Below are 72,089 nucleotides of genomic sequence, written 5' to 3'. Positions count from 1 at the left end.
TCTACAGCGGAGCGTGCGCTGATATGAAACTTCCTGGCACATTAACACTGTGTGCCGGATCGAGACTCGAACTCGGGAACTTTGCCTTTCGCGGGCAAGTGCTCTACCAACTGAGCTACCCGTGCACGACCCACGCCCCGTCCTCACAGCTTTAATTCCGCCAATACCTCGTCTCCTACCTTCCAAACTTCACAGAAGCACTCCTGCGGACCTTGCAGAACTAGCACTCCTGGAAGAAACGATATTGCGGAGACATGGCTTAGCCACAGTCTTGGGGATGGACGTGTGTGATGTCCTTAGATTAGTTAGGCTTAAGTAATTCTAAGTTCTAGGGGACTGATGACCTCAGCTGTTAAGTCCCATAGTGCTCAGAGCCGGTTTTTTTTTTTAAATTCTTGTGTGATGGTCTGGATAGATGTCTGCCTATTACATATTACGACTCTCTTCAACTGTCGGGGGTCTCTGCCAGTCAACAGACGAGGTCGTCCTGTACGCTATTGAGCTGTACATGTCCCTTCATGTTTCCACTTCATTATTACATCGGAAACAGTGGACCTAGGGATGTTTGGGAGTGTGGAAATCTTGCTTACAGACGTAGGACACAAGTGACACCCAGTCACCTGACCACGTTCGAAGTCCGTGAGTAACGCGGAGCGCCCCATTCTGCTCTCTCACGATATCTAATGACTACTGAGGTCGCTGATATAGCACAATACACCTAACATGAACAACTAATGCTTCTAGGGGTGTTCGGATAGTTTTGATCACACAGTGTATCATTTGCTGAACCGTCTGGATCTTGCAAGGGTACAAGAGTAACCTAGAATTCTGAACTTTCCACACTTCTGAATCTTGGGACGAACAATTCTCGTGACGCTGAACGAGGTTTGGCACTGCCTGGGGCACTTGGTGCATTGAAAGGCACAGCAACAGTGACCCGGTCAGCAGCTTCCACTGGGTTATGACGCCTTCCACTTCCAGGTGCCTTACCCTGCTCACCTGTGTCTTCGAATTTTATTATCATCGTCTTTAAATCATTTAATAACATAAGACCTTTCGTCGGACCTTTCAGTCAGCGGTACTCTTTCAAAGGAACATTAATTTCTGCCGTTCACATAGAACTGTTTCACTAACAGTGCACGGTCTCTCTTCTCGAAAGCCATACCGTTCACTCAGGTCAAATGACAGCGTGGATGTAATGCCGTCACACAAATAAAGCTCTGTATAGAGAAAGTACGGCCCACTTGCCAGTGGCCGTCTTTATGGGCCCACTGCGCCTCTGGCGATACATTGATTTCTGCAGAATTTTTAGCGGTGTGTATTAAAGCAGTGCACTCAACCGTCTAACGCACTGCTAAAGCTTATCAGTGGCTTCAATCGGAACATGTCGGATATTTAGCAACAAAAAATCTCAATAAATTTAAGCTGAATGAGTCAAAAAGCATTTGTTGTGGCGAGCATGAAACAGTTTTTCCGTGCTATCCTTTATTAATAGAGAAAGCAGATTTCGCAGTTCTTGTTGCGGTATCGAGTTAGAACACCTGTTTTCGTAATTAGCGTTAAATTGGTCCTAACCAGTTGTCAGCAGGACAAAAGGGAACCAATATTAGTTCGCAAGTGCAAGGAAAAATTCATCGCTATTTTATAGCTCTATGTCGACTTACTTCTTGTTCCTGCTACTCGGTACTGCGAAAATTCGCCCAATGTCTCTTTTGTTATACAAATTAAAGCACTGGATTCAAATATATTTTGCGTGGTACCTTAGTAAACAGAATCGACAGACATGCCTATATGATTTCGCATACTTTATATTTGTGTCGCATCTATCCTACAAATTTTGTCTGAAAATTGTGTAATTAGCAGTCTTCGAAAGGGAGGTAAGAAGGAAATGACAAGCATTTTGGACAGGTCAGGAAAACTGCTGGTGAATCCTGTGGATGCCTTGGGCAGATGGAGGGAATATTTTGAAGAGTTGCTCAATATATGTGAAAATACGATCAGTAATGTTCCAGATTTCGAGGTAGAATGGGATAGGAATGATGATGGAAATAGGATCACATTTGAGGAAGTGGAAAAAATGGTCAATAGATTGTAGTGCAATAAAGCGGCTGGGGTGGATGAAATTAAGTCGGAACTCATCAAATACAGTGGAATGTCAGGTCTTAAATGGCTACACAGGATAATTGAAATGGCCTGGGAGTCGGGACAGGTTCCATCAGACTGGACAAAAGCAGTAATCACACCAATCTTTAAACATGGAAACAGAAAAGATTGTAACAACTACAGAGGTATCTCTTTAATCAGCGTTGTGGGTAAAATCTTCTCAGGTATTGTTGAAAGGAAAGTGCGAGTATTAGTTGAGGACCAATTGGATGAAAATCAGTGTGGGTTTAGGCCTCTTAGAGGTTGTCAGGACCAGATCTTTAGCTTACGGCAAATAATGGAGAAGTCTTATGAGCGGAACAGGGAATTGTATCTATACTTTATAGATCTAGAAAAGGCATATGACCGGGTTCCTAGGAGGAAGTTATTGTCTGTTCTACAAGATTATGGAATAGGAGGCAAACTTTTGCAAGCAATTAAAGGTCTTTACATGGATAGTCAGGCAGCAGTTAGAGTTGACGGTAAATTGAGTTCATGGTTCAGAGTAGTTTCAGGGGTAAGACAAGGCTGCAACCTGTCTCCACTGTTGTTCATATTATTTATGGATCATATGTTGAAAACAATAGACTGGCTGGGTGAGATTAAGATATGCGAACACAAAATAAGCAGTCTTGCATATGCGGATGACTTAGTTGTGATGGCAGATTCGATTGAAAGTTTGCAAAGTAATATTTCAGAGCTAGATCAGAAATGTAAGGACTATGGTATGAAGATTAGCATCTCCAAAACGAAAGTAATGTCAGCGGGAAAGAAATATAAACGGATTGAGTGCCAAATAGGAGGAACAAAGTTAGAACAGGTGGACGGTTTCAAGTACTTAGGATGCATATTCTCACAGGATGGCAACATAGTGAAAGAACTGGAAGCGAGGTGTAGGAAAGCTAATGCAGTGAGCGCTCAGCTACGATCTACTCTCTTCTGCAAGAAGGAAGTCAGTACCAAGACTAAGTTATCTGTGCACCGTTCGATCTTTCGACCAACTTTGTTGTATGGGAGTGAAAGCTGGGTGGATTCAGGTTACCTTATCAACAAGGTTGAGGTTACGGATATGAAAGTAGCTAGGATGATTGCAGGTACTAGTAGATGGGAACAATGGCAGGAGGGTGTCCACAATGAGGAAATCAAAGAAGAACTGGGAATGAACTCTATAGATGTAGCAGTCAGGGCGAACAGGCTCAGATTGTGGGGTCATGTTACACGCATGGGAGAAGCAAGGTTACCCAAGAGACTCATGGATTCAGCAGTAGAGGGTAGGAGGAGTCGGGGCAGACCGAGGAGAAGGTACCTGGATTCGGTTAAGAATGATTTTGAAGTAATAGGTTTAACATCAGAAGAGGCACCAATGTTAGCACTGAATAGGGGATCATGGAGGAACTGTATAAGGGGGGCTATGCTCCAGACTGAACGCTGAAAGGCATAATCAGTCTTAAATGATGATGATGATGATGATGATGAATTGTTCTATGACGTTAGGAGAATGATGACGAAAATATAAGAGAATGCAATATTTTTAAAATGTGTTAGAGAAAAACTAGGTCTACGATCTGATGTGAGCCTTAGGAAACAGCAACGGCTGTACTTATATTAATAAAATGTAGATTAACGGCCAGGTTGCAACAGTAATAACAGTCTGATGGCAAGCCTGCACGGTAGCTCAGCGTGTTCGGTCAGAGGATTAGCTGCCCACTGTAATAAAAGAACTGAGTGAAAAGATCAACAACGAGCTTCGACGGATGTCATGTGATATCCGCTACGACGAAATACAACGAACCATAACGAAAAAAAATACATGGCAACGTTAACGGTTATTTAATGAAGGGTCGTAAGTACTTGCATTATGCAAAACATTTTTTTTCTTTTTGTGCTTTATATTGTGTGGAACAAAGTACAATTTATTATTTGGAGCATACTAAATATAAGTTTAAACCATACTGTACAGTCAATCTACGTTATGATAACTTTGTACGGTACTGACAGCTGAGGCGTTATTCTACTTAAAACTTCGAAAACACACAACACTTCTTATGCTTCACACGTAACGCTTGGGCCCACAATGGCTACTAATGTAACGTGACAATGTTTCAGACAGTGCTGAACTGAAAACGGCGGCAAACGCAGGGCAATAAGATGGCCACACTTTCCTTTATACAGAGCTTTCCATACATACTATATCTTTGCTGTGTAAGTCGATTCCGCTTTAACATGTTAACATATCTGCAAAGTTTCGCAGGCATGCGATAATTACAGTCCACACCGGACCGCTGTGAGTAGTTGCATTTTAATTATAGCCACCCAGTATATGTCATTCATATTAGAAGCTATATTTGTAACTAGCTTAGCCCCCGCTGCTTCTCTCGCGTAGTCTGTAAGGTTTGCTTAGTTTTTTTCTTTCTTTCTTCTTTTTAATCGAATTTTTATGTTGTTCACAAACTGCAATAGATTCTAAACTCACACGCTAGTTAAGGCCACAGAAGCATAGTATATTCCGAATGTGCTTCTGACCAAAAAGCCATTCTTGTAGTTGTAGTCCAAGGTGTTTACGGATCATGTTTATGCGTTCCTAGTAGACGTAGTAGTTGTAGTAGTAGCTTTATTCATCCGTATATCTCTTTTTACAAGGATATAGGACATGTCAAATTATTTACAAGTTTAGACCAATTTAAAATAAGCTAATTTGTATACACATATATTTACAGGCTTCTAGTTAGACATAATCATTAGATTTACTCCCGGTATACAATACTCTTTTTACAAGTAACTTATTAAATAATGTAATGCCACACCGTTGATTCATATCTCACTATGTCACTGCACACACAATATGCACATTGTTTCATAACACTTCAGTCACTACACACACACACAATGGTGATATTTCCATAGACACTTTCATCCTGTAACATGTTACTTTATATCTAACTGAGATCTGAAATACCAATATTCATAGATCTATGTAATTTTTTTTAATATAACGAAAAACTTCCTTAAAAATCGTCGTCCTCTATTTCACCTCCTTAGGGGTTGAATTTCAAGAACAGTGAAAAACGCATTTTTTTAAAAATTCCTAACATAGAAGCCAACATAAATTTTCATTGAATTAGCGTTGAAAGTCCTTTCATAATGAAATAATTTCACGAAACTTTTCATCCCCTCTTTCATTCCCTTAGGTGATGAAATTACAAAAACAATTAAATAGTTTTTTTTTTTTTAATTTGTAACCGAGAAGACAAATGCCAAGTTTTATAGATGTAACTTTAAAAATAGAGGTTAAATTTCCAAAAATGATGAAACACAAATTTTTCTTTATTTCTGACCGAGAAACGAAACAACAATTTTTGTAGGTGTAGCTTCAAAATTGCCTTAATAAATGCGTATTTTCAAAGAATCTTTCATCCCTAATTACACCACGTTAGGAGTGGAATTTCGAAAAATTCGTTCTTAAACGACGTCTGCAGTACAAGATCAACAGTCTCTTCAAATTTCAAGTTTTTATCCTCAGTAGTTCGGGCAGGGCGATGATGAGTCAGTCAGTGAGGGCATTGCCTTTTTATGTATGTACAGATTTATGCCCCAAATTACTTGGAGGTGGTAGAAGAGATCTGATTTTCTGCATAAATATTGACTATTAATATCAAAAAAACTATAGCTGTGCTCGAATCAGTCCCCTACGGTAGCGGCTCATTAAAACTATGACTGCCAGCCATCCCTGCATTTATTTGATTCGCGTGCAGACACGAACTGGTGTGACCTTGCATCTCCTGGCGAGGGAAAACCTGAAATCCGTAACGAAGACGGCGTGCCGGCGGAATGCCCATCAATGTGTGCATTCCTTTCCTTTGGCGCCGAAGTGACGGCAGACAAAGGAGGCGTGCTCGCGGCAGATGGAGCTAAGAGTGGGCGCTGGGCTAATGAGGCGGCGACGCCGGGCGGAGGGGCGCTGAATGGCACGGCATGGCGTCTCGTCTCGCCTCGCCTCGCTTCGTCTCGTCTGGTAGCAGAGCCACAGCGACCAGGCACCAGGCAGCAGACAGCAGCCGGCGCCGCTCACAATGCAGCACGCCCAGCCTACTATGCAGCCGCGCCGCTGGTCGATACTACCCGGCTGTGCGAGCGCGTACCCGGATACCCGGCGCTGCTCCGAGACATCCTCTCCCCCCTCCCCTCCTCAACCCTCCCCCCCCCCCCGCTACTCTATCCTTTCCTACTCCCCTCCCCTTCCCCTGCTCCCCCCCCCCCCCCTCACGCAGCTGCACTCCGCCGCGCTGAACCACAACAATTCTCGCGCTGTTAAAGCGGATAACGTCTCGGGAATGTCGCCGTCTGCTAACGAATCACTTCGCTAGATGCCACCTCAAAGGTGGGGGGGGGGGGGGGAGGGGGGCAGAGGGGAAAGGGCACGAGGAAGTATTTGTCCCTCCTGAAATCCCGCACAGTCGTTTTCTTCATAACAAAACTCTTAACACAGATTATCAACGACTCTACCGAATGGCAAGTTTAACGCTGCTGAGCCGGACGGGCTTCCGTGACCTTGACATCCACTATACAGGGTGTTTCCGTAACAGCGTGCAAAAATTTAACAGGACATAGAAAATGCTCCACTGAACAATATGAGATAGGGAAACTAGTGTCGCAGTAGCCAGCTTAAGAGGGTATCGAAATAAATTACGCTACAGCTTTGTCTATCATTACTGCTTTCCAGCTTCTTTACAATTAACATGCATACAAGGTTACATCTACTGTGCTGTTTATTTATATGTACATTCTTTGTTTCCTGGAAGGAAACAAAAGGGGCGAGCCTGACAACCAAGACGTCAAAATGAAGCTTTTCTTTTTTTTATTTGTCCATAAGGTGTATCGTATTTACATTGTCCTATGACGGAACGTTTTATGAATCAACTACAGACCCATTCATTACTTAGTGCTATTCAGAGACGTACAGTACGATACGATGGAACAGTACCGTTACAGTATTTCTTGGTTGCTAGGTTGGAAGGGGATGTCCTATACCACGGCCTGCAAGGTCACCTGATCTAAATCCCCTTGATTATTTTCTATGGGGATATCCAAAGTCACTTGTGTAAGAGACCCCAGGGGATACGGAGATGGAATTTGTTGACAGAATTGTAGCTGCTTGTGATGCGATTCGAAACACACCAGGGATATATGTCAATATGCGTCAGAATCTTAATCGCCGATGTCATGTTTGCATTGATGCTGATGGCCGTCAGTCTCAGCACATTTTGTAATATACAGTACAAATGGTACGTTCATGGTATCAATGATGGTATTTGCAGTTAACTGTAACTTATGAAAATAAAATAGTTAACTATAATTAATGTAAACAAAAAAGAACACAGTAACGTGACTTTATTCCTATAGTATACTTAAGTTGCCTTCTCCGACCCCAGGTTACGTAAATCCAAATTGTTCAGTGGAGCATCTTCTATGACATGTTACATTTTTTGCAGCCACTTACGGAACACCCTGTATGTCTTCAGATAACTTACAGTAATGCAGATGGATGAAGTGGTCGATAACCGCCGATATTCAGACTAGTACATACCCTGTCATTTTCAAGGCAAAACTGCAGTAAGGGCTCTTCAAGGGAATTTAAGACATCGGTTTGCAGAGACATTCCGTGAACACACACACACACACACACACACAATGTAAACACTAGGCCGCCATACAAAGATGAGCGATGTCAGAAGTTATCGACAGTGAAATTAATAACCAACCGGTGATGTACCATTAACGGTGTCCCTCTGGTTTTTGACAAGGTAGAGAGCAGCATTCTATGCAAAGTTTAAGCAAAAACATCCCTCTCTATGTATGAAGTCACTTGTTAATTTAATTTCAACTGTTGCCTTAATGACACCATCCCAATAGCCGGAAGTGCATGCTTAAATTCTGCTTGTAACGCTGCTCTTTCTTGGCAAAAAACAGAGGGACAGGGTTACTGCTACATCAACCAATAGTTATCAGTTTTCGCTACAGATAATTACTGACGTCTGTCATCTCTGGTTGTGTGTAGAGATGCGAAAAGCCGACTGGTTAAAACCGATGCCGGTATTTTACTTCTGAATGACCAGTATTTTTCGCTCTTTGTTTGGTCCAGATTATACCAGTTTTTTATTTCTTACTACTAATCTGTTAAAAAACCGAAATACTAGTTAACCATAACAGCAGTGCTAAAATTTTTCCTGTTTAAGTAAACCTTTTTTATAAAAGGAAAAATTTTTATTCATAAAACTTACGTGGGATTCACATACTACGTTATTATATAAAATGAGAAAAGCTATTCTTACTACTAATCTGTTAAAAAACCGAAATGCTAGTTAACCATAACAGCAGTGCTAAAATTTTTCCTGTTTAAGTAAAACTTTTTTATAAAAGGAAAAATTTTTATTCATAAAACTTACGTGGGATTCACATACTACGTTATTATATAAAATGAGAAAAGCGATCAGTGCTACTTTAATATCAATGTCGACAGAAACGAGTAATAAACACATGTCATACCAGCTGATACACTGACAATAACGTACATGTTACCATGTCGCGTGGCCTATTGGATGATAAGCGTGTACATGCTGCGTGAGAGACTTTCATGGTATCTCGTTGTTGTCATCGGACATTAGACGTGTTGCAGTATGGTATCAGCCTCACTCTGAAAGTATTTTACGACGTGCGGTATCAATGAACTATAATGCTCCATTTCCTTTAAACGATTAAGAACGAGACGAGCCACTAAAAACTTGTGACATCATATAAGGAGAAAACATGAAACTTAACAATCCACTCGTAGTTTACAATAAAAATAGAAAGTGTCTGATGTGTTGCCCGTTCTACATAATGTGCCTTATTTGACTTATCCCTTGAAACAGTACAAATTAACATGAAAAATGCTTCTTCAACCTCAGTTTTCACCCTTTAGCACAAATTATTCGTTTGGTAGGATCCTCGAATATAATATGATTTGTAAACAGAGTTTAAAAGAATAGAATCAACAGGAGAATAATGCTGATTATTTATAGTATTCAGTCGCCACTTTTCAAGAAAAGCAGCGAATGGTGGACGGACTAAATTTTCTTTTGTTAACCTATTTAATTTAATATTTTGATTTTATGTATCCTGAAACTGAGGGAGTCAATACTTTTGTTTCTGTTCGAGTTCTACGTTTTTTTTTTTTTTTACAGGAAATAATAGGAATAAAAAAAGGGAATCGGTTATTTCAGAAACTGGTTGTTCTGAGCAGTTTTAAAACTCAGGTTCAACCACCGTTAAAGCAAACCGATGTAACCGAAAACCGGTTGTTTCAGCGATAGTTGCCGTTCCCTGTTGAGTGGTGACGCTAACGTTACAGTGTGTGTGTGTGTGTGTGTGTGTGTGTGTGTGTGTGTGTGTGTGTGTGTGTGTTATCTTTCCGAAATTGCTCTGCAAAACGAGATTTTAAATTCGCTTACACAGCTCTTACATGCTGCAGTTTTCCCTTGAACATGACAGGGTGTACACCTGTCCCGGCGGTTGTCGATGACGTCGCCAGTAAGTTATTGTATACGCCAGGAGAAATTCAGTTCTCACTATACATCTCGGATTTTTTTTTTCTTTCTCTGTACAGGAATTTGTACCGACTCTTCGATGCAGCAGCGATTTTGGTTCTGTCCTGCAGTTTGTAGCAGTATAAGTGCCCATCCTGTCATCCAATGCTCTTTGCTGCACAACAGAACCACAACAGCAGTTTACAGTTTCCTGTAGACGTCCTTCATGTCTTGCTAATTCTGCTTACGTTCAGTTTTACACGGCAGAGTACAGTTGTGCTCTCTGAAGAATTGGGCCATGATATAGTGTAGGCGTGTATAATCATATTTAATGTTTGGAGTAAATAGGTCAGTTGAAAACACATAATATCGCTTTATGAGACAGAAGAGTAAAATAAGCATGAAATTTCAAGGTCCAAAAGATGTCCTCTCCCGGAACTGACGGTTTCTCAAACGCTGTGTTGTGCAACACAGGGCCAAATGCAGCGTAGTACTATCATTTCTACAGTTCAATCATTGCGACTGCACAATAAATGTGACACACTGGTTCAGTCCCAGGCTTATAAAAGACTGCTCTGTCAGCCAATTTGATGGTGGTTTTGCGAGGTTTCACACATTCATTCAGCCGAATCAGCCCTGGGTTTCACATTTTCCAACCAACCCAAAATAGTATACAGTTTTCAAAATACATTTTATTCATCTTCGGTTATGCCAGTCAAGATTACAAAAAGAAAGCATAGAATTAATTCAATAATCCATTAATGTTAGTCGGCCGCGGTGGCCGAGCGGTTCTAGACGCTTCAATCCGGAACCACGCGACTCTTTTTGGAAAATGAAGCTTTCCTTGTTTTTCTCAACAATAGCTTCCGTTATTTGAGCATTCATCACATCTCTTCACAACATTTAGTTTCCCATTGTAATATTCAGCTGTCGGCAATCCGTTAAGCCGTCGGTACACGCATCGTGTTTTCCAACGTCAACGTTGAGTGTTCCGAGTTAAATGTGCTGCTGAACGCTCAGAAAGGATTCGGGCTGAGCATAAGATACGCTCGTCTCAATGTGGTACACGCGATCGTAACCCGTTCCAGCGGTAGCTGTCGGCTGCATCTGGCTCGAAACTCACAAGTTTGTTTACGACATGGGCGGGTATAAAATTCCTTCGTTCAAAAATGGTTCAAATGGCTCTGACCACTAAGGGGCTTAACATCTGAGGTCATCAGTTCCCTAGAACTTTGAACTATTTCAACCTAACTAACCTAAGGACAACACACACATCCATGCCCGAGGCAGGATTCGAACCTGCGACCGTAGCGGTCGCGCGGTTCCAGACTGAAGCGCCTAGAGCCGCTTGGCCACTCCGGCCGGCAAAATTCCTTCGTCATCTATACTAAAAATGCACATTTCCTCCGTTATGCGTATCATAGTCAAGTTGTTCTATCTGTAGTACACATAAATAAAAACTTCAGTGTCCATGAACACATTATAAGGCAAAAGAAAAGTTCCATATACAGCTAGTAAGGACAGTAGCTTAGGGAAAATTCCATTACAAATAGAATTACACAAATATACGATAGTATTACATATAAGATAAAAAATATTTCATCGTTCTCTCTTTTTAGTAAATTCCAGAGGTCATTCTTATTTGATTGTTGCTTGTAATCAGTAGCAGAATCTTTAGCAAAGTGAAATAAAAGAGTAAACGAGAAGGTGGAAAATATCTTACTGCAAACAGTGGAAGCTCTATTGTAGATAAAACCACTTGAACACACACTCTCTTGAGAGAGAGCGCGCTTGTATTAAGTTAATAAGAAGGTCTTAGAACCTGTTAGAAAACGCGACAATGAGTGAAACAGAAATTGGATGCAGCAAGAGGCGAACCTGCAACACTTCGCACTTCACTTCGTAACTCTACAGCTCAATTCATTACACTACACTGAGCTTCCGTAACATGTGGCGTTACCTTGTATTTTACTATTTTCTGAAGGCTTTAATCTCAGATGTGTTATTTACCGGTTCTGACATTTAATTATAACAAACTGTACGAAGAAAAATGTGTGTCTGGTAAATCTTTATTTGACATTGTCTCGGAAAGGCATACTTTTATAACGCGCAAGTTCCAATTAGAAAACTATTTAACCGCCATTTTATTGCAAAACTCGTACCATAAACGACGGTTTTTCGATCGATCGATTTTCTGGCGCTTTGAAACGACATACATTCATAGACCGTAAGTTATAATTTAAAGTCCGCCAAATATGAACTTCGACTGAAAGCGAATATGGCGTCTCCATACTCTGCACTGGAAAGAGATGGTGTGCATGTAACGTGGGTGGCTTCCTTCCATCTCACTGGTCTGCATTCATATAACATTCATACCATCTGTCATGCTTGATATTGCCTTTTCATGTTCGGAAACAATCCTCAACGTCCTTTTGCCGCGCTATGACGTCAGAAACTCGGAAAGCTCAACGTTGACGTTCGAATGCTAGGTCCGTGAGCCGGGGGCTTTACGCCGGCTGATCTCTGCATTCTTCACCTTCGCATTCCTTCTGAGATGTTTCCTGCTGAAGAACTCTTTGAGTTTTGTGAAAAGATGAAAATCGCTAAGAGCAAGGATGGGTCATCAGAAACTTTCCATGCAAATTCATCCAGCAAGCTTCTGATTGCTGGAGCACTGTGAAGGCAACCATTTCTTTGAAGAAGCACAATACCGTGAGAAAGCATTCGACGTTTACGAGTTTGGATTGCTCAGCTTTGTTTTCTGACAGTCTCACAGTATCGACATAGTATTGAACTCGCTGTACGTGACAGTGTGGTGTGGATTCACAAGTACTTTCACTCTCGTTTCTTTCTTTTTTTAAAAGAACACAACCAAAGGACCTGTCAGGAGTACCGTGATGCCTCCACGTTATCGACACCATCTTGTACAGCAAGTGACTCCTGCTCTGTAAGAGAGCAACTGTGTGGAAACTGCTGTTTTCATACAAAATGGAGCAACAGCTCAAGTTGCTCACCCAGTGAAAGATCTGCTTCATACAGCCTTCCACGAATGTTTGGTTTTCCAGATGCATGGCATGCGAGGTCATCTGATCTGGACACATGTGAGTTTTTGCTCGGGAGATATCTAAAAGAACTTGTGTACCAGGGACACGTTCGGTCCCTACCTGATCCGAAGGCCAGTATACAGGAACATATTGCGTACAGTCCATTGGAACTGCTACGAGCCACTTATACGTTTCTCACTTATTTGACTTTAAAAAGCCCACGTCCCCTTCCTAATCAATTACATATGGAGACATTTCTATACCATTTTCTTGCATTCACAGTGCCGGATTTGCACCTGGGGACCAACACTGGAACTATTTTGTTTCCATCGTAAATCCATCCGCATTAACGCATTAGCATATCTACGAAGTATTGCTGCTATACGACAAATGCAGCCCACACCTGATCTCTGTGAGCAGGTACACTTTGATTATAACCAACCGGTACCTAGGCAAAATGTTGGGGTACAATTTCACCACAAATGTACAGTTTGAAAAAAGGAAGCTACATCCGGAATCGACGTATTGTGGGAGGCTCTATCAGTAAAACAAGAGAATCTACGAATCATTGTTTGTATGATACTGTAGATCTTGACTGTCAGTATTTCCTTAAATCTCGCTCCCTTCGCTTCTCGTGGTTAAGTAGTGCCTTACCTCCTGGGAATTTCTCTTGCAATCACGGCTGTGGTATCATGGACACGTTGTCATATTACAGGTGTCCCTACCCAAACTTACTGTAAGACTATTCTGGAAAAGATGGGACGGTTATAGCAAGAAATGGTTGGCTGGCTGGCTGACCGATTTGGGGGAGGGGACTAAACAGCGAGGTCACCGGTGGCATTGGATTGGGAAGGAAATCGGCCGTGTCCTCTCAAAGGAATCATCCCGGCATTTCTCTGAAGCGATTCAGGGAAATCACAAGAAATAGTTGACAGACTTTAACTGGTTTCAGCTACAGTCCTTAAGCCGAACTGAGGCTGATGCCACCTTTCCATTTTGGAAATACGTGTGTCCTTATTGGGATAAGTAGTTACGCTGATCACGTATTCAATCGAAATTCAGAGTAAATAACCATGAATAATTATTTAGTTGGTGTATCTTCCACAATCTGACAGTTACGCAGTCAGACTGAGCATGTGCAGAGATGGGGGTGGAATTTCATTTCAATAATCCTCGGCCAGAGCGCTGGTCGTGCATTAGGGGCTGCACGGTTTATCTGCGTATTTGGCGAGGTAAATGAGGCGTGCCGTGCGGCACGTTCAGGGATTTGCCTTCCCAGCGCTTTGCTGTGCGCGTTATTGAGCACGATTAGGGACGCCGCGTGTAATTGGACCAGTGAGTAGGCGAGGCTCTGGCAGGGAGAAGTAACTATAATCAGTTCAAATCGACTTTAGGACTCACATTTTGACAGGAACACTTTGGAGACGCGGAGCAGTGCTGCCACCTCCTTACTGAAAACACGCTTTAGCTTACATTTAATTCAGCTTGCTCAAACTCAAACACTGTTCATCGTAGTCGTACACAAATGGAGCTGGCATCACGTTGTTACAGAATAGATACAGTGTCTTTCAATTTTTGTTTTATTTACAGCAGCAAACTTTTAAGATGGTGCACGGAAAAGCATTTCCTGATGACGTTATCGAATTTTCGACATGCGGGAAATCTTTTTGTTCTTGAATCACAGCGATAATATAGCGTCCACCAAACTTTAAGAATACGTCATGCTTTAATTGCTCCTAACAGCAACTCTGTCAACACGGGATAATTTGAAATAGATGTAAAGCAAACTGCTCGGCTCACGCTTCGAAACCTTAGCACTCGCCTTTTCATGACGTCAAACAAATCGCTATGTTTGTGACTAACTTGTTACGACTTCTGTGATGAAACTTTGAGCTGATTTGTAACATAGCATAAGTTATGAGTGTTAACCGTAGTAACCATTGTAGGTCTGGAAAAAAGATGGATAGTTATAAAAAATATAAGGGCAGTCAAGAAGTTTCCGTTCGAGGGTGTTGCTGCAACGTACATGCAGCATAGCACAAATCCGACGCGGGTATACAAGCACCGACATTAAGCAAGCGATCAGTGTGCCATTCGTGACTTTTCGACGTGCGTGCGCATATGTGGAAACGTGGACTATGCCGATGTCCAAAGACGACCATCGTGCTGTTACTTCTTTTCTTGGTTGCCGAAGAACAAACATAGGTAGACATCCATCGAAGAATGAAGAATGTGTATGGGGCAGCACATCAACCTAAAACGACCGCTGTGGAACGGTGCACCAAGTTTATGATAACGCACGTCCCCATATCGAAAATGTCACAACGCAGAAGTTACGCCAACTCATGCTGCAGACACTCGAGCACTCTCCCTACAGTCCTGATCTCTCCCCATGCGATTATCATGCCTTTTGGTCACTTAAAAATGTCTTTAATGGTCGATAACTCCTATCCGACGTAGGTGTACGGCAGGCAATTAGGGACTTCTTCGCGCATCAGGAGGCGGTCTTTTACCAAACGGGTATCTGAAACCTGGTGCCTCGGTGAGGTGATAGTCTCAGTGAAGACGGCGATTTTGTCTAACTGGTAAACCGGTTCTGGACAGTACTGCATTCGAACGAGAACTTTTTGATAGTACCTTACACAGTGTCTCATGATTGCATCAACTGTGTTGTCAATAGAAAGATAGACTATCTGATTTGTGTGTGGTAGCGACTGACTCCCACAGTTGAATTTCATTCGGACACAGACGCTGATAACAGCTTACTTACAAGAAATTAAAATTTACGAAAATATAATTTATCTGTGCAGTTACTGAAACGGTGATTTCCAAACATTCAGCTGAATAAGCCTATGTATCGTTTTGAAGTGACTGTGCCACCGTAGTTTTTCAATGACGTGATCATTTAGTCTACCGAATTTTCCAAAATAACATCATTCTACCATTTTCCTATAATGCGCTACGTATTAGTGGTGGCTTTCTTCCAGTCTTCAGAGGTGACGCCATTAACAGCTTAACTGGCGAGTGCTTCGACTACATGGAAACTGGTTTCTTTTGTTTCTTGGAAAGTAACCCTTAAACAGTTCTATTGGTGTCGCCACCTAGCTACGGTTCTCCCTCCATCAGCAGCTTACACCTGCAGAAACATCAATGACACGAAAACCCAATTTATACAGAACTGTAAATAGCGATATGTGACTGCTTTCAAGTAGGTCAAAATTTGCTGAGTGGGATGTTACTACATACGATAATAATCACAAACATACTACTGCAATGAATCCTTCGCGAATAAATGTATCTTAGTAATCCACTTATCCATACAACATTTCTTCCCCTTATGTCCCACATTCTTCTTCTTTCCTTCATGTCAGTGTTTTTGTTTACCTTTAGATATGCAGCAGTTATTTATATGAACTTATTAAAAAAGAGAAGCGGTTCTCAAATGTATTTTTCTGAAAGTGGGTACGTGAAGCGCAAACAATTTCTCTCGATAAGCTGACGTCGAACTTTCCGCTGAATAACATTTAACGAACTTGTTTGTGACATTGTTCAGTATCATACAACAAATAGTTATAACAGATAAGACACTATCCCTGCAACTAAAAAGTCAAAAACTAAATCACAGGGCGCAACGAACGATCCTACTAGCAAGGACTTCGTAACACCCAAAACTGTATTCAATGTTATTATATTTCTCGCTTCCAAGACGGATTTTCTTGCTACTAGCAGTCTACATTACTTTTATATCCTGTTCAATTCTTCCGTTGTCAGTTATTTTGCTGCCAACGTAGCAAAGCTCTACTACTTTAAGCGGCTCATTTGCTAACCTGATTATCTCAGCGTCACCTAATTTAAGTGGATTACTCTCTATTACGCTTGCTTCACTTTTATTTATCTTCATCTTAAAACCTTTTCTCAAGACACTATCCATTTCGTTAATCTTTCAAGTGCATTGCCTTTTCTGACAGAATTTCAGTATCATCGACAAGCCTTGAGATTTTTATTTCACCTCTCTGGAATCTAATTACTTTTCCAATTTTCTCCTTGGTTTCCTTCAGTGCTTAATATGTGTGAAGATTGCATACCGTTGAGGAAAGACTACAACGCTGCCTCACACCATTCTCGATGACTACCTCCCTTTCACGTTCTTCTGCCTTATAACTGCAGGGCGGTTTCTTTAAAAGTTGTAGAGAACCTTTGGTCACCTATATTTTACTCTATCTCTGATAATATCAGAACTGTAAATTGTGTCTCCAATTAACATCGTCAAAACTTTTTTTTGTAGATTTCCGAATTCCATCTGCTATGGCAAGTAGTTGGATCAGTATTGCTTCATGTGTTACTACATTTATCTTTATCCTAAACCGATCCCTTCCCCTCCCTCTCCCCTCCAGATCGGCTTCTTCGACTCTTTCCAGCCATCAATGATACGCATGCCATCGGTCTAATAAGCAACATACGCAACAGAACCGTTTACGATCATTGGACCACATCAGCTGCTGTGGCCTCGTCAAGACTTCGTTTGACGTTTTTTCAGTGTTGAGATTGCCTAATGCATACCTCAAAGCTCATGCAATGGAGAATGGTGATGGGCTTTCATGTAAGCAATGTCCCTATTACGTCGATAACCTATTACTAGTATGCTATTCTTCGAATCTGATTTTAGATTTATTCGGAACCTTTTTTTTTTTTTTTTTTTTTTGAATGATTCAATTTTTATAAGCGTACCTCTACCGTGTTGTCAGAATTAATCACTTTTTATTTTTCTCTATTTGACTCCCGTAAAAGAAACAAGTTGGACCCACACTGTTTCTGCTGTAGCAGGCAGTGACCACTCCGCTGACACCACTGTTGCAGGATGGCCACTCCAAAGTAAGGTGATCGGGGAGCCGTGGGATGGCATCTCCAGTACACTGGTGGGCGGTGAGTCAAGAATGATTATTGAACAACATTATTTATTATTCAAATCTTCCATACAGGAGATCGACGACTGCGGCGCAGGAGAAGTCAGCAACTAGCGGACAGGGAGTGAGTGGGCGAGGGGGCTGATGAATGCTGATGCAGTGTAACAGCGGCTGGCCTCGCCTCGACTGATACAGTCTGAAGTCTGCAACCATTCAGGCTGACTGATGGCTTGAGGACCAGTAGCTTCGTCTACATCAGTTTTCCCCAACCTTTCTTAGACCATTACCCCTGAGTGCAGTCATACATTAGGTAGCACCTCCACCCCACCCCACTCCCATTCCCTGTCGTTTGTTGCCCTTCCCCGAACTATCATCAACTTTAGCACCTAACTAAACTATAGAATACTTTCGTTTTTTAAATGATGGAAGATTAATGATATTAACTTTTGTGTGTGCATCGGAATGGATGATGAAAGAATTCGAGGTACATCACAAACGCTACCTGAATTAATTTACTATATATGAACTGCAATAACTGTTTATCCTAGAATCATAGTCATAGTACGAGTATAATGTGAAAAAAAGCACACTGGAATGGCTACTGTATATTGATCTTATCAGACACATTGTAAGTATGTTTCCATTTTGGGGATAAGTATGTTTTCTTTACATACGTTTTTCAGCTATCGTATTCATTACAAAAGTCTGGATATCTTCAAGATAAAGTTGCTTGGTCACTATAACACCCGAGAAATGACTGATGATTTTCAATTGCACAAACGAACACACGAATCGTATCTGAGTTAGGTGTTTGTTTGCGCCTGGTGCAGTAGGGCAACGTTGATTAGACCTCTTCTACAGACCATGGGACAGTGCATTGCGGCTCTGTTATCTTGATACTACTTGATGAAGCTCCACACATGTTAAGTCGCTGAAGGCATATTTATTGAGGGCAGAGCGGAGACACCTCTGCATGAAATCAGGATAGCTGTTAGGAACCTGTGAAGCCTCAACGACGCTAGTAAAACAGTTTACAAGTCGTCGTTCTTCCGCACCAGTCTCGGCTGTTGCTCATTCAGCTGCTTGTTGGTTTCTAGCTGACGTCCGTCGAGTCATCGCAGCGGTTGCGCGCCCAAGAGATGATGTCAGTGACCCCGACGCCGCTGCGGACTGCCGGCGAGCAGGGGCGGCCGTTCCCCAGGGCGAAGTGGTTCTCGCGCTGACTACTGGAGTGTCCTCAGTCCCACTCCGAATTCTACGATGACCCTTCACGACCATCCGCTACGTACCTGGTGTTAGTAGCCCTGCGTCGGTTGATCTCCTCCCCACCCCTTATAGTTTTCAGCACTCAAAGCTGCCTGAGTATTGAACAGCAACGTGGACCCCCAGAGGCCCTGTTGCTGATTTCCGCATTGAAGGTCGGTATTGGCAGCATTTTGTGATGTGACGTTGTCGGAAGACAGTCAGTTTCTCCATCAGGCAGAAGTATCGATTTGAAAAAAAAAATCGGCCTGAAATTCGGTAGTTATAAACGTTAAACTCACTTGTGTACGTGCCGGCCGTGGCCGTGCGGTTCTAGGCGCTACAGTCTGGAACCGCGGGACCGCTACGGTCGCAGGTTCGAATCCTGCCTCTGGCATGGGTGTGTGTGATGTCCTTAGGTAAGTTAGGTTTAAGTAGTTCTAAGTTCTAGGGGACTGATAACCTCAGAAGTTAAGTCCCATAGTGCACAGAGCCGTTTGAACCATTTGAACTTATGTACGTCGGAAAATTCGCTGCATTTTACTGTACAACATAGAGGAAACATGTATTTGGGATTGGCATGCATTAAGTGCCTCAGCTTCAACATACTTTTTTTTAGCTTAGTGGTAGTACACCATGACTGGACCACACCTGCATATCATCATTAGCAGTAATATTGCTATACTGCACAAAGGCCTGCTAAATGACGTGGAAACCGTAAAACGACTAATACAGTTTTCACAACATCATTCATATTATGAAATGATAATGAAATCAAGACCCTAAGCTGTCAACAGGCGTTGATATACATCGACGGGGACAGTTGAAAATGTGTGCCCCGACCGGGACTCGAACCCGGAACCTCCTACTTACATGGCAGGCGCTCTGGCCATCTGAGCCACCGAGGGCACAGAGGAAAGTGCGACTGCAGGGATTTATCCCTTGCACGCTCTTCGTGTGACCCACATTCCCAACTTAATGCCCACACACTTCATTCGTAGTGCCCCTGCACATTATACTTATTACTCGCGGAAGACTATCTTACCAGTCCCGTAAGAGTTCGGGCAATGCGTGTGTATCCAGCACAGAAGGAGGAGGTCAATGGCCGATTAGCCGTAACTATTTGAAGATGGTGTCTTTTCTTTCGAACATGTCAGAAAGAGCAGATACCATCTTCAAAAAAATCATTCATAGTAATATCATCATATTTTACAGCGTCACATATGATTTAAGGAAGTTTAGAAACAGATAAATGAAAGCGTAATGTAGGTAATTATTTTAGGTGTCTTAAATAGCAGTACATCAGCCATAATAATTCAGCCGATTAATCACTTTTGCTATTAGGGGCCCTGTAAAGACGCAATACATGGATTCGTAAATTGCTGTAACGCTATGTTGCTATCTTTTCCTATCAAGACTGCTTTTAGCGTGTAAACCGCGGGTGATGATAATACCTTAAATTGCCACTGCCGAGACGAAAGAGAAATTGAAAGTCTCTGCAGTTAATTTAGTTCGTCCGAGAAGAGAAGAATTTTAACTAATCGTTCTGACGTTGCACTATTACGTCACATTACAGACCCAGATCATCCGTCCAGACACTTGATGGCTACAATGGTATGTAAATGGGAGATGACAGGGAGAAGGTCGAAATACTAAATTTCTTTTTACTAAATTACTTTACCAATAAAGATCGCATTGCTATTCTTCTCACAACAATCACATGAATGTCAAAATGACAGATACTGAAATAAGCGGCCATGGGATAGAAAAGCAACTAAAATCATTCAACACAGGAAAAGACACTGATCTGCAGGGGCACCTAAACGATTCTACGTGGAGTACGCGAAACAACTTGTTCTCCTTCTAGCAGCAGTCTATAGTTAACCACTGAAGGAGCAAAACGTTCCCAGTGATAGGAAAAATATGTAGGACATCCCAATTTTTAAGGAGAGTCGTCGAGTAGACGCACAAAATTATAGTCTTACATCACTGACGTCAATTGTAGTAGAATTTTGCAACACATTATAGCTTTTCTGTGGACCGAAAATCTTCGGGGGAATCAACGTGGGTTTTGTAAATAAGGATAGGGTGAATCTCAGCTCACTATGTTTGTGCCTGGGTCCCAGAAAGAAGTAGATGCCACCATCCCGGTGGATGCCGTGTTCCTTGGCTTCTGGAAGGGGGTCGAAACAGTTCCGGACTTCGCCTAATGTACGAAATACGAGCTTATAGTGTATCAAACAAGCTTTGTGTGAACTGTAGATTCCCTAGCAAATAGACAACAGAATACCATTATTAAAAGATAGAAATCTTATGGTTCGAAAGTAATTTCGGACACACCCGGATGCAGTTACACGACCATTAGCGTTTACTAGATAACGTTGGAAGTTTGAGACTGTTCAACGTTGATACTGTTGTATACAGAAAATTAACAACGCTAGAAGTCCGTCCGAACGGGTCATGAAGGCCCAACTGAACCGACCGACCGCCTTGTCATCCTCAGCCCCTAGGCATCACTGGATGCAGATATGGAGGGGCATGTGGTCAGCACACCGTTCTCTCGGCCGTTGTCAGTTTTTTGTGGCTGGAGCCGCTATTTCTGAATCAAGTAGCTCCTCAGTTTGCCTCACAAGGGCTGAGTGCATCCCGCTTGCCAACAGCGCTGGACAGACCGGATGGTCACCCATCCAAGTGCTAGCCCAACCCGACAGCGCTTAACTTCGATGATCTGACGGGAACCGGTGTTTCCACTGCGACAAGGCCGTTGGCAACAACATTAGAAAGTTGTGGCGAAATTCAGAAAGACCTGCAGAGGAACAACGTTTGCTACAGGGATTAATAGTTGACCCTCGACATAAACAAATGCAACGCATTGTGCATAAATAAGGGGAAAGGTCTGTCTTTTTTGATTATACGAATACCAAAAAGTCATTGGAAGCCATGAAATGTATTCGCAATTGTGAATATGGACAACCATCAGCGGTATAACAGAATGACGAAAAAATTTTTGATGGACCGGGACTCGAACGCGATTTTCCCGCTTATCGCAAGCTTTCGTCTCATCATTACACTGCCTGAGCACGCTCCACGGCTAGACACAATCTTCAATAAGGCGTCAACTTGAGTCCACAACTTGTATTCGTACATCCGTTAAGTACGTTCGCACACAGGGGATACATTTCAATTCAAAGTTGCTTGCCCGGTGTTGGCGGATAAATACGATGCTGCAGTGCCTGTGTTGTTCAGAAGTACGATGCAGCTTTCCTTCGGACATTCACAAATCGTTAACGACATACGGAAGTCGGGCCTGGCCGTGGAGCGTGCTCGGATAGACTTGTGACACGGCGGCCGCTTGTGGTAACTGGGAAGTTGAGGTTCGAATCCTGATTTCGCACAAATTTTCATTCCCGTCGTTCCATTATACAGCTGATGGTTCCACATATCAAAGCGGTAGGTGGATCAAAACAAAATGTCCAGACACTGACCAAAATGGTACTGAAACAGATGATGACAGTCTAAAGGCCGAAATACTAAGTGTCTTTTTCCAGAGCTGTTTCACAGAGGAAGACAGCACTGTAGTTCCTTCTCTAGATTGTCGCACAGATGACAAAATGGTAGATATCGAAATAGACGACAGAGGGATAGAGAAACAATTAAAATCGCTCAAAAGAGGAAAGGCCGCTGGACCTGATGGGATACCAGTTCGATTTTACACAGAGTACGCGAAGGGCAGCGGAGTACCGTAGGTCTCTAGAAGAGCGTAGCGTTCCAAAAGACTGGGAAAGGGCACAGATATTCCCCGTTTTCAAGAAGGGACGTCGAACAGATGTGCAGAACTACAGACCCATATCTCTAACGATGATCAGTTGTACAATTTTGGAACACGTTTTATATTCGAGTATAATGACTTTTCTGGAGACTAGAAACCTAATATGTAGAATCAGCATGGGTTTCTAAAAAGACGATCTTGTGAAACCCAACTCACGCTATTCGTCCACGAGACTCAGAGGGCCATAGACACGGGTTCACAGGTACGTGTTTCTTGACTTCCGCAAGGCGTTTGATACAGTTCCCCACAGTCGTGAACAAAGTAAGAGCATATGGACTATCAGACCAATTGTGTGATTGGATCGAAGAGTTCCTAGATAACAGAACGCAGCATGTCATTCTCAATAGAGAAAAGTCTTCCGAAGTAAGAGTAATTTCAGGTGTGCCGCAGGGGAGTGTCGTAGGACCGTTGCTATTCGCAATGTATATAAATGACCTTGTGGATAACATCAGACGTCCACTGAGACTTTTTGCGGATGTTGCTGTTTGGAAGACTCTGCAAAAGAGACGCTCAGTAGCTCCATACGGGCTTTTGTTGAAGTTTCGAGAACATACCTTCACCGAGGAGTCAGGCAGTATATTGCTCCCTCCTACGTATATGTCGCGAAGAGACCATGAGGATAAAATCAGAGAGATTGGAGCCCACGCACAGGCATAACGACAGTCTTTCTTTCCACGAACAATACGAGACTGGAATAGAAGGGAGAACCGATAGAGGTACACAAGATACCCTCCGCCACACGCCGTCAGGAGCCTTGCGGAGTATAGATGTGTATTTAGATATTCGCAATTGGGAATACATTTCGTGTATTTCATAACGGATGTAGTTGTGACACTCCCCTTTCCTTACGACATACATGCATGTCTGAAACGACATTGCATCGTACTTCTGAACAACACAGGCTCTGCAATATGATATCATTGGAAGCAGTCAGATCCATTAAATATCTGGGAGCATTATTTCGGAGCGATTTAAAGTGGGAAGACCACACAAAACAAATAGCATGAAAGGCCGTTGCCAGACTGACAATGACTGGTTGGTTCAAATGGCTCTGAGCACTATGGGACTCAACTGCTGAGGTCATCAGTCCCCTAGAACTTAGAACTAGTTAAACCTAACTAACCTAAGGACATCACAAACATCCATGCCCGAGGCAGGATTCGAACCAGCGACCGTAGCGGTCTTGCGGTTCCAGACTGCAGCGCCTTTAACCGCACGGCCACTTCGGCCGGCGACAATGACTGGAAGAATCCTCAGAAACCGTAATCCAACGAAGAAGTGTCACATAAAAAACCCTTGTTTGACCGATACTTGGAAACTGCTCGTCCCTCTATGACTCACATCAGATAGTATTTAGAGAGGTAACAGAGAAGACCCAGACCAAAGCAGCATATTTAATCACAGGTTCATTTAGTAAGTGCGAAAGCGTCACAGACTTAAGCATCTAGGTTCTGTGGTAGACGCTCAAAAATTTACAATCGCACTTATACTCAATACTTATGGCGTTGCTTCCGACAGTGTATGTTCGAAAATGGGTCATTTAATATATGGATTCCGCCTACGAATATCTTGCGAAAGTGCCACGAACGTAAAAATTCTTTCATACGGAGGTTTATTAATCATTCACCGCTGGAACAAGAAATGGAGACGTGACACTAGTATAAAAAGTATCCTCTGCCAAGCACAATAAGATGTCTTGAGGATTGTAGGTGTAGATATTGCCCATTGTAATGAAAATCTTTAAATAAATCAGAGGTGACTTCGATTTTCACACTACCTAACATAAAACAAGTAAAGAATTCATAAGGGGAGAAGGAAACGGAATGAACAATCACGGGTCGGGACGGTATGTGATGTTATTGCACCGATTCGAAGTCGAAGACCGAATCAAATTCACAACGAGGTTGTCAGTATCAGTCCAAATATCAGTATGACGTTGCACGCATTCTGTCCTGGATGTGTGCACTGATTCAGTTGGGTAGGGTGTCATAAAGCCTTTGTATCTTCTCCTGAGGCAAGCTGGCCCGCTACTGTTGCAACTAGCCCTCGATATCCTGGATGCTGGCACTGGGACGGAGTTGCCGTCCCAGCAGGTGCCATATGTGTACTATCGGCTACAAGTCTGGGGATCTTGCTGACCACAGGAGTACGTCATCATCATACCAACAGTTGAATGAAAAATGACACCACAGCACTGTCACATGAAAAGTAATCCACCAGGATGTAGATTCTCCGTGACACACTGTTGTGCCGTTACAGTTCCTCAGTCATTACCTGAAAGCCATACCTGATGGTTCTCCACACCATAACTCTAGAAGCAGCGCCACCGCGCCTCTCCAAAAGATTGGACCTTCATGGGCAGTCCATGCTTCCCAGTGACGACAGCAATCCAAACGCAGCTGTTTGTATTGTGTGTTAATGACAGCCATGGGACGGTAATTCCCCAGCCCAACTGCTGATAGCCTCAGACAAATGGTATTGGATGACACAGTGCGTTACAAAGTGCACTGGGTGTTCACAGATGGCAGACTGCAGATGAGAAGCAGTTATGATATGTTTGGTGTACAATACGGTGCTTCCCCCTTGTGGTGGTCATATGTGGTCCACTGGAACCTCGAGGGCAAGAATTCCTGCCTTCACGTTACCATAGAGTCCAATATCCGACCACTGTCACATGTGAATGCCTCACAAATCTTGATATTGCACGATTCGATCACCTGGCCAAATGGACACCAACAGTGGGACCACTTTCAATCTCTGGCACTTCCTGATAACGCTGTCTCAGACAACTGTGTGGCACCTTGGTGTCCTTCACTGTGATCACTAAGTACCTGACGCTGTTCACACCCCTTATTTAGCCAACCAGAAGTGGTAACAAACAGTAGTCAGGCAGTGTATAGTAGTTTGTTCCAAGTATATTTTATCAGTATTTAATCTTTGAATGTGGAATAATTCATGTTGATATCATGTCAAATAAAATGAAATAAATTATTTAAACGCCTACTGAAGAAAATAGAAAACGAAGACAGGGAGAGAGAGAGAGATAGAGACCTTCGCCCGATTATCTGAAAAATTCTGAATTTTACAACACCACAACTGCTGCTATTCCATCACTGAAAATGGCATTTCTGTGCTTTTTTCCTGCCATGTACTCATTATTTTTGTTTTATTATTACCATATATCCCCTCTCCCTGTTTTCCATTTTATTCGTTACGCGTTTAAATAATTTATTTCATTTTATTTGAGCTGACATCAACAATTTTCACGTAATTAAATGTACTACGGCGTTTCAATTCCGACAGACCACCTTGGGACAATTATGGGTTTTCTTTAATTGGATATTGCGCACATCCTGGACCGCTCTTTCCTTTTCTACCGTTTCCTGGAGCATGATGTCAAGTATGAGTGGTTTTGAATGCGCTGGTAGACGAACGAGAGAGGTGTAGTTGGAATATCAATCTTGCACCAACTTCTGTCTGGGGGCAAAAACAGGAACAGGAACAGGGTGGTCAAGCCAAAGATGAGCAAACGCTAACGGTTTGGTGTGCGGAGGTTGGTCATGGTGGCTGGTTTGTTTCCTCCCATCGTTCGTGCTAGACTTAAGACCGGTCCTCGAGACCGCTAACGGTGAGAGAGCTAGAAGACGGCTAAGCGATCAGACGCTCCATCAGAGCCGCCTGCGTCGAACGATTGGACAAAGGTATCAGAATGTTTTATTTAGTAGCTTAGACTAATTATTATTTGCTTCACGGGTCTATTATCATCGAACAAACAGAACAGGGGGTCATGATTTTATTGATTTTCGTCGGATAGGGACTTGTCTAACTGAAATTGTATGGCTTCCGTTAGGTGCGACCAATGATTTTTCAAATGCGACATTTGGCCTTCATAAATCCCTGTGATTGTGCAGTTCTTGAATTACCTAGTAGGCAGTTGATTCAGGTATCGTGTGATTAATTATGACACCGTTTTGTCCAGATTTTATGCGTTTTTCCTCGTCCAACATGAGTTTCTTTGCGTGCCAAAGCGAATGTAGTTGTGCCTCACATACCTACACATAATTCGCCATAACCACCATCAAGCGCTGTTCGATTAACTTTTTAATCCCTATCTGTTATTAATTAATCCTCTCGATTAAAGACCTTTCATTTTCCTCCTTATCACTAGCAAGTTCGTCTGTTAAATCTTCAGTTTTTTTAGTAAGGCCCTTATCAACTTCCTCCACTCGTGTCTCAGTGACACCTACCTGTACCTCAATCGTGTCCAGTTTAACGGATATTTGATCCAAATTTTGATTCAACAGTTCATTAATATGGTCGATCTTTTGATTGTCCAGTTTTAACGACCTGCCTACATCCAGTGCATGTGAACGTACATTAGCGAATCCGAATTAAGACCGCAAACTTTCCCGAATTTACAACCCTTTCTTTGCTCAGGTTTGTGCCAGATCAAAGGCACATGTTTTATTATTATAAATTGAAACAGCATAAGAAATACGTAGAGAAGTTGTGAGCCACGAAAGAGTTCTTGTTTATTCATTGTCAATCGTCTGATTTCCCAAGTTAAAAAACAAATGTCATTATCGCCTAAAAAAATCAAATACCCTTCTCGTCTAATCATTTGAACCTGAATGACTGAAAGAGAACCCTATGAGCAATTGTCAATAAAAATGAAAAGTTGGCTAGCGAAGCACAAGAGTTTTTTGCAGTAACTGCGCACCATAGAAAGACAAATGGCAGACATTGTTTCAATTAAAACTAGTACGTCCCTTTCTCTGACGGCCTCTAGATCCCTATTGCGTTATCCTTTGCGTCTTCTGCAACGTCTGTAGATAACGTAATACTACCAGTAACTAAATTTTCAGTCGGTTGTATATGCTGCTAATCTTATCTGTTGGCCTATTTTCCACTAAAAACACATGGGCATTCAAGTCACAGAATGGTGCATCAGTGAAAATGAAAGGCGTCAACGATCTTTGCAAGGAAGGGCAAGCAAATGTTTAAATGAAGAAATCAAAGTAACACGACCCACTAGCGTGCCACAGTACATCAAGCCACTTTGAAATAAGTGCGGATGTGTTACAATTTGTTACCGGGCAAACTGACTCTTCCTGCTATAAGGATTCGCGTAGCTCCGCAATTTCGCACTGGTAGCAGCGGCCAGACCCTATGGCCTCCGCCAGAGTAAGCAAAGGCGACCGACCGCGCCTGTCGGCCGCGGTTTCGCGTCCGGTTAGTCCACAAGGCGAGCCCTGACCACTGCCCGCCTTGCCGCCGGCCACACAGCTAGCAAACTTAATATAGGTCCCGGAGCAGTCACGGAGCGCCAATAGAATACAGCTCCCCATCTCCAGTACCATATTACACGGGGGGGAGGGGAGTTGGGGCTGTGATTGCGTGTTGCGCTCTGCGCAGTGAGAGATGGAGCTTGATACAAGATGACATAGACCAAATTTCTAGTTGGTGTAATGAATGGCAGCTGGCTCTTAATGTAGAAAAATGTAGTTAATGTGGCCGGCCAGTGTGGCCGTGCGGTTCTAAGCGCTTCAGTTTGGAACCGCGTGACCGCTACGGTCGCAGGTTCGAATCCTGCCTCGGGCATGGATGTGTGTGATGTCCTTAGGTTAGTTAGGTTTAAGTAGTTCTAAGTTCTAGGGGACTGATGATCTCAGATGTTAAGTCCCATAGTGCTCAGAGCCATTTGAACCATTTTTTTGTAGTTAATGTGGATGAGTAGGGAAAATAAACCCGTAATGTTTGGATACAGTATTAGTAGTGTCCTGCTTGACACAGTCACGTCGTTTCAATATCTGCGTGTGAAGCCGTCGGCACACGGACCGTGCGGTCGAACGTCAACGTTGAGCGTGCCGACTTCAACGTGCTGCTGATCGCTCAGGAACGATGCGACTAGTAAACACGGTAAGTGAGTCCCAACGTGTTATACGTGATCGCGACGCACTCCAGTAGCAGTTGTGGGATGTTTCTATTCGTAAATCACACTGTTTACTCAACGGGCGCGCGTAAAAGCCCCACGTTAGCTCTATTAAAACACACGTTTCCCTTGTCCATATCCTAGTGACTTTGTTCTATATGTAATATACACAAAAACTTCAATATCGATGTACATGTTCTAAGACAAAAAGCAAAGTACCATGTCCAATCAATAAGGTCACAGGCTTATAAAAATTCCATTACAAACTGTGCGACACAAATTTGCAATAGTTCTTCACATAAGATAAACGTTATTTTATCTTTCCCACATTTTGGTAAAACCATAAGGTCATTCTTATTAGATCACTGTTCCTACCCAGTAGCAGAATCTTTAAAAGACGTGGATTACGAAACTCAAAGGAAAAAGGAACAAAATATCTTTATACAAGTAGCTCAAGCTGTCCTGTAGATTAAGCCAATCGAACAAACTCACTCCTCAAGAAAAGGTGAACTTATATTTACGTGACATCAAATATGTAGTATATACTTACATTAAACTAATAATAGAGCATCAGAACCTATTAAACACGCGAATGTTAGGGAAAACAAATATTTTAACTTCGCGAGACACCAACCATCGTGGATCATTGACGCTACTCACTACGCTGCACCTGTGGCCAATTCTAACATGTTACCACATGCTAAATGCTTTAATCGTAGCTATGTTACTAATTGAAATTTAATTATAGCAAATTGTACCAAGAACAATGTGTTTTCGGTGGATCCTCAGTATGTCGCTACCTTCAAATGACATACAATAATTCCTTTGCCACGAATATTAAGTTTCTCATTATTTTATTGCAACGAATCACGCAGTTAGCAACGGGTTTTCGAGTGATTATCAATTTGCTGGGGCTCAGAAACGGCATATGTACGTATAGACTTGAACTGAATGCCAATATGGCGCCTCATAGCTCTGTGCTGAAGAGAGATGGCGTGCGTGTGACGTAGGTGGCGTTCTACCATCTGATTGGTCAATGCTCAGACGCACGCTGAGAATATCTGACATGCTAGATATTGCTTTGCACGTCACGTTCGGAAAGACTCCCGAACGTGCTGTTCCACGCTATGACGTCAGAAATTGGGCACGCTCAACGCTCAACGTTTGGATGCACGGTCCGTGTGTCGGCGGCTTAACGTTGCGAAGCGATATGAAATGGAACGAGCATGTGAGGACTGTGGTAGGGAAGACGAATGGTCGACTTCGGTTTATTGGGAGAATTTTAGGGAATTTTCCTGTATCTGTAAAGGAGATCCTATATAGTTCTGTTCAAATGTTTGGCATCCGCCGCAGGTCGGATTGAAAGAAGACATCGAAGCAATCAGAGTCAAGCTGCTAGGTTTTTTACCGGTAGGTTCGATCAGCATTCAGGTGTTACAGACATGCTACGGGAGCCCAAGTGGGAATCCGTGCAGGGAAGAAGGTATTTATTTCGAAAAATGCTACTGAGAAAGTTTAGAGAACCGCCATTTGAAGCTGACTGCAGAACGATCCTACTGCCGCCAAAATACATTTCGTGTAGGGACCACGAAGGTGAGATCTGAGAAATTAGGGTTCATGCGGCACATACCTGGTCGTTTTCCCCTCGCTCTATCTGCGAGAGGGACAGGGGGGAAAAAAGTTGTCGTGGTAAAGGGTACACTCCATCACGCACGGTGGCTTGCGGAGTATGCATGTAGATGTAGAGAATACACTATCAGTTCGGTTAAACGGGATTGATAGTGTCCTCAAAAGAGGCTATAAGATGAAAATTAACAAAACTAAAATATGGATAATGGAATTTAGTCGAATTGAATCAGATGATGCAGAAGGAATAAATTAGAAAATGACGCTCTAAAAGTAGTACACGAAATCAGCTATTTTGTTCTCAGAATGACTGACGATGACAGAGGGGATATAAAACGCCGATCGGCTGTAGCAATAAAAGTCTTCGTAAGGATTTTCTGAAGGAAACTCTCTGGAATCTAGCCTTATAACATAGCGAAACTTGGGAGTATTAGCAAGAATAATACAAGCTTCGAATTGAGATGTTACTAAGAAATGCTTTACGTGGGATGCCTACGTCGATAAACTGATAAAGATGTGCTGAATCGAGGTGGAAAGAAAGAAGCTTTATGGACACAATTTGATTAACAGAAGGGATAGCTTCATAGATTGCCCCGCCCCCACCCTATAATTACTAATTATTTAAATTCTGTCTCTGTTGATTTTCATCGGACCATATGCTTCGTCCTTCGTAACAGCACACAGAGCAAACAGGGGTAAAGTTCAGAAATGTTGATTGATCGAAATAATTGCTTCTTCTTCGTTGTTTCTCGTGGTTCACGTCAAGGGTCTTCTTTCTCGTTTCATTGTAGAATATTGACAAAATATTCGGATTTGCACGAGTTAATGGGTTTGATCTTGTTGCATCAATTCTAAACAAAACAATGGTTCAAATGGCTCTGAGCACTATGGGACTTAACATCTGTGGTCACCAGTCCTATAGAACTTAGAACTACTTAAAAACCTAACTAACTTGAGGACATCACACACATCCATGCCCTAGGCAGGATTCGAACCTGCGACAGTAGCGGTCACGCGGTTCCAGACTCAAGCGCCTAGAACCGCACGGCCACACCGGCCGGCACAAAACAATGAACACATTTCAGTTTCCACTTGTATTCCTGAAATCATTTCACAAATTTTAAATAACACTTTTTCTTTGTAATTTACAATTATAAAAAAAACACTTTTACGCATTGTTGTTTAGACATAATGTGCGACACTCGTCCATCTTTGACCACAAGCGGCCATAGAAAGCTTCGCTAGGCAAACTTGTGCTAATTGTCGTATCTGCTTCCTGTAAAAAGTTATTTCATACTCTTTCTTCTCTTGGTAAATTTAAAAATTCGCTTTTGATTTTTGACACGTGCCCGCTCTGTTTCCGATCAAAATTTGTCTCAAAAATTTCGTTTCAAAAGCTTCAAATGATATGTCAGTTAAAAAAAAAAAAAAAAACAAAACGGTTTGCCCATGACTCGTGTATTACACCAAGTCATACCAGTGTTAAAATTAGGCTTCTATTGACAATGTCCGCAATGAGGTTATCTACATGTTCGCTAGGTTAGTACAATTACTTTCTAAGTTGTACGTCTTTAAGTTCAACTTCTTCGTCTACCGATTTTACTTTCTGTACTAGGCTACTAGTAATTGTAACTAGCTTCACATTCGTATTTTCTTCAACAGCGTTAATATTTTTCTGTAGGTTTTCACAGACAGTAGTGATTTCAAAATGTACTTCATCAAAGGCACTCTCCTTATCACTAGTAAGTTCGTCTGTTAATTGTTCAACTTTGATTTAGTAAGGCCTTTATCAACGCCCTCCACTCGTACCTCAACTGTGTCCAGTTTAATAGATAGTTGATTTAAGTTCTGATTCATCTGTTCATTAATATGGTCCATCTTTTGATTGTTCAGTTTTAACGACTAGCTTATGTCTAGCATTAATTTCTTTAATCGGCTATCTCGCTACTACCATATCCAAATTGTTAATTGCAGCAAGGAATTGTTAAGTTGATAATGGAGGAATGTGTAGGAGGTGAAAATTATAAAGGGAGAGCAAAGCTTGAATGCAGAAAGCAATGTTTTCAAATGGATGTAGAGTACAGGAGTTAGAAAAGGATATGCACGACACAGACTAGCGTGGGAGAATTGAGTCTCTCTGGACTGAAGGCTACAGCAATGACTATCTTTTGGAGCAGAGCGTTGTCGAAGATACCTGAGAACGAACAGAAAGGTCACGATGCTGTAGATGGAGGCTGCGGCTGCTTGGGTTTGGGAGGAACCAATCGCGGCACGAGTATGGCTCGTTAGCTGTTGGCCGCTCTGGGCGTTTATCCAATTTACGTGGTGTCTGGCGCACTGCCTCCGTTCCCTCCTTTCCCCTCCGTCCTTCCGTTCTAGACCCACCAGAGCTCTCTCGTGCCACCTGTTAGCCTGCTCTTATTTCCAAGGAGACACTTCTGTCCCAGGCCTACTCCAAAGCAAGTTAATTACTCCCGAGAAACTCTACCTCTTCCGGCGTAGATAATCGGTACGATGCCGCGAACCAGGAGACTCAGCGACACAGTATCCAGTTGTTTTACCTGACAAGCGCCACTAAACTTCAAGCTGGAGTGGCAGCAACATCGTAAGACAGCGATGGCAACAGAGTATGTTTCGATGTCCTTGCACGTCGAACGCTGCCGTGCACTAACAGTATCGCATAGATTAAATGTTTTTGTCCTTTACTTGAACAATACCACATACGATTTGCCACTTTTTGTTTGCATTAGATTTAAAGACTATTTTCAAGAACACTATCCTTTCCGTTCAACTGAACTTCCTTTGTTGTCTCTTACAGAATTATGGTATCATCAAAAAATCTTATCGTATTTATTTCTCGTCCATGACCTTGATTCTCTTTCCAAATTCCTCCTTTGTGTCCTTTACTGCTAGCTCATCGTACAGATCGAATAACGTAGACGTAAGCTACAACAGTGTCTCACTACTTTTTCAATTACTGCTTTCTTTTCCTGTCCTTCGGTTCTCGTAACTGCAACCTTCGTTTCCTGAATGCTACCCTTATAATTTCAGGAGACCATAGGGCATATTCCACTCAATTTCAGCAACTAACGTAGCTGAAAGCGTATCTGTTGTACGCTTCGGGAAAGGCCGTACCCGGAAGTGAATTAGCAAGCAGAAAGTAACATGTACTGACGTATAATTAATACGTTAAAATGAATAAAAATCGTTCAGTTCACTATATTTCGATTTCTCGTTAGTTGTAGGTATTCAAGGTCTGAAGTTTCATCTTCAGAGCTTACAACTTTCAATGGGGGTTTTTCATAATGTCCCGGAGAATATTTTCGTATTTTAGAATGTCGTGGCTGTGTTTATGAGTCAACCAATATAGCGGAATTTCAACATGGACTGAAAGTGAAGCATAATGCCACAAAAATCAGGTGTGACAGCTCCACTACTATCAGAAACCTCGACAGAAACTTGCAATTCATGAAACTGTAGAGTCACTCAGAATTATGTATAGATAAATAACAAACTGAAATACAAAACTTTTGGCGGATAACATGTACAAAATGTACATTAATGAAGCAAATCACTATGACCACCTGCTTGATAGTGTGTTGGTCGACATCTGGAATGCAGTACAGCAGTGGTTTTGGGTGGAATTGATTCGAAAAGTCGTTGGTAGGTTTCTGGAGGAGTTTAATGCAATGGTCGCGCAGTTCACGTAAATTACGGGCCGATGCTTTGGGGGTGCTGATCTGGCGTCCAGTAGTATCCCAGATGTTTCCATCGGGTCCAGATCGCGCGAATTTGGTGGTCGACATCTCGAGGTCAGTTCATTATCACTCTCTTCAAAGCAGTAGCATGGTTGTACCACTATGACATGGACAGTTGTCCTGCGGGAAAGTGCTAGTGTCGTCAGGGAAGACATTAAGCAAGAAAGGGTGCAGGTGGTTCGTAGTAATGTAGTGCACAACTACCAGGGTGCCTTTGGTTATTGCCACAGGTCCGATCGAAGCGTAAGTGAATGTTCCCCGTTGCGTAATACTTCCGCCGTCGACCTACGTCCTTGGTGCTGTCCACGTTTCGAGCAGCCGTTTGCCTGCATGATGAGATATCCAGCACGACCATCGAACTGCAGTCAGAATTTACGATGTCGTTGGGTCAACGCGAGAACACGTACGGTTCGGTTTGCCGCACAGCCCCATATTCAACAGAGTGCGCTGCACGGTGTGCTCTGAAGCAACTGTGTCTGCACCACCATTGTGACTAAAATAATATGAATGAGAACAGACTAACCTCAGAAATATTCCTGTATTTCAGTAAAAAGAAGTCAAGAATGGGATGGATTACACAATTAAGAATGGAGACAGAATAAAAAAAACAAGAATAGAAAACAACTGGAAGAACGTTTTTAAGAATTAAGTGCTAAGTTCTCAAGGCAATAAAGAAAATAAACGAGAAACAATTTGGACAAAGTAATGCGAAAGGCAGCAAAATTGTTCAAATGTGTGTGAATTGCTTAAGGACCAAACTGCTGAGGTCGTCGGTCCCTAGACTTACACACTACTTAAAATAACTTACGCTAAGAATATGACACACACCCATGCCCGAGGAAGGACTCCACCTCCAGCAGGAGGCGGCACGCAATCCGTGACATGGCGCTTCAAACAGCGCGGCCACTCCGCGCGGCAAAGTCAGCAAGGGGAGAAGATGAAAGAGTACTGAAAAAATAGGTAACAAGAAAGAAAGAAGAGGAACTGAAGCTGTTACATGATCCTAGTTGATCAGCACGAAGATAAAACACAAATGAAGTCATAGAACAAGTTTGTATTTAGCAATGTCGAAAACGACGACTTGCTGGACAACAAAAAAGGGTAAACAGAAGAATTAAAATGTCGGGGAGTGCTTTCGGTAAACGGCATAGCGTTTCCAAAACCAATCTCCCAATGTGTCTTAAAAGGAAAATTGACAAAGAGTACATATTATTAATTTTGGTAGATGGCATTCAAATATGGACCCGGAATGTGAAAATTATTCAAAGACTGACGACTGCCTAACGACAAAAGAGATGGATCAGTGGGAGAGACAAGAAAACAGACGAATGGAAAAGGGACCTGCTTTTAGTGAAAGGCGTTATTATGACTGTTATGAACATGAAGTGGAGATGGACAGGATAAGTGGCTACGTTAGTGGAAGGCTGATGGAGCGAGAAAGTTCTATGTTGGATTCCAAGATATAATACTGCGGTAACTACCTAAAATAAGGAAGTAGATGACGAAACAGAACATGCAACAGCAATATGGATGTGACACCTGAGAAATCTGGAGCAGGTCACCGTATTAAAAACGTGCCTAAATAGCTGCTATTTCTGATGATGAACAAATACAATGAAACTGCATTAGGTTGAGACCGTTGACACAGGACCTGGAGCCGCTTCGACATATGTTCTGGACCTTCGATTTGCCTTGGGGAGAACGACGGCTCATATACGTGTCGAACCACCATTTTCCGCGATTTCCCTAAATCACTCCAACTAAATGCCAGGAAGGTTTCTCATGAAAGGGCACAGACGATTTCCTTCTCTATCCTTCATTCACCCCGAGCCTGTGCTCCGTCTCTAACGACCTCGATGTTGACTGTACTTCAGACCCTAATGTTCCTTTTTTATTTTGTTATGGAATCTGTACAGTGGAAAAGTTGGCGTGGTTTCTTTTGTTTAGCATAAAGATCCAGTCCTCCGTATTTTCTAGTAGGCGTAAGTTGTCGATCTTAATCTATATCTATACTAATAATATAAGTGAAAACCCGTCATGTCTCTCTTTGAACACGCCAATCTCTAAATCTACAAGACAAATTTTCATGAGATGTTTATACGTAACTTGAACGTAGCTTGAGGCGACTTGCATGCTTTATTTCATGAAAGTCGGATCACGCCAAAACAGATATTTCGATTTAAAGTTTTAACAAGAACCGTCGTGTCCGCCTGTTTTAACACGGTAATCTCCAAACCTGCTAGGCCATTTTTGGGGTTTCCACATGCAGCTTGAGCGTAGCTTGGGACAACATACACGCCTCATTTCATTAAAATCGGAAAACAGAAAGAAAGATATACTAATTTAAAGTCTTATCTAAAATCGTCTGCGCAGCTTAGTAGTTCGCATGTTTACCCATCAGGGCGTCATACACCAAAGAACCCATAGACGGTGGTGTTAATTTTGTGGTAAACCGAAAAACCGATAGATGAAGCCATTATTTTTCTTTTTTTTTATAACTCGGTAACATATGTATTTTCGGAAGTTTAGGTCAGTGACGGAACTAAACGCCACAATCTTATCTTTATGAAAACAAACTAACAGCGAATTTACTTAGCTATGATGTATGGGTTTACCGATTTACTTTTGTGTATTAGAGACTTAAAAACATTGCTTTGCGTCTTTCGATAGGTTTTATTTATGTTCTTTGCTACAAAAAACGGATTTATTAAGTTTACTTCGTGATTTGGCTGCCTACTCATTACAATTCGATTTCTTTTCTTCTTTTTACAGACAAAAATGCCCAGCAAAAGACTGAGTCTTTCTACATGCACCAGAATGGCTAAAAGACTGAGACCTATATAGTCTCAAGGGTCCAGTGAAGATCACTGGACTTCCTGCGGATTGGGAACATCTGTCTTTAACTCGCTGTTTGGGAACTCCATTGGAAAGCCAGGCGTGACGTCACTCTGATCGAGTGCGTCATGCATTATTTCGTTCTCAAACCCCACACTCACATAGCCTTAAAGTTACTGCTCCACAACGTAACATCATGGAAGCGGAAATTTTGACGAGAAGTGGTGCAGGAGAGATAGTATTTATACCCCTAATCCCGCTTATTCCTAAATGTTTACCATTTCTCTTTAAATATGTACAATCGCCATGATCTTATGTTATGGTATAATCATCAACAAAGGCCAGACACTGCGTGTTGTAGGCGTGGACCTCATTGTCAGTTGCTTTTCTCTCTGCCAGCTCTATGTGGCTCTCTCCCGCGTTAGTGAACCACAAAAGCTGTTTGCTCATATACGCAGTCGTACTTTCTGAAACGTTGTCTACGAAGAAGCTTTATAAGTCAAACATATATTCCACATGCACAATGTCCCGGGCACAGCTGTAAATTAATATCTGGGCAACGCAAGGTTTCTCAACTAGTACTAACTGAAACATATGGCTTCAACTTTTCCCCCGCACAACTCGGATGACATCACTACTCGACAACTGAACCTTTAAAGATAAACATTTCGGCAGTTTCGGTTAGCTGAGCAAATTCAGTAAACATTGATTCATACACTCCTGGAAATTGAAATAAGAACACCGTGAATTCATTGACCCAGGAGGGGGAAACTTTATTGACACATTCCTGGGGTCAGATACATCACATGATTACACTGACAGAACCACAGGCACATAGACACGGGCAACAGGGCATGCACAATGTCGGCACTAGTACAGTGTATTTCCACCTCTCGCAGCAATGCAGGCTGCTATTCTCCCATGGAGACGATCGTAGAGATGCTGGATGTAGTCCTGTGGAACGGCTTGCCATGCCATTTCCACCTGGCGCCTCAGTTGGACCAGCGTTCGCGCTGGACGTGCAGACCGCGTGAGACGACGCTTCATCCAGTCCCAAACATGCTCAACGGGGGACAGATCCGGAGATCTTGCTGGCCAGGGTAGTTGACTTACACCTTCTAGAGCACGTTAGGTGGCACGGGATACATGCGGACGTGCATTGTCCTGTTGGAACAGCAAGTTCCCTTGCCGGTCTAGGAATGGTAGAACGATGGGTTCGATGACGGTTTGGATGTACCGTGCACTATTCAGTGTCCCCTCGACGATCACCAGTGGTGTACGGCCAGTGTAGGAGATCGCTCCCCACACCATCATGCCGGGTGTTGGCCCTGTGTGGCTCGGTCGTATGCAGTCCTGATTGTGGCGCTCACCTGCACGGCGCCAAACTCGCATACGACCATCATTGGCACCAAGGCAGAAGCGACTCTCATCGCTGAAGACGACACGTCTCCATTCGTCCCTCCATTCACGCCTGTCGCGACACCACTGGAGGCGGGCTGCACGATGTTGGGGCGTGAGCGGAAGACGGCCTAACGGTGTGCGGGACCGTAGCCCAGCTTCATGGAGACGGTTGCGAATGGTCCTCGCCGATACCCCAGGAGCAACAGTGTCCCTAATTTGCTGGGAAGTGGCGGTGCGGTCCCCTACGGCACTGCGTAGGATCCTACGGTCTTGGCGTGCATCCGTGCGTCGCTGCGGTCCGGTCCCAGGTCGACGGGCACGTACACCTTCCGCCGACCACTGGCGACAACATCGATGTACTGTGGAGACCTCACGCCCCACGTGTTGAGCAATTCGGCGGTACGTCCACCCGGCCTCCCGCATGCCCACTATACGCCCTCGCTCAAAGTCCGTCAACTGCACATACGGTTCACGTTCACGCTGTCGCGGCATGCTACCAGTGTTAAAGACTGCGATGGAGCTCTGTATGCCACGGCAAACTGGCTGACACTGACGGCGGCGGTGCACAAATGCTGCGCAGCTAGCGCCATTCGACGGCCAACACCGCGGTTCCTGGTGTGTCCGCTGTGCCGTGCGTGTGATCATTGCTTGTACAGCCCTCTCGCAGTGTCCGGAGCAAGTATGGTGGGTCTGACACACCGGTGTCAATGTGTTCTTTTTTCTATTTCCAGGAGTGTATTTTAAAGCAGTATATGTTTGGAAATCGATGGTTGACATCTACACTACTGGCCATTAAAATTGCTACACCACGAAGATGACGTGTTACAGACGCGAAATTTAACTGACAAGAAGAACATGCTGTGACATGCAAATGATTAGCTGTTCAGAGCATTCACACAAGGCTGGCGCCGGTGGCGACACCTACAACGTGCTGACATGAGGAAAGTTTCCAACTCATTTCTCATACACAAACAGCAGTTGACCGGCGTTGCCTGGTGAAACGTTGTTGTGATGCCTCGTGTAAGGAGGAGAAATGCGTACCATCACATTTTCCGACTTTGATAAAGGTATAGTTGAAGCCTTTCGCCATTGCGGTTTATCGTATCGCGACATTGCTGCTCGCGTTGGTCGAGATCCAATGACTGTTAGCAGAATACGGAATCGGTGGATTCCGGAGGGTAATACGGAACACCGTGCTGGATTCCAACGGCCTCGTATCACTAGCTGTCGAGATGACAGGCATCTTATCCGCATGGCTGTAACGGATCGTGCAGCCAAGTCTCAATCCCTGAGTCAACAGATGGGGACGTTTGCAAAACAACAAACATCTGCACGAACAGTTCGACGACGTTTGCAGCAGCATGGATTATCAGCTCGGAGACCATGGCTGCGGTTACCCTTGACGCTGCATCACATACAGGAGCGCCTGCGATGGTGTACTCAACGACGAACCTGTGTGCACGAATGGTAAAACGTCATTTTTTCGGATGAATCGAGCATCATGATGATCGAATACGTGTTTGGCGACATCGCGGTGAACGCACTTTGAAAGCGTGTATTCGTCATCGCCATACTGGCGTATCACGCGGCGTGATGGTGTGGGGTGCCATTGGTTACACGTCTCGGTCACCACTTGTTCGCATTGACAGCACTTTGAACAGTGGACGTGTTACGACCAGTGGCTCTACCCTTCATTCGATCCCTGCGAAACCCTACATTTGAGCAGGATAATGAGCGACAGCATGTTGCAGGTCCTGTACGGGCATTTCTGGATACAGAAAATGTTCGACTGCTGCCCTGGCCAGCATATTCTCCAGATTCTCGTCATGTGTATTTTGAATAGCTGCCTTCCGTGATTTCCTAATACTTCGCAATCAGAATTTGTGCTTAATATGTCTTTAGATATAGTCACATTCGTGTTCAACTAGCATAAATTTCTCTAATGAAAATTTGGCAGGTGTACTTTATTATTTTTCAGGTATAGACTTTCTGACAGTCAGAACTATCTGCCATTCAGTTTAAATGTAACAAGTGCCTAAATTGCAGAGCTAGGATGAAAGCGAGAAGCGATTTACCTGATCGTGAAATTAGAACCTGTTCCAGATTTAAAGCGTATCTCATGCAAGAGCGGATTACGTGGGCCAAAGGGGAGCGATCTAGTCTTAAACACCACGAGCCAAAATGTGTGACATCATTGCTTGTTGATAGCCATCTCGTTCACATTAGAACTGAGACACATAGCCTATCCTATCGTTGTGCCTGCAGATAATGGTGGCGTGAACTGGGATGTAGTCGCATGAATGCACAAAAACGCTCCTTTTGTGGAACATACCAGCTTCCAAAGAAATATTTCAATTGCTGTGACTGGATCATAAAAGCCGACATTATTGTATTAATTACGAATGAAATTATTTTTACAATGACTCTAGTTTCAGTTTGTCTACTATGACGGTCGCAGGATAAAGAAATAAAAGGATGATTAGGAAATTCCAACCTACGCCCGCTTTTGCCTTATGTCATTTACCGCAGAGAATCTACACATGAATAGCAGAAGGACATATTGAACCTCGGCCCTCCTGAACAGGAGTCTAGAGCCTAAACCACTGTGCCGTCTCGCTCGAAATGCAGCAGGTGTGAAACTCCTTAGCCACAATAGATTATCCAGTGCCATACTGGACGAACGTAAAGCGTGATAGACTGGGGCTTAGTTTAGTTGGGTTCAATGACTGGCGTATTCCATGGAAGGTAACTGCTATCTCATGCTTTCACGTGGAACAAACAAGCTTTAAAATTGTAGTAAATTTTCTTAGCCAAAAATAAAGCAATATGCATCATGAGTATCTGGGCTACTTTTCTTTTATGACTTACAGAAATTTGTACTTAACTACTTTTAATATTTCTGTCTCTCGAAGGTGCGCCGACACACACACACATACACACACACATTATATATATATATATATATATATATATATATATATATATATATATATATATATATTCAGAAATTATTCTATGACATTGAGAGAAGTGTTCAACCAGATACGATTTCAGTTTGTTCTTAAAGTTGATTTTACTACCTATGTAATTCACAATATCGGTGGGTGGGTGGTCAAAAGATTTTACGGCTGAATATCTCATATCGTTTCTGTGTCACGCTAAGGTTGAATAACGGACAGTGTAATTCATTTATATTTATGAATGTTGTTATTGTTTTCGAATTGGAATTGGTTGTGAAGAAAAAATTTTACACGCTAGCAAATGAACTATGCGGCTGTTTTCAGTATGCCCAACTGTTAAAAGAGCTGCCTACAAGAGGTGCTAGAGTTGAAGTCGCATGTTACCCCAGAATAGAATGTCAGAAGATATTTAATGAACGGAAACAGGAAAATAAATAAATTTTTGAACATTTTAGAAGTTGCAGGTTATAGATGTTTAAGAAAATCTATAACTTGTAATTCCCAGTTCAATTTCTTATCAATACAAGCACCTAAAGATTTAAATATTCTGTTCCTCTTATTGAGTGAATCTCAAGCATGACTTCTAATGGTGTAATCAGACCTTGTGTGGTGCAAATGCAAATGTAATGAGTTTCGTGCACATTCGATAACGAATCATTTACACAGAACTTACTGTATTTTATTTACGTCTTCTAGTGATGAGGTTTGTCAATTAGACTTGATATAATCTCACTGCCAGCAAAAAGAATTATTTCCGCTTTTTGGATGTATGTCGTTAGGTCATTTATTTGCAAACGAGGATAAGAAACGGCCCTATATCGATCCGTGAGGTACATCTGTAGTGATTGCTCTCCGTTCTGAATGTGTTGTTTTCTTGTGTCAACCCATTGGGCTTCTTAATGCGACATTTGGCACCCATTGAGTTAGAATGAAAACTAGTTACCAGCAGGATCTGTGACAGCGTATTATTTGAGCTTTTCTTGGAGAACATTGTGGAAGTGACAGTTGTGCGCTCTTGTAACGATAGCTTAAATTCTCATTAATGGGCTGGGCAAGAGCTGAAAAGGAATGGTACTGTCGATAATTATTAATATTCGGTAATTGTTAATATCTTACTACCTTTTTTTTTGTAAAGAGGTCTGACAATAACATGTTTTAATTTGTCACGTAATATTCCTTGCGATGGTGATGTGTTGTATGGGTGACTGAATACATTGCGTGTTTGAGTGGAACAGGGTTTTAGTAATTTGGTTGAGACATTACCAACTCTGAGAGAGTTCTCGATTTTGGGGGAGTTAAATGTATTTTTAATTCCTTTGGCATAGCATAGAGTATTGTGATTTGGCGTTATGTAAATGGCAGTGAATCGTCTGTAATTACCTCGTCGCTGGGACGTTAAGCTCTTGTCCTCCTTCTTCCTTTTTACGTGGCACTGGAATTGCTTCATGTATGTATTCTATTGCTTTATCCCTTGCAATCCCTCACCATTGTTCTGAACTACTCGCAGAAAGTTATTATCAAATACTTTGCCTAGCTGAATCTTATCACTTATTATTTGCTTTCTTCCTTTAATAATAATGTCCTGGTATTCCTTACCTGATTTCGAGGTTTCTCTTTTAACTATTGCACATATATATTTCATTTCATTATCTGAATCATTAGCCTCGCGGTTTGAGGCGTCATGTCACGGACTGCGCGGCCCCTCCCACCGGAGGTTCGAGTCATCTCTCGGGCATGGGTTTGTGTGTTGTTCTTAGCATAAGTTAGTTTAAGTAGTGTGTAAGTGTAGGGACCGATGACCTAATCAGTTTGGTCCCTTTGGAATTCACACACATTTGAACATTTCTGAATAATTAATTTCTCACTTTGTGTACTGCAGCTGCTTCTAACAGCAGTTATTTGCAGATAACTGAGTGGTACACATTCTCCTGCAGTCGGGAGGCGTATTCCAACAGAGCAGCGTAAGTAATTTTCATGGTCTCATGTCTGTACTAAAAATGTCGCTTCACTGCCAGTTCAACTCAACTGTCGGCCACTGAACAGTACTGTGATTTCTTTGGTTGTGAGTGTATTCAGCCGGCCGCGGTGGTCGTGCGGTTCTAGGCGCTCCAGTCCGGAGCCGCGCTGCTGCTACGGTCGCAGGTTCCAATCCTGCCTCGGGCATGGATGTGTGTGATGTCCTTAGGTTAGTTAAGTTTAATTAGTTCTAAGTTCTAGGGGACTAATGACCACAGCAGTTGAGTCCCATAGTGTTCAGAGCCATTTGAACCATTTTTGACTGTACTCAGATTCTCACTTCCTGGGAAAGAAAGTATGCAAGAACATGTTCAAAGCCTGATTAATTCAATGTTATAGCATGCAGAGCCTTTTACCACAGCGCTCGAGTGTTTAACGTGGTAGACATGCAATTACGTTTTATTGCGCTGTACATTAATCTATTTTGCATCACTATCGGCCATACGTGTTCTAAATTTGACGCAGTTGTGGTGATTACTTCTTGATATTTCACATTTTCGCAGACATTAGCGTACGCTGGTTAATTGCGTGCACTCTTGTGTCAATAACTTAAATTCTCATTAATGCACCTGGAGAGACATGAGAAGGAAAGGTACTGTTGTTTGGTAAACACCCTATAGTTTTTCATAAATTAGTGTTTGTGTAAGATGGGGTTAACACAAGGGAATGAAACAATGCATCAGATTTCATTAAACGATGTTTGCAGTATTCCACCTCCTTCCTATCTCCTGCGGGTTTGTAAAACGGGAAGAACTTTGCCTCTCATGATATACGTCACTTGTAAAATGTAATTGATACTGTGTACCGTGCGTTACACCTTTTATATATCATCCTGCTGTTTTCGTCGAGGAAGTGGTAGAAGATTTCACAGGCTGCTCTTCAGGATAAAGCTGTTCAGTTTACCTCCCAAAGCATCGCAAGAACTATGAATATTCCGTTGAAAATCGTTTCCTAATGTTATGTATTGCAGATTGTTCGGTAAAGCTATACTGTGTGTAAAGAAAGAGACTGAAAAGCGGTAAGTCACCACACTTTTAACGAGTCCTTATTTATTGATGCATTATAGCGGCTGTTTCAATCCTACGGGTACTATTAAGAACCAAATTTTATCAAAATATACATGTTTTACAGTTCTCTCGTCATTTAAGTTTTTCTTAGTTTCCTATTTCATAGAAAAATTTCCAGCAATTCTGATGGGCCTTAGTTCCAGTGAATACCAGCTATAACAGTTTAATGTCTAGCTCATATGAAAATATGGCTGCAACAGAAGAACATGTCTCGTGACAATAGTGTTGACGAAATTTATTTCTTTACAAGTACACTCACCTCCACAAATTAAAGAGAATTATAGAACACGAAAGAGCACTGTGTCATGACAACACCGTGCGGCTAGAAATTGAGACAAAAAGGAAATATGTGGCATAGGTAGAATGCCTGCAGAAGACCGCTTACTGTACTTGCAACAGTCCGGGTAGGGAGAGGTCTTGAGAAGTGCGACTTTGACTAGTGGCGCGTTAGGTGCACAGCATTCGAGTGTTTGAGTACACGTCCATATGAGTACCAGCAACATGAGCACATCATGCATCTCCCTCTTGTCAATTCTTTGTACATCTTCACAAATTTTATACAGTATGTAAACCTGAAGAACAAAATCGCTGTGTGTGTCTAATCCTCCTCAACCGCGTGCTTCTTCCCACCTTCCTTTAATGCCACATGTTCCATATCCTATTCCAAGGTAACCTCAGCGGACTCCCTCTTCCTGGTAAAGAAATCAGTCCTGACAGCTATCTACCTCACCAGATATAGCCCTATTGCCTATTACCTTTCCTTTCATCAAAGGTCCTGTACCTCTCCCAGCTTCCTGATCACTGCTATAAACCCATCTTTGTTACTTCCTGTTTCACTCCCCATTCACCCCGTTTCAGTCGTAGTGATCCATCCATCTGTATTCCCACTTATCCCCTTATCCTCATTTTCTAACCCCACAGCACGTACTAGCAATCACCCGCCCCTTCCTCCCGATAGGCGTAACGATGGGTGAATGAAATCATAAATAAAGAAAAAACAATACATGACGTGTCTAGAGTAGTCAGATACGTAGCTTCACAATCTTAAATCTGACTAAGAACGCAGGTAACGCTTCAGGTCTAACGATTACAATGAACCGACACAACGAACAATAGTTGACCTTCAGAGAGTGCTCGCTCAGCAATGGAGGCTCAATGGTGTCATTCAGAATATGGGAACCATTCCCAAAGGGCACCACACCTCTTTTTGAAATTTTTGTGCCACTAATCGAGTAATTACACCAATAGTGTGTTTTTAAACTCCTTTTACATATCATTGTATACTTATCACTGTGCAACATGTCAAGATTTTCTCAGATCACTTTTTCGTTGACACGATACGTAGTTAGTTGTCTTGACTGAAGGTATACTTCTTATAGCAAATAAATACAAATGTGGTATGACATCTCACAAAGACCCAACTATCTATGTGGGAAAAGTTTTCTTTATTTGTACACTCTCAACACCTTCGTTTGAAAGCTATGACTGGTATATAGTAAAGATAGCTGACTAATTTCCATGACTGGGATGAATATATAAAGTGTATTGTTTTGTTTAAGTAGTGGATGAAGATGACAGAGAGACAGCTTGCCCACTAACATGAGAACTTTGCACGAGGTTCCAACTTAAAATGAACACGTTATATTAAAAAAATTTTAAGATATGTAAATGTAGAGTTCTATTTCTGTTTCTTGTAATGCCAGACAAGAATGTCATAACTCATGATATGAGATATATTTCACGTAAAAGCACTATGTGACTGACCTGAAGATGACACCAAAGTCTGCCGAAACCGGTTGTTGTACATAAAGAAATATTTATGAGACCTTGGCTTTAGAAAGTTTTTAAAAGGAGAATGTTGTTTTGAGAATTCGGTATCAAACACATCTGCCTGTTTTGTATTGGTACTGAGATGGTCGTCGAGCTTAATGTTCCCTTCCTTGGCTTATGCTCCCATTCCATGAAATACTGCAGAGAGATTTGCAGATGTGTGTCACTATAATGGCAGAATGCATGGTGATCAAGAGCTTTAAGAGACAGGTGATATCTTAAGATAACATCACATTGTATCTTTTTACCAAACTGATCTATCGTAAGACCTCTTCTTTCTTAACCTCAGCTGTCGTCTTCTTTGTTCTCCTATCTTTGATATACGATCTATAGATTTTTAAGGTCATTCTGAGGTGGAATAATTCATCAGACATGATACCTGAGATTTTGTTGAAACTCTAGTGTTACCTCAGCAACAATGCATAGCGTTTGGTGTGATTGTTGTAATATGCCTATACTTGCGGGAGGCCGAAAGAGTGAAGTAAGGATTCATCTCATACGACCTTACGGGCCGTGAAGGAAAAGCAGGAGGGATCTCAGGCTTGTTGTTGGCTAAGAGATGGCTGGCAGTGAACAATGGAACAGTCATAACTCTCTCCAGCGGCCATAAAACTTAACAAGCCCACAGGGCACTGTGAGATGCCTAATGCCGACCGTCTGAAGAGTAAGGATGAGAGTCCAGTGCCGTAATTACTGCGCCACTTCGTTCAGTGATTTTCTTTTCTTCGTGCTTATCTGCTCAGGAAGACGTTTCAATGCTCGAGAGTCTAAAGCTCTTATACAGAAGTGAAATAGATGCTCATATATATATATATATTGACGAGTGGTCCGAAAGTAATGGCTATTCAACTTGCATTCAGAAATCCTTCGTGAATCTCGGTCTTCTGTTAAGTTTGCCAGTAAGTAACTAATGTATTGCAGTGACTTAACTTAGGCGACCTCATTACAAGCAGCTGCACTGTATCACGTCGTACCACTGTTTGGGAAAAGCCAAGTTCACTGAAGCGGGAGCTGTGCCACAACGCCGGCCGTGGTGGCCGAGCGTTTCTAGGCGCTTCAGTCCGGAACTGCGTGACTGCTACGGTCGCAGGTTCGAATCCTGCCTCGGGCATCGATGTGTGTGATGTCCTTAGGTTATTGAGGTTTAAGTAGTTCTAAGTTCTAGGGGACTGATGATCTCAGTGGTTAAGTCCCATAGTGCTCAGAGCCATTTTTTTGTGCCATAACGGTTGCTTTTAGAAGAAATGTAGTTCAAATAGCCGTAGGATATCTCTAATGCATTTCCTTGACAATTCTAAATCACTTCATTTTAACATCAATATGGTTCCTTTCATAAGAAAATTATCTGCTTGTTCCTTCTCTAACGATTTAACTTTTCATTTTCAATGTTTTTATGGGTATTCTAACGTACTGAGCTCCCTTATTTCCAAGTTTCACTTAAATTAGATGCTTTTATCTTATTACGTGAGGCACGAGATCGCTTATCCATTTGCATATTATGCCACGCTTGTTTTACGTTATTCGTAATTCCGCCTGTTAAAAAGAGATACATTCATGCAATCGACACGGAATTCGTGTTGTAGCTGGACAGTGGATTCACTGGAAAGAACAACACCAACTATTTGTTTTTTCCCCTCGAACAGCATCATTTTACTAGAAATAACATTCACTGCTGCTGAGCGGTTTTCACGGAAAATCTTGAAGCGAAGGACTGAAATTTGAAACTTTGAACGTGTTGCTATGAAATGATATGCAGGAAAATTTCTTATCAGAGAAATGCGAATGCGATTAGACTTCAGGTGCACAATTGATAAGTGACAATGAAAAATTGTACCGAACCAGGACTTGAATCCACAGTTCCCCTTATCGTGGAAGGTCGCCTTAACCACTTCAGCTATCTAAGAAGAGGGCCGACCCAAAGTCGGCCGCTGTGGCCGAGCGGCTCTAGGCGCTTCAGTCCGGAACCGCGCTGCTGCTATTTTTTTTTTTTTTTTTTTTTTTTTTTGAGCCGACCCAAACTTTCATATGTCACTGTCTGCCTATGTCCTGCACTCACACTGTGGGTGCGTGTGTGAAGGACATTGCATCATACACTGTATGACACACTGCAAATAGTATTTCATGCCGTCATAGTAACAATAAAAATCTGTCCCTACGCGGGAAGCACAGAAACTACGCGAGTGCAGGACGTGGACACACAGTGACCTGTGGAAGTCTGGGCTGCTCCTAGAGGCGTCCTCAGACAGCCGAAGTTATTAATGTGACCACTCGCAATAAGTGGGAAATCTTGACTGGAGTCCCGGTCTGGCACAAATTTTCATTTTCACTAATCAGTTGCAGAGATGAAGTCAAATCGTATTCGCAGTTGCCAATACTTTTTTCCATTTCATACAGCTGTGTAATATAGCCACTGTGAATAGTAATGTAGTAGTAATAATTTCTTAGCAGTAAATCTATTTTGTATAAATTTGATTTACTTCTCCTATATGCAACACCGCCAACTTTTCTTCTGGAGTGCCCTGCGTGTGGCGTCATAAATAAATACACATTCCATAGCTGTTGTTTCAAAACAACGTCAGCTGCACCGCACGTTCCGAAGCAACTTGTGGGGCATAACTGCGGCCGAGGCCGTAAAGCAGGTGCACTCTGGTTCGGCGCGGACGCTACTGCAGAGCCTCGAGCGCGTGTAGATGGCAACGGGAACCCATAACATCACGACAGCTGGGTTTTACGCTATTACCCTGCGGTAAACCCACCGAAATGTGTTTCCACTCTGACTAAAACATTGTTTCATGAGCCTAATTCCCTCAGGTGACCGGTAGTGACACTAACGCTTCTACGTAGCTCTATTCTTTTCACTGCAACAGTGTCCGCCCCGGTAATTGAGTGGTCAGCGTGACGGATTGCAGTCCTACGGGCCCGGATTCGATTCCCGGCTGGCTCGGTGATTTTCTCCGCCCAGGGACTGGGTGTTGTTATCTTCATCATCATTTCATCCCCATCCGGCGCGCAGGTCGCCCAATGTGGCGTCGACTGTAATAAGACCTGCACCAAAGCGGCCGGACCTGCCCCGCAAGGGGCCTCCCGGCCAATGACGCCATATGCTCATTTCCATTAGTGAACGGTGTCTATATGTCAATCGACGAAAGACATTAGTTTCTGGGGAGCGGCAGTCATTTCAGGTTTTTTTGTAAGCCACAAATTTTTCGAACACTGTCGAATCATAGTTATGACAGTTGACTTTCCGATGACTAGTCCACCATTCTGAATTACTGACGCGCAGCTAGGCGCTCCGTATGTCTGAGGTGACCTTCAACTATGATGTGTGTGAAGAGGCAGTCTATGGGAGAGAACTGTACCTTTGACACAATTTCAGCTGCCTTGATAGTTCCTGTGGTGTCTGCGGCTCCTGTTTGGAGGTGACTGTTGAGTGTCCTCCATATGCTTAGCAAGGCTAGTCCTGTCATGGTCACCAGATACAGTGGCTGTCGTTTTTGAGGCTTTTGTTAATAGTAGATTCAATCCATTCTTAGAAAAAGCAACTAACTCAGAAAAAAAGACGTAACTATGATGTCTTTTTCGTTGCTACTATATATATTACATTTTAGTACAATTAATGTTACACGCTACTCAACGGAACTAATAAACAAGTGTTATTCCTTTTTTGAAAGCTTCCTCCAATCAATCAACAAAAACAACTAACAATAATTCACAGCTAAAAAGCAGTGTCTACATAACATAAAGGTGCTCGTCCTCTCAGCATCTTTGGCATGTGCAGCATATTCAACAGCAGCAATCTATGTTATGCAGTGGACGAACCCCCTTCGGCGCTAGTTCGCTTTAACTCGATTAAAAAACATTAAAGATAAAAATAAAAAATAAAAAACACGAACCATGTCCTGTGAAAAAAATTAAATAGATTAAATAACAGTCCATTAAAACAAAATGTGTAACAACGTTAAGACACTGCCAGTAATTGCGCGAGCAGCCAGACTACAAACTATGGTGTCAATAATTCTGTGACCCTATCTGTCCAAGTGATCCATGCAGAAACTAGAATCTCTCCAATTACCATATATAAATAAGGTTTATAACTGAAACAACAACCAGTCGCAAGTATCGTTTAAAAAGGTTTATTTGATTCAAACCATGAACGGTTTCGGGTTTCTGATAAATCCATCTTCAGATGGTTGTTACAGGTTTCGTTGTTTTCTTGCTGGGGTCTTGTTTTGTATTGGTTACTGGATTGTAGCACTGGGATAGATAGAAAGTTCGTTGTTCACTGTTTGGGAAAATTTACTTGAGATTTAGTTTTTTTCGGTATGAAAACATTTATGAAAGCCTTTTAAAGTTATTAAAACGCTAAATGTGGTGAAAACCTACTTCGTGTACGATTCTGTATAACGAAATCACCCTGTGCTTTTGTTATGAATTTTAAAATCGACATATTTCGTGGACGTCCGCTATGTGAGTGCTGCTCAGTTCACTCGAAAACACTGTGCACCACATCCCCTTCTTTCTAAAGGTAGCACACGCGATAAACATTTACAAAATGTGACCCAGCTTTATATGAGTAACATGAAGAGTATTTTCGAAGATAATACAGTGGCGAATATGTTAGGTTTCCGATGCTGTGAAGAATGTATGAGCGTTGCGAAAATATACCTTTGCTAGTGCACTGGAATTAACTCAAAAATCGAAAAGAGAAATAAAATTATTTACAATAACTTCTAATGTGCTGAATACTTATGATTACTCATTCAAAGGTTATGAACACTAACAAACACTGTGTCTATTACATAAGCACAGTAAGATACATTTTCTACTATAGTGATGAAGATAAGTTTAAGCAGTGAATGTTTTAATACTTCAAACTACGAATGTCATTTATATTTGCATTTAACAATAAAGGCATAAATATTTTATATTGCGTTTATACAAGATAGATAAAAACCATTTTTATGAAACAACTTTTAAAGTACTTTGGCCAGTTTGAACTTTGGGAATATTGTTGTTGTTGTTGTGGTCTACAGTCCTGAGACTGGTTTGATGCAGCTCTCCATGCTACTCTATCCTGTGCAAGCTTCTTCATCCCCCAGTACCTACTGCAACCTACATCCTTCTGAATCTGCTTAGTGTATTCATCTCTTGGTCTCCCTCTACGATTTTTACCCTCCATGCTGCCCTCCAATGCTAAATTTGTGAGCCCTTGATGCCTCAAAACATGTCCTACCAACCGATCCCTTCTTCTGGTCAAACTGTGCCACAAACTTCTCTTCTCCCCAATCCTATTCAATACCTCCTCATTAGTTACGTGATCTACCCACCTTATCTTCAGCATTCTTCTGTAGCACCACATTTCGAAAGCTTCTATTCTCTTCTTGTCCAAACTAGTTATCGTCCATGTTTCACTTCCATACATGGCTACACTCCATACAAATACTTTCAGAAACGACTTCCTGACACTTAAATCTATATTCGATGTTAACAAATTTCTCTTCTTCAGAAACGATTTCCTTGCCATTGCCAGTCGACATTTTATATCCTCTCTACTTCGACCATCATCAGTTATTTTACTCCCTAAATAGCAAAACCCCTTTACTACTTTAAGTGTCTCATTTCCTAATCTAATTCCCTCAGCATCACCCGATTTAATTTGACTACATTCCATTATCCTCGTTTTGCTTTTGTTGATGTTCATCTTATATCCTCCTTTCAAGACACTGTCCATTCCGTTCAACTGCTCTTCCAAGTCCTTTGCTGTCTCTGACAGAATTACAATGTCATCGGCGCACCTCAAAGTTTTTATTTCTTGTCCATGGATTTTAATACCTACTCCAAATTTTTCTTTTGTTTCCTTTACTGCTTGCTCAATATACAGATTGAATAACATCGGGGAGAGGCTACAACCCTGTCTTACTCCCTTCCCAACCACTGCTTCCCTTTCATGCCCCTCAACTCTTATAACTGCCATCTGATTTCTGTACAAATTGTAAATAGCCTATCGCTCCCTGTATTTTATACCTGCCACCTTCAGAATTTGAAAGAGAGTATTCCAGTTAACATTGTCAAAAGCCTTCTCTAAGTCTACAAATGCTAAAAACGTAGGTTTGCCTTTTCTTAATCTTTCTTCTAAGATAAGTCGTAAGGTTAGTATTGCCTCACGTGTTCCAACATTTCTACGGATCCAAACTGATCTTCCCCGAGGTCCGTTTCTACCAGTTTTTCCATTCGTCTGTAAAGAATTCGCGTTAGTATTTTGCAGCTGTGACTTATTAAACTGATAGTTCGGTAATTTTCACATCTGTCAACACCTGCTTTCTTTGGGATTGGAATTATTATATTCTTCTTGAAGTCTGAAGGTATTTCACCTGTCTCATACATCTTGCTCACCAGATGGTAGAGTTTTGTCATGACTGGCTCTCCCAAGACCGTCAGTAGTTCTAAAGGAATGTTGTCTACACCCGGGGCCTTGTTTCGACTCAGGTCTTTCAGTGCTCTGTCAAACTCTTCACGCAGTATCTTATCTCCCATTTCGTCTTCATCTACATCCTCTTCCATTTCCATAATATTGTCCTCAAGTACATCGCTCTTGTATAAACTCTCTATATACTCCTTCCACCTTTCTGCCTTCCCTTCTTTGCTTAGAACTGGGTTGCCATGTGAGCTCTTGATATTCATACAAGTGGTTCTCTTCTCTCCAAAGGTCTCTTTAATTTTCCTGTAGGCAGTATCTATCTTACCCCTAGTAAGACAAGCCTCTACATCCTTACATTTGTCCTCTAGCCATCCCTGCTTAGCCATTTTGCACTTCCTGTAGATCTCATTTTTGAGACGTTTGTATTCCTTTTTGCCTGCTTCATTTACTGCATTTTTATATTTTCTCCTTTCATCAATTAAATTCAATATTTCTTCTGTTACCCAAGGATTTCTATTAGCCCTCGCCTTTTTACCTACTTGATCCTCTGCTGCCTTCACTACTTCATCCCTCAAAGCTACCCATTCTTCTTCTACTGTATTTCTTTCCCCCATTCCTGTCAATTGTTCCCTTATGCTCTCCCTGAAACTCTGTACAATCTCTGGTTCTTTCAGTTTATCCAGGTCCCATCTCCTTAAATTCCCACCTTTTTGCAGTTTCTTCAGTTTTAATCTACAGGTCATAACCAATAGATTGTGGTCAGAGTCCACATCTGCCCCTGGAAATGTCTTACAATTTAAAACCTGGTTCCTAAATCTCTGTCTCACCATTATATAATCTATCTGATACCTACTAGTATCTCCAGGATTCTTCCAGGTATACAACCTTCTTTTATGATTCTTGAACCAAGTGTTAGCTATGATTAAGTTATGCTCTGTGCAAAATTCTACAAGGCGGCTTCCTCTTTCATTTCTTCCCCCCAATCCATATTCACCTACTATGTTTCCTTCTCTCCCTTTTCCTACTGACGAATTCCAGTCACCCATGACTATTAAATTTTCGTCTCCCTTCACTACCTGAATAATTTCTTTTATCTCGTCATACATTTCATCTATTTCTTCATCATCTGCAGAGCTAGTTGGCATATAAACTTGTACTACTGTAGTAGGCACGGGCTTTGTGTCTATCTTGGCCACAATAATGCGTTCACTATGCTGTTTGTAGTAGCTAACCCGCACTCCTATTTTTTTTTATTCATTATTAAACCTACTCCTGCATTACCCCTATTTGATTTTGTATTTATAACCCTGTAATCACCTGACCAAAAGTCTTGTTCCTCCTGCCACCGAACTTCACTAATTCCCACTATATCTAACTTTAACCTATCCATTTCCCTTTTTAAATTTTCTAACCTACCTGCCCGATTAAGGGATCTGACATTCCACGCTCCGATCCGTAGAACGCCAGTTTTCTTTCTCCTGATAACGACGTCCTCTTGAGTAGTCCCCTCCCGGAGATCCGAATGGGGGACTATTTTACCTCCGGAATATTTTACCCAAGAGGACGCCATCATCATTTAATCATACAGTAAAGCTGCATGTCCTCGGGAAAAATTACGGCCGTAGTTTCCCCTTGCTTTCAGCCGTTCGCAGTACCAGCACAGCAAGGCCGTTTTGGTTAATGTTACAAGGGAATATTAGGTTACCTTAAACGGCAAGAAAACCTCGCAGAAATTATTTAGGAAGGAGATGTTGGACGACTCTGTTCGTCCATTCAGAATGGGATCAGGGAACGTGTTTTTATGTCGATAACTCTCAATCTCCTCTAATAGATTCGTTTTGCCACCTTTATCTGTAATGTCTATGATCTGCTGGCTGTTTTCTATATTTTTTTATTGTGTCATTATTATCTGCAAGATGGGTGGCAAAGGCTGTTTGCTTAAGTTCTTCAGTCGTAGGGCATCCATGTGTACTTTAAACTTTGTTTCAAAAGTTCTATCTGTTTGGCCAATGTAAAATTTGGGACAGTTATTGCAGTTAAGTTTATCGGTTCCTCATCCGAAATCGGTCATAATTTGATGCAAACAAACATTTTTAAAACATACTTTTGGCTGGTTGCTGTTTCCATTATGAACCTTATAGTATTACAGCCCAGTTCACAAAATTTCAATTTTCGACAAAATAGCAGCGTAGTCCAGCAAAACCTATTGTGAAACTGACTCTGAGGTGGAAGCGTTTTTACTCATCCTGAAACTTGTGGCTTGACCGAAAAGATTTGGCTTTTTCGTCAAACTTCGAAATAGGATGCTGCTAACTGTTGCCTGTTATATTTCTTCTGTGCACATGATGTTTGCCTGATAGCAGGAATGAATGGTAGCGTGTCGTGCTAGAAACGCTGGAGAACGTTCACTTTGAAACAGATACTTACGCAATTACAGACCAAACCTTTCTAATTGCAGCGTGGTGCACGCTTTTTGAAACTTCGTGGCAGTTAAAAATTTCTGTTGGACCAGGACTCGAGTTGAGAACGTTGAGTTAGGTGGGCAATGCTCTTGCCAACTGGGCTACCCAGGCACGACTTCCGACCCTCCCTCACAGCTTTACTTCTGGCAGTTCCTCTCTCTTCCTGTCTAGATAGCTTAGTTAGTGGTAGCGTTGACCATGAAAGGCAAGGGATTGGGTTCGAGACCCAGCCGCATTTGACGGTTATCTAAATTTCTCAGTAGTGTTTCGTGAAAATAACGTCGTATCTTTCCAAGGATTTCTCTTGAAGTTCACAAAGCATCTCCGTACTACTCGCCTGTTGATCGAAGCTACCGGTAACAAATCCACCAACAAGCCTCTGAATTGCTTCCGACCTGTTGGAGATTCCAAACATTTAAACAGTACCAAACAATGGTACGCACTATAGATCGGCTCAGGAACGATAGCGGTTCACGCAGGTCGAAACAAGGATGAAGACTGCATTGTTGCCGGTTCCAAGTGACAGTTGCGGTAAGTGTACACACGCGCTTTGCGTCTGACGAAAGCGTTTATCCCGTAAATTACGCCTCTCAGTTGCTTGTGCAGAATTTGTCGCTCACCACCATTACGAGGCGTGACAACTCGCTACAAATGACACAGAAATTCACTAAATAAATCGCTAAGATTGCGTATAAGGCTCGCTTTGCGTACAAAATTCACAGCAGAGCGGACGAAACACTACTGAACACTCACTGGCTGTCGAAGAACGCGTGACGTAGGCGCGCAGAACAAGCTTAACTCAATTATAGTGCGGACTACTCCATTGATGAGCTGCACGTTCCTAGAATACTCCCAATAAAACGAAGTCGACCATTCGTCACCCTACTATCAGTATTACTTGCTCGTTCCATTTCATACCGCTTTGCAACGTTACGACTAGACGTTTAATTGACGTGACTGTGTCAAGCTGCACCCACACTTCGAAGTTATCGCTTCTGAGGAAGGGCGAAACTATCCAAGAGGGTAATTCGCCTTGCCAGAAGTTATCAACGTTAGAAATTCCTGGATCTTCACTTAATTGAAACTCTCTGGAGCCACTTCTAACGGCAAGTTCGCTAGGTGAAGGTCCCCACCACTTCCATCCCCTACCTCTCCTCACTTCAAGAATCTCTCAGACGCTAAAGGGAGCACTACAGGTGGTATGAGTTCAGGTACACTTGGAGATTTAACATAACCTGAACGAACTTCTTCCACCTTGTGATGTCAATGCCGCGAAACGACGATTACTCTGAATACTAATAAGGCTGGATCGACGATGTATTCAGAAACTTACGATACATGTCTATGAAATATATCTTGGGCTCGCATGCCACACAACATGCCGCTTATCCAAATAATTAAGAAAAGTTCTAGTCAAATTGACGAATACGATAATTTTCTGAGGATGGTATTGCATTTTTATAATAAGTTACAGATCGGTAGCAGAAACTACCCTTTTGGTATAACGCCACCAAGGAACAGACTACTGTGATGTACAGTGAAACTGAGTCGTCTTTACAGGTAAGCTACACACGCACACCTTAATAGTTTTTTAAACGTTTTAGAAATTAAGCAAAGCAGCTGTTTATTTGTTTTTAATAAAGTAATGAGGTAAACTATAGTGACGATATAATGAAGCATAATAGAATTTATGAAGCATAAGCAATGAAAAATATCATGTGAAGTAGCGTCGGCTAGGAAACATGACGCTGCAATAGCTTGTTTCGCACTCCCCTAGTTAAAACTGTTTGTTATCGAAGGAATTTGATGAGAATAAAAGGCTTATATTAACTTTGTATACAAAAATATAGTTTTTTCTGTGGTGAAACATCGGTACTGACTGTGACAACATTTAGCATTGTTTATGTAACTAACGGCACTTCCGAGGAAAAATGTATTGAAATATTAATATAGTGACAAAGTATTGATTATTTAGGGCTGGGACTTTGGTTTTTCACGCTTTGCAAGTTTACTGTTTGTAGTTTTGATGCGCTAGACAAAAATGTATTGCTAATTAAATAACTACAATAACTGAAAAATACCATGAATATTTTGACAGTATCTATCACTAGTAAAGTAGCAATTTTGGGAAATGTACGTAACATTCTGAAAATTGTATTGAAATTTTTCTTTTGGGTTAAGTAAAGTGAGTACAGTGCTTTGAGCAAATTACAGGGTTGTGTGATATAGTTTCCATGCCCTTAACTGAAGTTACAATGTACTATACTGTAACATAGTAATAATATGTGATAACTTGCGTAATGAAATTTTCTTTAGCATGTTTTATTCTAGGTTTAGAACAAGATATACCTTTTTAATTAATGTAGGCCATTTTGTATCTATTTTTTATGTATCTGTTTGCTTAGCATGACAATGACGTTGTACACTGGAATTGAATTCAACGTCTGGACAGTGTTAGGCTGCGATCAGAAGTTCGTACCCGTAATTCAACCAATTGTCTCAAGGAAGCTTGTGAGTCAGAAGTTTGGAAAGAATATCTTTGTACGTTTTTGTAAAAGGTTGTGAAACCTTGTTTAGTCTCTGAAGAACATGGAGAATATACATACCTAAAAGTAATGTATGAAATGTATATTCTGCAATGTATAGCAGTGACAAATTTTGGTATGTATATCATTTCGTTTTTAAGTGTTGTCAAAACTGTTGTTACATATTTTTAGTACTTTAATTTTTGTGTGCAAAATTACATACAATACAAATTAATTCATGATTTATGAAAATTTTATGTTCTGTGAGTTATGTTGAAATACACACATCAAAGAAAGTTTTTCATCACCTCGCTTCCAGGAGTTCCGGAATCTGTACAGGAAACTAGACTAGAGATCAACATAAACATCATTTCCGCCCTTTTTATTGTTAATGAAAACCACACATTGCATGTTGTACCAACATACAGTGAGACCTTGTGAGGTGGTGGTCCACATTGCTGTACACACCGGTACCTCCAATACCCAGTAGCACGTCCTCTTGCATTGATGCATGCCTATATTCGTCGTGGCATACAATCCACAAGTTCATCATGGCACTGTTGGTCCAGATTGTCCCACTTCTCAACGGTGATTCGGCGTAGATCCCTCCAGAGTGGTTGGTGGGTCACGTTGCGCATAAACAGACCTTTTCAGTCTATCTGAGGCATGTTCGAGGGGGTCATGTCTGGAGAACATGCTCGTCACTCTAGTCGAGCGATGTCGTTATCCTAAAGGAAGTCATTCGCAGGATGTGCACGACGTGGGCAATAATTGTTGTCCCTGAAGACGAATGCCTCGCCAGTATACTGCTGATATGGTTGCACTATCGGTCGGAGGATGGCATTCACGTATTATACAGCCGGCATGGTGCCTTCCATGAACACCAGCGGCGTACGGCGGCCCCGCATAATGCCACACCAAAACAGCAGGGAACCTCCACCTTGCTACACTCGCTGGACAGTGTGTTTAAGGCGTTCATTCTGCCAGTGTTGCCTCCAAACACGTCTCCGACGATTGTGTGGTTGAAGGCATAGGCGTCACTCATCGGTGAAGGGAACGTGATGTCAATCTTGGGCGGTCCATTCGGCATGTTGTTGGTCCCATGTGTACCGCGCTGCATGGTGTCGTGGTTGCAAAGGTGGACCTCGCCAAGGCCGTCGGGAGTGAAGTTGCGCATCATGCAGCCTATTTCGTACAGTTTGAGTCTTAACACGACGTCCTGTGCTTCACGAAAAGCATTATTCAACATGGTGGCGTTGCTGTCAGGGTTCCTCCGTGTCATAATCCGTAGGTAGCAGTCATCCACTGCATTAGTACCTTTCGGCGGCCTGAGCGCGGCATGTCATCGACAGTTCCTGTCTGTCTGGATATCCTACATGTCCGAACAACATCGCTTTGGTTCACTCCGAGAGGCCTTGACACTTCCCTTGTTGAGAGCCCTTCCTGGCTCAAAGTAACAATGCGGACGCGATCGGACCGCGGTATTGATCGTCTAGGCACGGTCGAACTACAGACAACATGAGCCGTGTACCTCCTTCCTGGTGAAATGACTGGAACTGATCGGCTCTCGGACCCGTCCGTCTAATAGGCGCTGCTCATGCATGGTTGTTTACATCTTTGGGCGGGTTTAGTGACATCTCTGAACAGTCAAAGGGACTCTGTCTGTGACACAATATCCACAGTCAACGTCTATCTGGGGTGATGCAAAACTTTTTTTGATGTGTGTAGCTCTAGCTAACTGTCTGGAATTAGGTTGTATAGTAAGTTTTTGTCAACATATGTCTATATAACACAAAGGGGGGAGAGGTATGAGATTTAGATTATGTTTTCGAGCTCTGTTAATATCTAATGTTTTTTCCGTTTCTCTAATTTTCTGCTATACTTTCAATACTCTTATTTAAGTCATATGTGGTATATGTACTGATAATCCAAAAGCGTAATTAAGCTTTCCGCGTTTAAATGTACTGTTCGGACACTTCTTTTGCCTAAACTTACTCCAGGAGTAACATTAGTGTGGGTATGGAGCATGTTAATTAAAAGTTACTACTAACTAAAGTTAGCATTCCATTTCGATACATGTAAGGCTTTGTGAGTTAATCAGCATAATTTCATATGACACATGTCATCCGAAAGATAAGCATTCCTTTTTTCTAGTAACATCTCAAATTGCCAAAATTTCAGAACCATGCCAACGTCGATTGAAAATTTTGTCATAACTACTGTTAGATTCTGTACTTCAGCTACATTCTTTTCTTACTTTAATTTTTCTGTGCAAAATACGATATTCTCTCATGAATTATTAATTTAATATAATTTGCCTTAATTTGCTGTATGGCGCTCAATAATGTAAACAAGGGCATTCACATTCCGTAAGAGTAATAGGGCTAATGTATTTTTCTGACCAGGAAAATTTTTTATAAGCCAAAGTCACATTAGTTCTTGTAATTCATTCAAAACAGTAAAATACAACCTTAGCGTTTTTCAAAGCATAACGTAATGTACGAAATAACACTTTATTCTTACGCCTTTCTGTAAGTATTCGGTCGTCACCCAAAACCGGTAGGTCACGGTTAGATTTTTGTCGGGTGCAGTCTCGGTATTGGCTCACGTCACAGTCGATCACGTACTTTAGGCTAAGTACGCGCACCAACATCTGCAAAACTGAAGAACTCTAAAGCTAAATAACTTTCGAATGATTTATGTAACCTAAGTTAATGAACATTGTAAGTCAATTGTGTTGTGGTTAACAAGTGGTGTGAAAGGTAGTTGTCATCGAAAAAATGAGTATTGTAGTGGTAATGCTCATTATGGACTGAATTAAAAGAAATACCAAAGTGTGATCCAGTATAACAAACTTCTACAGTTTTGTGCTATGTGCTAACTCCGTCTTTGTCGAGTAACTGTGAACTGTATTTTGTGCCACATTGAAATAATTCACTTCATCACTGTAATTGCAGGTGCTGATCTGGTTCTGCGCGCTAATAAGTTTATATAATTGACTAGGTTAGCATCCGCTGCTTCGATTTCGTTTGAGTAGTAATTACAACACAAATAATTTAATAGACATATATTAGGCCTAATGAAAAAATGATGAACCAGAATGAAAAATGCTCCTATCCTAGCACAGAAAAGGCGAATATGTCTCGTGCAGAGATAAGGACATAAAAGAGGGGAACTTATCTGGTAGATTCAAAAACATTTAAATCAAAACATCTTGACAAATTCACGCTTTTAATCCAACCACGAAAATGCTATGCCTGCCAGAAATTTTTTTTTAGCTATTACATGTTTGCGCTTCAGCCACATAGTATATTACATATTGCTTACTATGGGTGGCGAATCTTTTTTTGGGAATAGGATCAGGGACTTCAGACTGTAAATTGCAAGATGCAGGTGTGCCAACACCTTGAAGATAAAGAGAGCTCACTGAGCTGGGGAAGTAGTGTTAACCCGTAAAAAAGCGCAAATGTCAAGATGTCTGACTTTACCTAGAACATACTCGCCTATTTCTGCTACGATAGGATCAATTTTAAATCTAGTTCCGAGCTTTCACTCCACCATAATTTTGAAATTAGACCGTCACAGATTGGCTACCGATGTAGATATTTGCTTGCTTGGGCGTCGGCTGATCCTTGCATGTTGTCTTTTTTTATTATCCTTGGAACCAAGTTGCTTATATCATGGCAAAGGATAAAACTTTCACAAAACAGGACGACCATTAGTTACATGTGTTCGTCTATCTTCTCACACAATTTAAACAGATTCACACAAGTCTGAAACACAGAAGTGGTTCGCGTAAGAAACTCACAAAAACGTGTTTTTGCACGTAAAATCCGAATGAAGTTATATTGGTTCAAATGGCTCTGAGTACTATGGGACTAAACTTCTGTGGTCATGAGTCCCCTAGAACTTAGAACTACTTAAACCTAACTAACCTAAGGACATCACACACATCCATGCCCGAGGATGTCGCGCGGTTCCAGACTGTAGCGCTTAGAACCGCTAAGCCACCCCGCCCGGCGAAGCTATATTATTCAAAGCGAGTCATCAGCTTCATCATAAGAATATATTTTTTATTTGTATGATTCATTTTAAACAGGTTCCGCTCATTCAATTCACATAAGAACAAATATTTTACGTGTTACATTTATCTCGACCATCGTATCTTCCGTTTTGACTTTATCCCTAAATACAGTTTCGAGCAAAGATTTAACCGATTAGTACATGTTTAAAGTACAGGAGTGACGCACCCTAAAAGCCTTCCTGAAAAACGTATTTCCTGCACGCAAAATCCAAACGAAAGAAGATTATTCAAGCGGTTGAAACTTATCTTACACCAACGACGGATACACTGGTGGACCAGATTTGAACCATCTTTCTCGCTCCAGGCCGGAATAATATAGGGATGACTCTTTTTTCACGTAAAATCCGAACAGGTGTCAATGTTTTTGCTCGTGAAATCCAAGCGGTGCACATATGAATGGCACAAACATTAATTTCAGCGGAATTATAATCTTTTGCAAAAGGAATTAATCGATTCGCACAATCTGCCTGGGCATCAGCTCCAATTGGCCGTTCAAATCTTGCTCAAAATACTGTAACATAGCTACAGTGAGACAGATGTTCCACTGACTATACAAACAGCAACTGGTCCAAGCCAAAACAGAAACTTTTCACCCCAGGTTCTTAGCTTAAATAGGAACCGAGCAGCCAGAAGCCTTTCCCGCAGTAACGATTATAGAGCCATTTCTTTTTCTGGATTGTTAAATAGCTTTCTTTGATTTACCTCGCAAATTGCAACAACTTGTAAGCTTTTCATCCTAAGTAAGACCATAGAAGCATGGTCTTTTACGGATGTACTTGTGACCAAGAACGCAAAAGACACGATTAACAAAAACTTTGGACTCCAGCTATTAAAAAAAAAAAAAAATGGTTCAAATGGCTCTGAGCACTATGGGACTTAACTTCTGAGGTCATCAGTCCCCTAGAACTTGGAACTACTTATACCTAACTAACCTAAGGACATCACACACATCCATGCCCGAGGCAGGATTCGAACCTGCGACCGTAGCGGTCGCGCGGTTCCAGACTGTAGCGCCTAGAACCCCTCGGCCACTCTGGCCGGCTCCAGCTATCAGAATAGCTTTTTGGTCAGAAGTGCATTCGGAAAAGACCATGCTTGTATGGTCTTAATTAGTGTGAAAAGCTTAGATACTATTGCAATTTGTGAACAACATAAAAATAACATTAAATAAAAACAAAAAAATTTCTGCAGGCCATATAACAGGCAATGAGCTGGTGAAGAATAAATGTATGTATGTTCACGAAATCTAAATTTTGGTGTCCTGTGTTTTTTTGACCAAACACCATTCAACACACAGTTATATTTTCAGCTTTGTGATCATCGACAGTGGTGTCACCGAGGAGAGAATATAAAACCATGTCAGTATCGGTACAATTACCCCTAAAAGTCTTCCCTGCGGGATTTAGTGGACCGAAAGGAATGCCACGCTTTCTTTTAATGCCTTACCTTGTACCGTTGCCATCCAATCCACCTTGAGGATTAACAGTGAGGGATGGTAAGCTGACCAGCGTGGTTAGGTATTTCAGGCGGTCTCCCACATCCCACTAAGCAAATAGCGGGCTGCCACGTCACGCCTCAGTGACACGCTACACAAACATCTAGAAAACATTCTCACACTTGAAAGTAGATTTACTCTAGACACAGACGTATTGGGTACATAGAATCAGTCCCGGTGAAAGTTGTGGTTTCGGAAGGGCATCCGATCACCATTTACCGCCAACATTGCCAAAACTCACGTAACGACTTCGACCGCGTAGGAAAAACGGCAAGGAAGAAGAAGATCTTCTACCGTTCCACCCATCAATACAATTCTCATTGACGTATCCGACAGCGAAAAGTGGGCAAGAATATGATTCTGAATGAAATAGTCTTTGTCAAGTTTGGCAAACATATCGACTAAAATGCTGTTCGATAAAAAAATTGTTCAAATGGCTCCGAGCACTATGGGACTTAACATCGGAGGTCACCAGTCCCCTAGAAGTTAGAACTACTTAAACATAACTAACCTAAGAGCATCACACACATCCATGCACGAGGGTGCCGGCCGTGGTGGCCGTGCGGTTCTAGGCGCTGCAGTCCGGAACCGCAGGACTGCTACGGTCGCAGGTTCGAATCCTGCCTCGGGCATGGATGTGTGTGATGTCCTTAGGTTAGTTAGGTTTAAGTAGTATTAAGTTCTAGGGGACTGATGACCTAAGATGTTAAGTCCCATAGTGCTCAGAGCCATTTTGCATGCCCGAGGCAGGATTCGAACCTGCGACCGTAGCAGCAGCGCGGTTCCTGACTGAAGTGCCTTTGCTGTTTCTTTGCTGTTTCAACAAGTGGAAGCATAAAGAGTGATTACAACTACAGTTCCAACTCCATGAAAAAAAAAAAAAAAACACTGGTCAGAACGATGTCAAATTTGAAAGGAATATTATCGAGGGAGGAGGAAACGTTATGAAGATAATAACGAAATTTTATATCTATATAGCACTGTAAGAGGCAGAATATGCAAAATAAAAGATGCGTATACACGGCTCTTCCTGAGTTTGAGTCTGAGAAGCTCGGCATGACTGTCGCAATGCAGGATCGCGCTCTACTGGTAAAGTTCTTCTACAAGAACGGTGACTGTGTGCCAGTAACTCTGAAGAAATACCGGCTCTCAAGGGTGCGGAAAAACGCATTGGCCCAATGACTGCCAAGAGTTGGAGAAAATGGCTATAGAAGTCGAAAAGACAGGTTCTCTTGAAGTGCAGTGTGGTAGAGGGAGAAAAACAGTTGATTCGGCGTAAGCAGATGTGGTGACAGTACTGCAGGAGGATCAAGCAGTAGTTTGCAAACATCCAGTGCACAGGCAACTGCCCGAACTTCGGAGATGTCTGTGAGCATTTCTTTACATACAGTATTAGCCATGTTCATGAGTTGTTTCATTCTGATCTGTCAGTACGACAAACGCTTGCTCTAGAATTGCTTATTCGCATAAAAGTGGACAATGACCAGCCAGGTTAGCCGAGAGCGCGTATGCGCTGCTTCCTGGGCTCAGGTAGGCGCGCCGGTCCCGGATAGAATCCGTCTGGCGGATTACCGACGTCGGCCGGTGTGCTGGCCAGCCTGGATGTGATTTTTAGGCGGTTTTCCACATCCTGCTAGGTGAATACTGGGCTGGTCCCTACGTTCTGCCTCAGTTACACGGCTCGCAGACATCTGAACACGTTCGCACTATTCCATGAATTCCACCAGACGCAAACGGCTGCGGTACACTAATTCCATCCTGGGGGGTCTGGGGTGGCGGCAGGAAGGACATCTGGCCACCCCTTAAAGTTAACCTTGACAAATCCGATTCTACCCATGCCGACTCTGCGCAACCGCGGGATAAGGCACCAGCAAAAGATTAAGAATTGAAATGGACTTTGAATGGCCATGGAAAATTCTGTGGATAGACAAGGACCATTTCTGTCTCCAGCGATATGTCAATACACAGGACTGCAGAATATGGGGGACGGAAAGTCCGCTCGCACTTCACTAGGTACTACACTCCTGGAAATTGAAATAAGAACACCGTGAATTCATTGTCCTAGGAAGGGGAAACTTTATTGACACATTCCTGGGGTCAGATACATCACATGATCACACTGACAGAACCACAGGCACATAGACACAGGCAACAGAGCATGCACAATGTCGGCACTAGTACAGTGTATATCCACCTTTCGCAGCAATGCAGGCTGCTATTCACCCATGGAGACGATCGTAGAGATGCTGGATGTAGTCCTGTGGAACGGCTTGCCATGCCATTTCCACCTGGCGCCTCAGTTGGACCAGCGTTCGTGCTGGACGTGAAGACCGCGTGAGACGACGCTTCATCCAGTCCCAAACATGCTCAATGGGGGACAGATCCGGAGAACTTGCTGGCCAGGGTAGTTGACTTACACCTTCTAGAGCACGTTGGGTGGCACGGGATACATGCGGACGTGCATTGTCCTGTTGGAACAGCACGTTCCCTTGCCGGTCTAGGAATGGTAGAACGATGGGTTCGATGACGGTTTGGATGTACCGTACACTATTCAGTGTCCCCTCGACGATCACCAGTGGTGTACGGCCAGTGTAGGAGATCGCTCCCCACACCATCATGCCGGGTGTTGGCCCTGTGTGCCTCGGTCGTATGCAGTCCTGATTGTGGCGCTCACCTGCACGGCGCCAAACACGCATACGACCATCATTGGCACCAAGGCAGAAGCGACTCTCATCGCTGAAGACGACACGTCTCCATTCGTCCCTCCATTCACGCCTGTCGCGACACCACTGGAGGCGGGCTGCACGATGTTGGGGCGTGAGCGGAAGACGGCCTAACGGTGTGCGGGACCGTAGCCCAGCTTCATGGAGACGGTTGCGAATGGTCCTCGCCTATACCCCAGGAGCAACAGTGTCCCTAATTTGCTGGGAAGTGGCGGTGCGGTCCCCTACGGCACTGCGTAGGATCCTACGGTCTTGGCGTGCATCCGTGCGTCGCTGCGGTCCGGTCCCAGGTCGACGGGCATGTGCACCTTCCGCCGACCACTGGCGACAACATCGATGTACTGTGGAGACCTCACGCCCCACGTGTTGAGCAATTCGGCGGTACGTCCACCCGGCCTCCCGCATGCCCACTATACCCCCTCGCTCAAAGTCCGTCAACTGCACATACGGTTCACGTCCACGCTGTCGCGGCATGCTACCAGTGTTAAAGACTGCGATGGAGCTCCGTATGCCACGGCAAACTGGCTGACACTGACGGCGGCGGTGCACAAATGCTGCGCAGCTAGCGCCATTCGACGGCCAACACCGCGGTTCCTGGTGTGTCCGCTGTGCCGTGCGTGTGATCATTGCTTGTACAGCCCTCTCGCAGTGTCCGGAGCAAGTATGGTGGGTCTGACACACCGGTGTCAATGTGTTCTTTTTTCCATTTCCAGGAGTGTATTTCATTCGGCAAAGGTAACTGTGTCGTTTGGGCTGGTGGCATCGTTTATAGTATGGACATTTTTTTTTTATGACAGTCTTTTGTGCGCCAAGTCTAACCCTTCAAAAGCGTGGGTGTGTGAGTAGAACCATTTTCATGCAAGATCGCGCTCCTCCACACAGCGAGTGGAGCAACTGCTAGAGAGTCATCTTAGAAATACTAGAATTATCACCCATCATTTCCCTACAGCCTGACCGCCCAGATCATTTGATCTTCATCAGTGTGACTTGCAGTTGTGGTGGCGGGGGGGGGGGGGGGGGGCTTTATCTTAGAGATGCTGTGTTCATTACTCCAATTACAAGCATAGCCGAGCTGAAGGCACGCATTGCGCAAGGCATTCTGCACGTGACCACTCAGGCCCTCCAATCTGTTGTCCAACATGCTGTTTCGCTATTTCAACTTGTGGCAGAAAGCAGTGGACATCACACGAAACGTGTCTTTCACCAGTGTGACTGGGAATTGTGTGATGTTATTAGGTAAGTTAGGTTTAAGTAGTTCTAAGTTCTAGGGGACTGATGACCATAGATAGATGTTAAGTCCCACAGTGATCAGAGCCATTTGAACCATTTTTGAACCAGTATGACAATGGTTAGAAATCGATTTAATTTTTGCTTTTTATGCAGTTTTTGGCATCAAGATAGTTAAAAACCGATTCCAGTACTGATTTTTCTGAGGTTATGTGCCTCAGGACAACTAAAAACCAATGTCATGGTTGCTTTTTATGCGCGTTTTGATCTCAGGATGATTAAAATCGATGTCATTGTTGCTTTTTATGTAGTTTTTGGCCTTGCTGTGGTGGATGGGCTTCCCTAACTCACAGTGACGCAACTGTTGATGCCAAACTTGGGCGGTCTTGCACATTGCACAGACACATTGGTTTAACGTGCAGCTCTCACCAGGGTGTTGTATTGCGTTTATCTGTTATTTGTAGCCGATAACATTCACGTTATGAAGCTTACAGAAAGCAGGATATAGTGGAGAAAATTTCCGTTACATTTTTTTTCCATAATGTTTCCCTCTTCTTCAATAATATCCCACTCAAATTTGGTGACGTTCTCAACAATGTTAATTTTTTTCCAAAAAACTACAGAATGTTGCATTGTTTCTCTATCCAACGTGGTGGCCTTAATTATTAAGTATCTGAAGCCATAGTAGTTGACCACCCACCTTCGAATAACAAATTTCTAAGTGTAGCAGACCTCTGTAGGCCATATGTATGCCATGTGTGCTGAAGTAATGAGGACTTACTCTGAATACTAGCCCTATACGCTGTACCATGTCTAGACAGACCATGGAAAAGATATTAATTAACTGTCGGTAGCCCTATTTAGTCTAGTCTCCAACAAAAATACACAACGCTGCCTCATTTGAACTACACTCACGCTCATAAATTAAGGATAATGCAGATACATGGTGAAACAACGCTCTGGTGTGCGGTGTGCGGGTTTAAATCACCTCGGGGTATAACCACGTGGTGCATTTGACCTGCGGTCGTCGAACGGTGGCGCTGGCAGCAGTTCACGTACGCAGAGGTGTGTTGGTGCATGGCAGAATACAGTGCAGCGAGAAAGTGAGCATACGTTTTCAGACGCGCTAATGGTGACTGTGTGTTGAAAATGGCTCAAAGAACACATACTGATGACGTTATGAGGGGTAGAATACTAGGGCGACTGGGGCCTTGTCAAACACGGCAGGTCGTAGCACGGGCCCTCCGTGTGCCACAAAGTGTGATTTCATGATTATGACAACGATTCCAGCAGACAGGAAACGTGTACAGGCGCTACAGTACGGGACGTCCACAGTGTACAACACGGCAAGAAGACCGATATCTCACCATCAGTGCCCGGAGACGGCCACGGAGTACTGCAGGTAGCCTTGCTCGGGTCCCTACCGCAGCCACTGGAACAGTTGTCTCCAGACACACAGTCTACAGACGAAAGAACAGACATGGTTTATTCGCCCGGAGACCTGCAAGGTGCATTCCACTGACCCCTGGTCATAGGAGAGCCCGTAAAGCCTGGTGTCAAGAACACAGCAAATGGTCATTGGAACAGTGGTCCCAGGTTATGTTCACGGACGAGTTCAGGTATATATAGTCTGAACAGTGATTCTCGCCGGGTTTTCATTTGACGTGAACCAGGAACCAGATATCAACCCCTTGATGTCCTTGAAAGGGACCTGTGTGGAGGTCTGTCTTTGACAGAGGAAGTGTATCAGGTCAGGTGTATCGGGACGTCATTTTGCACCAGTATGTCCGCCTTTTCAGGGGTGCAGTGGGCCCCACCTTCCTCCTGATGGATGATAACGTACGGCCCCACCGAGTTGCCATCGTGGAGGAGTACCTTGAAAGAGAAAGTATAAGGGGAATGGAGTGGCCTGCCTGTTCTCCAGACCTAAACCCCATCGAGCACGTCTGGGATGCTCTCGGTCGACGTATCGCTGCACGTCTTCAAAGCCCTACGACACTTCGGGAGCTCCGACAGTCACTGGTGCAAGAATGGGAGGCTATACCCCAGCAGCTGCTCGACCACCTGATCCAGAGTATGCCAACCCGTTGTGCGGCGAGTGCGTGTGCATAGTGATCATATCCCATATTGATGTCGGGGTAAATGCGCAGGAAACAGTGGCGTTTTGTAGCACATATGTTTCGGGACGGTTTTCTCAACTTATCACCAATACCGTGGACTTACAGATCTGTGTCGTCTGTGTTCCCTTTGTGCCTATGCTATAAGCGCCAGTTTTGTATAGTGCCATGTTGTGTGGCACCACATTCTGCAATTATCCTTAATTTATGAGCATGAGTGTGTATTATTCACTTTGTGACGTTCATTAAAGCAAAGCTATGACGACTGCGAGTAATTAATAACGAACTTAACATACAGATGAGAAACAAAACAGAGAATTAAAGTGGAAAAAATTTAGTTACGGTTTCGAACTAGTCATCAGAAAACGAATCAGATTTTATATTTTACCATCCTCTACATTTACCAATATATGTTGAATCTTAATTGATAATTGAAAGAATTGGTGTGGACTGACACAGAAGAAAATGTGCTCTGTTTTCGACTTTACATTTATGATAAGTAGATATGATGGGATCACTGCAGAAAAGTTTTTGTTCTGTCGAGACAGCAGTACAGATATTTAAGACAGTAAGGTCGTCTACTTAGAGAGTTATGGCAGCGGAAATGGAGATAACATTACACAATGAGAAAAATGTAGGCCATAACATGTACTTCTACAAAGGACACAGATTTTATTCAGGCTTGCAAAAGATGATGTCAGATGAAAACTTTTTTAGTTATCACCTTCACCAAGGTGCAGATATTTCTTTTATACAATTACGGGGAAAAAAATAGTAACACTAAAAAATAATTAATTTGAATTATTCAGCTTTCGGGAACACATTTGCCTAGATAACATGTATAAGTGATTGACATTGCAAGATCACATGTTAATGTAAGCGTGAGATAAGCCATTGCAAATGTGAAATGCTTGTACATTAATAACCGGTGCCACCGCCAGAATGTGGAATGCGAGTAAGCAAGTGTGCATGCATTGTGTTGTGCAAGTGATGGATGTCAATTGGGGGATGGAGTTCCATACTTGTTGCACTTGGTCGGTCAATACAGGAACTGTTAATGCTGTCTGCGGATGACACTGGAGTTATCGTTCGATGATGTCCCGTATGGTTCCCGGGTTCGATTCCCGGCGGGGTCAGGGATTTTCTCTGCCTCGTGATGGCTGGGTGTTGTGTGATGTCCTTAGGTTAGTTAGGTTTAAGTAGTTCTAACTTCTAGGGGACTGATGACCTAAGATGTTAAGTCCCATAGTGCTCAGAGCCATTTTTTTTGTCCCGTATGTGCTCGACTGCAGATAGATTCGGTGATCTAACTGGCCAAGGCTACATGTTGACGCTCTGTAGAGCACGTTGCGTTACAGCAGCGGTATGTGGTCGAGCGTTATCCTGCTGGAAAATACCTGCTGGAATACTGTTCATCAATGACAGCGCGACAGGCTGAGTCACTAGACTAAGGTACAAATTTGGAGTTACGGTACGTGGGACAACCACGAGAGTGCTTCTACTGCCATACGAAATCGCACCCCAGACCATAACCCCAGGTGTAGGTCGAGTGTGTCTGGCACGCAGAGAGGTTGGTCGCAGGCCCTCAACTGGTCTCCTCCTAACCAACACACTGATGCAGAACCAACTTTCATCACGAAACACAACAGACCTCCACTCTGCCTTCCAATGAGCTCTCGCTTGAGAGCACTGAAGTCGCAAATGCCAGGGGTTTTGAGTTAGTGGAATGTTTGCCACAGGGCGTCTGGATCGGAGCTGTACTTAACGTAACCGATTTGTAACGGTTCGGTGTGTCACTGTACTGCCAATGGCTGCTCAAATTGCTGCTACAGACGCAGTACGATGCGGCAGAGCCATACGCCCAACACAATGGTTCTCCCTTATGGTAGGGCCAAGTGGCCATTCGGATTTCGATCTTCTTGCGACTGTACATTCTCGTGGCCACCGCTGACAGCAGTCATGTAGAGTAGCTATTTTCTGCAAAGTCTTTCTGTAATATTGCAGAAGGAACATTCAGCTTCTCGTTGCCTTATTACATGACATCGTTAAAACTCAGCGAGGTTTTGACAATGGCATCTTTGTCGCCTTAAAGGTATTGATCACTAACATCAACTCACCATGTCCATTCTCAACGCTCACGACTGTTACAGCCTGTATTAAAAGCAAATCTGATTTACATCCTCATAGCGGCGCTACTAGCGCCTCTCTTATGCGACTGGTGTAAAATTTGATTAGGTACCATCTTTCAGATGTAAAAACACTCCTACCAACTTTTATTTATGTCGCACAACTCATTCTTGGTGTTGTGACTTTCCTATAGCGTAAGTTGAAAATGTTTTTTACAGCTTTTGTTCTCATGACTCCTCTGACAAACTTTGCTGTATTGATTTAGATTCAGAGAGGTTTTCATCGTGGTTTGGATGTTGCGTGGCAAGAAGATTTGGTTATCCGTGTCTCACTAACGTCCTTTATGATGCTAATTTTAAGACGTTTTGTTTCACAACTTGAATAATGTTGGTCAGAAATGCTGGTTGTACCTAACGGACAGAGTATGGATTTTCCAACTTTTGGTTTGTGGATTGGAATCGTGTGTAGCGTTGCTCGTAGAACAGTGTCTGCTGGGAAAATATTTAGGTATTCCCAGAGAAAAATAAATGCCGAAAGTATGTAGACGCTTGTTTCTATGAAATGGAAAATGATAATGAAGACCGTTCTAATTTCCGTTATGTTCGCACACAGCCGCTCGAATGGAATTAAATACGGACTGCGGTGTACACTGCTGTATAATACGGGGTGTAATGCTTTTCGCGGACGCAAACGATGATAGTGGGAAAACATTTACGTTAAAGAGATAGTGTCAAGAAAGCGTTGACTTTGCATCGTCCGAGGT

General features: G+C 42.6%; 1 non-coding gene and 1 pseudogene across 1 annotated transcript; both read right to left on the bottom strand.

The window, feature by feature from the left end:
- Nucleotides 1–19,728: 19,728 nt before the first annotated feature.
- On the bottom strand, nucleotides 19,729–19,803 carry Trnat-ugu. The gene has a single exon. It is a non-coding gene; the product is annotated as a tRNA-Thr (tRNA).
- A 1,742-nt stretch (nucleotides 19,804–21,545) lies between these two features.
- LOC124778896 lies at nucleotides 21,546–21,663 on the bottom strand (annotated as a pseudogene).
- Nucleotides 21,664–72,089: the final 50,426 nt, after the last annotated feature.

This window comes from Schistocerca piceifrons, chromosome 2 (assembly GCF_021461385.2).
Source record: "Schistocerca piceifrons isolate TAMUIC-IGC-003096 chromosome 2, iqSchPice1.1, whole genome shotgun sequence".
NCBI lineage: Eukaryota > Metazoa > Arthropoda > Insecta > Orthoptera > Acrididae > Schistocerca > Schistocerca piceifrons.
Note: the sequence above shows the minus strand (reverse complement) of the source record. Positions and strands in the feature narration are given on the sequence as shown.